This window comes from Patagioenas fasciata, chromosome 1, assembly GCF_037038585.1.
Source record: "Patagioenas fasciata isolate bPatFas1 chromosome 1, bPatFas1.hap1, whole genome shotgun sequence".
Taxonomy (NCBI): Eukaryota; Metazoa; Chordata; class Aves; order Columbiformes; family Columbidae; genus Patagioenas; species Patagioenas fasciata.
This window is the reverse complement of record NC_092520.1, coordinates 19712175-19768422: the sequence shown is the minus strand read 5'-3', so window position 1 is coordinate 19768422 and position 56248 is coordinate 19712175. Positions and strand designations below refer to the sequence as shown.

General features: G+C 37.8%; 1 protein-coding gene across 1 annotated transcript; it reads left to right on the top strand.

Annotated features, from left to right (window-relative positions):
* The first annotated feature begins 14916 nt into the window (after window positions 1-14916).
* On the top strand, window positions 14917-55370 carry RDX (radixin). Its single transcript, XM_065831376.2, has 14 exons — window positions 14917-15213; window positions 22894-22965; window positions 32646-32729; window positions 37453-37548; window positions 39766-40040; window positions 43833-43916; window positions 44371-44517; window positions 45950-46046; window positions 46681-46844; window positions 47501-47631; window positions 49770-49930; window positions 50883-50975; window positions 51787-52029; window positions 53014-55370. The coding sequence occupies exons 2-14, from the start codon at window positions 22954-22956 to the stop codon at window positions 53176-53178; spliced, it is 1752 nt and encodes a 583-aa protein (XP_065687448.1). The 5' UTR covers window positions 14917-15213; window positions 22894-22953; the 3' UTR covers window positions 53179-55370.
* Window positions 55371-56248: the final 878 nt, after the last annotated feature.

Sequence of the window (56248 nt, the reverse complement as noted above, 5' to 3'; positions counted from 1 at the left end):
TTGGTTTGGCAGTTCTGTGCTTGGCTAGCTTGGGCTTGACCCAAGTGCCCTTTACTCTTGGCAGCATTTAAAACAGTCGAGATGTAGCCTATACTCCTTCGTAATCCAAGACTGCTGTGTGCAGTCAAGAACCCTTTAGCACGGGAAACAAGCAAAGTGACCCAAAGTTGTGGGGCCCAGCTGGCAGCGCAGGCTGTGAGGCTGGGCTGAGGAGCTGAGGGCCTGCTCTGCTCACTGAGACCCGCTCCTGCGTGGGCTTAGCGCAGCTGACGTGCTCCGACTGGTGTAGAAATCCGGGTTTACTTTTAAATTGTACTAGTTTAGCTGGCAATAATCCAACTGCTGGAAACTCAGTTGCGTAGAGAGAACTGGTCTGGTATTTCCAGTTCTCCAGCATTTGCAGGAGCTGCTGCTGCACTCCAAACAGACACTCTGCAGCCATCTCCTTCAGCAGGTCGTGTCCTGCTGGAACTGTGCAGCAGCAGCACCAGGCATTTTCGTGACCGTTCAGCAATCTTAGCAGTAAGGCAGCAATAAAACAATGCTTCCAATGTATTGCACTGGCTTTGCCTGTCCGCTCCTATTTCAAGGCAGAGCACTGTGCTGGTGTATATATATCATAGAGTAGGTTTCTCTTGCACTGCTCCTAGGGCTCTTAGTCAAACTGCTGGCACAGGGTTGGAGTTAGTAACCCATAGCACCACTGTAGTTCCAAACTGCTGAGGTAGCAATCTACCCAATAGCTTTTTTACACACTTCTGTTTTCTATATAGAAATAAGGATAAAAGAATCATGTAGCTATCAAGTCTTAAAACAGGCCAAATGATTTATTTTAAACTGGTACAGCTGTGCAGTTAGCAGAGTTCTGCTGTATTACACCAGCACAGAGCTGGCCTGACCCTCACGATGCAGAGGCCTATACAAAGACAACTAAATTAATATCTGACTCTGGTGTTTATGTCCTATGTGATTAAGCATGATACTTCTTTTAGTAACCCCCTTAAGAGCAAATTTCTTTTGAAGTTTCCTTGTAACATCCTGGTCTCACTGATTTGCCTGCAAATTTCAGGACTGATGTTTATTGCACTGGACAGCTTTTATCTGTAAACCACTGCCTTACTAAGGTGGAAGAAGCTGGAACTATTCAGTTATATAATGGAGAAGCAAATGCTTTTCCAGAAATTACTATTTGTTTATTGAGGGAGGGTGGGGGTGTGTGGGCTGTTTCCTGAGCCAGCATTGTTACAGTCATTGCAGACCTGCTCTTGTCTTTGCCATTTGGAAGCTGGGACATCCAATTAATTAGGCTGAAGTTGTTTCCTTTTGTATCTCCTTATCCTGGGTTAATAGTTTAGAGGGTGTGTATGAAGGACTGAAGTCCCTGTCACTGCAAACATATGAATAGTGTTATTCAAAAGACTAGTCTCACTGCATGACAGACCAAGATGTCACCACACACAGCTTAAGCAGAAATACTCTGATTTCTGCATCTTTATTATCAAAAAACACTCAGATTTTACTGAAGCAAAAATACTTTGATTCAAACACAAGGTCACAAGAGTTCCATGATTTTATTTGCATTTCTTATATTTTAATAGAAGCACAATAGAAGTTAGCAGTTATAACAGCAGCCCCCTATATGCCAAAGCACAACCCCTGTTAAGGTGTGCTTGTCCCTCGTGCAGATGTCAGCCTCTCAAGCAGCCCGTATGGCACCTGCAGAAATGCTCATGGTCAGCCCAGGGGCAGCCTGCCTCTATGCTGATGCAACATGTTGCCCAGAACTGAGACGTCCTTCCACTGTCCTCTGAGGTGTGCTTGCTTGTCTCAGCTCCCCACACTGCAGCACGTGGCTTGATGTTGCATAGCTGGGTCTAGGCCTGACAGGGTGCATCTATTCTAGAGGAAGAGTGAGGAGGATCCCTCAAAGGGGACCCACTCAGACCAATTATGAAACCAGAATTACCCACATCCTTCTCTGCTGTATCAATGTCTCAAGTGTATCTTCTTCTGCTTCACCAGAAAAAAAAAAAAATCTGGGGGAAATCCTGCGTTCTCTTCCTATTTTTTTTTGCTAGACCTCTGACGTTTTGTGTAAAGAAGTGTAATGGTCTCAGCTTCATTTAGGGCAACAGTATCTTGTAATCTATCTTTGCTTGATTTGCTGAATTATCTTTCTTGTCCCACAGATTTGTTAGTGACTTTGCTTACTCTACAGGAAAAATACCAGTTCAGCGGTTTAGATTTCACTGAATCTGGAAAAATTTAGATTGTCAGTTCTGCAAACCAAAATGCATATGAGCAGTTCTTCGACTAAAATGATCAGGACTACTAATGAGACTCATAGGTCTTGTGAGACTAACTTTACTCTGTATTTTAACTTACTGCAACGGAATGCAGTGGGCCTTTGATTATGTTAGGTACTACACAAATATTTTTGTAACTGATTTCTGAATATATTAAGATACAGCTAAGCAGCTTGAGTATCTTAAACTGATGAAGAAAAACATTAGCAATTAAAAATCTCTTATAGGGATTTTGAAAATGTGATGAGAAGCAAATGACTAACATCTTGAAGAAGGCCTGAACCTTTTACATAGCATTGCTCTGAAGGCTCTTGTTTTGATGGAGAAATTTCACCAGCAGTGCTCATGTGGCAAGATGAAAAAGTGAACTCAGAATGCACCTACATATCAGTGCAGGTGACAATACAGCTGCTGGTTTTACTCACAATATCGGGATTAAAAGCCCCCATCCAGACTTTGGTCATATTTTAATTTTGCTTGTAAAATCACCTTAACAATAGAGCCTACGTTGCTGTATTTTCCAGGATGTGGTGTTTCAGTGTTATCATAAAGCTACTAACAAAAAAGCCACATAAGCAAAAATGTTGTATTCTGCTCTCCTACCATAAGCAGTAGTAGTGTGACTATGCTACTATTTAAAAATAAGTAGGTTACATTAAGAGCTGGATTCTCTTATCCATACATCTTTGCATAGTGGGACTACTGCCATCAGATTTTGTGTATGTGAGAGAATGAACATTAAAACAAGCCTTTGCAAATATAGTGAACTTTAAAGACTGTTGTGTAGAACAGTGACAGACCCATAAGAATGGTAGTGCTTTAGGATCTTAACAGTTGGTGATTGCATTTTAAGTTGGAAATTTTAATTACTAAGCAGAGCTATAAACAGCAATCTAACTCACCATTCTCACAATCTGTTGCATTTGTGAACAAGGTTTTCTGAGGCCAAATAGTTGTACAGTAACACCTGAAATTGGTCTCTACATAAATGAATTTCCCGAAAGTCTAAGTTGCCTAGAAGAACTGACTTCCTACAGAAACAAAGCATTTTCTGAACAGTTGTGTAGCATGTATTTCTTACACTTTCCTAAAGGGAGCTAAAAATTGACCTTTCAGAAAGAGGGAGTTTGGAGCAATTACTTGCTCTTCAGAAACCTTTGAAACTTTGCTTTACAGAATTAAACCTTAGAGATTCCTTCCCCTGTTTTTCCTCAAGGCATGTATAGTTTGATCACTGACATGCTCTCTCTGTGGACTAAACCTAGTTTTATTTCTAAGAAAATGCTGAGTTCACTGGAGCATATAACTTGCCATACTGCATTATGTTCATTTAGTCCAGTCGTGTATTTCTAACTGTTGTCAATTCCCAATGCTTCTGAAAAGATACAAAACCAAAACAAACCCAAACATATTTTTGATGGAATTGGGGTAATGGAGACTCTATCCTAATTACTACCTTGCTTAAACTTTGTGTTTCAAGCTTCTGTTTGTTTGGTTTTTTGGTTGGTTGGTTGGTTTTGTTTTTTTGGTTTGTTTTTTTCTTTTAATACTTCCTATATAAATAACAAGATTATCTAGAAATACAGTAATTCAGGACAAGATAATATTGCCCTCCCTCTTAGACTCTTGTTGTGTGTTTTGACTACAATAACAGCCTGGAGCAGTGAGTTTCACAGTCTAATTTGTTCTTTGATGAAAAGACCACACTCAGTTTGAAATATACAAGTTGTCAGCTTCAGCTTCACCTTCTGCCTCCTCTTGTACTACAAGACTAAGAAAATGAAAGCTCACAAACCACATTCTCTATTCTATTTTTATGTTTGCAAGCCTTTTGCTAGATCTTGACCCAGAATTTCTAGGGATTATTTACTAAAATGTGACCTAAATAATACTGTACTTTGCAGTTACAAACAGCAAATCCAATGGTTTAGCAAAACAGAAAGGAGGAAAGTAAATGAATTGAAATGGGACAGCAACTACAGTTTCCCTAAAGGACAGTAGTTATAATTTAGAGTTGTCCTCTAATTTCTTAGGGCAGCTGACAGCTACTTACCCCCTTGGGTAGGACTTTATTCACTGGTACTTAGTGTCAACACCAGTGGATTGACCACCTGCCTCAGTTTAGGCTGCTGCATGCCAAAGTGTCACCATGTAATTTAGGTTAGTTGCTCCCAATCACCTGTTGTCTTTTCCTACTGACTGTTCTGCGGGCCGTTCCTTTTTGTTCCTGAGTTTGTGCTTTTTCACGAGATCACATATAAAGACACAAATAACCCTCATTGCCCCAGGAAGATTGTTTTTCACAGACCTTTCCATTCCCCTTCTAGGAGCTTCTGTATCCTCAGGCTGACAGGGAAGTTTTAGATCAGGATGACTGCTGGCCCCGAGTGCATTTACACTGAAGTAGTTTGCCTGAGCTTTTCACACATTACTGTAATTACATCACTGTTTCAAATTTATACCATGTTTTTTCTCAGTGGCTGACTTGTTAACAGAAATACAACACAGCATAAACTTCCAACAGAAGGTTTCAAGCTTGCCCATTTCTGTTCAGCTCCTTTTCTGTCCACAAGATGCCAACTGAGCACTCACCCCCTCTTGATTTTCCATTCCTCTACAGTGCTCAGTAAAGAGCTGGTTTGGTTTGGTTTTCTCCCAAGCCTCAGGCTTGCATATTTGAATCTCTTATTTATTTCATTTCTTAGGCAAAAAGTTCTAATTCAATTAGATGCCTTTTTTTTTAATGCTCCTTTAGTGTCTGCAGATGTATCCCAATTCTGTAGTCTTTTAGGCTGCAAAAGAGCTCTACACAAATTTCAGCTGGGGTTGTATGATTTGTACATATAGGAATGCTAAACATTTTCTTGGTTGTAGCCACACACCGTACTGTCTACATCGACAGCTCTGTCTTGTTCTAGAAACAATATTGTTAACATAATGGGCAAGATTAAATTTTTACCTTCTGTACCTTGTATAAACTTCGTTTGCCAATGTGCTTCCTGTACACCAACACTGATGAAATTTCCGCAGTCTTTTGTAGATTGACAACAGAAATTAAGTTTCCAAGGCTCAGGTGAAACAATGAGGAAGCAAAATCTCAGCTGTACTTACATGATAGGAAATGATGTAAAGAAGCAAGAAAGGCCAGATCTTCATGCTACCAAACCTCCATTTTCATGTGAAGCCTCAGTGGTTTTGACTGCCTCCATGTAGAAGAAACTCCATATAGAAGATGATGAGCAATCAGCAGGGCAACCAGCATAACCCTGCTCTTGATCTGTTAAGTGAGAGCAAGGAACATACTTTGTTTAAAAGAAATTAAAAATGACCAAACCAGAGATCTGAGTAGCAGGAATGCTTCATCTCATCTAATTAAATTCCAAAGATAAACATCTGGTCTATAGAGATGTTCAAACTACTCCCAGAATTCATCAACTCCAGGATGTAATGAAAGTTTGAACATTGAAGTGGAAAGGTAGTAACCATACCAGCTGGTTTCAATGTAGGCCACGTGTAGCAGTTAATGTCAAATGTTGAACTTAAAAATGTGTCATCTACAGTCTAGTCTGAACATTAGTTCAGAATATAGGAAAAACTGTTCATTGTTTAACAAGTTAAATAACTTGGACTAATACTTCTGCCTTCATAGTGGAGCTCAGTTTTATAACTATTTTCAGCCCAGCTTTTGTCATCAGACTAGGTTCCTCTGCAAGTTTAGTTGATAACTTTAACACCTATTAGCCAACCTCAAATGCAACAAAGGTATGGGCCTTGAAAGAAATTAATATCCTACAAATTTCATGTAAATAGTCATCAGGAAAGAAGAAAAAGAAAACTGAGGTGTCCTCGGCTGGGTAGGATTGACTGAGTTATCTCATAACTGTGTGGTTGGGGAGAACCACACTGGGCAGAGCTCTCAAGTTTGCCTCAGCCACAGGAAGAATTCAAGCTATACCAAGTGAGTCGGTTACAGGGCCCTGTTTCCAAGTGCACACACCACCAATCTATCTAGTTTCATGGAGCAACATATCTACTTTGTAATTTCAGCTTCACCAGTATCTGAAGTATCAAATCTGTCCTTATGTGCCAGCCTTTCAATCTCTGTTCACCACTCAACTTCATGCATGGTATTCCCTAAAAACCGACATGGAATAGACAATCTTTAGCATAATTCAGACCCTTGAGGGAACTAAGTAAAACTAATTTCGCATTTCAATTTAATCATATTTCATTGTTTGGGTACTCTTGTAATATTCTAGTCCACCTGGTTTTTCAACTGCCTTTGAGATATCCTTAAGGATAGCCAAAGACCGTGTCTTTTAATATTTTTTTCTAAAGGCAAATAAATACTCTTAAGTCTTTCAGACCTCCTGCATACACAGCAAAATGAAAAAGGAGCAGCCTTTAAAAGTATACTTGGAGAAGCAGCATGCTGAAATTCTTAGCATCCTAGAATTATCTTGCCTTTCTCCTTTTCGTGTCTTATGTTTCTCTTTGCTGAACTTCAGTGGAGGGTGATTTGTTCTGATAAGGTTTGATTGCAACATCATAACTGTTGCAAGAGCAGGTGCCCTCTTAAGGCTAGATCACCTTCCAGACTCAAAATTGCATCTTTGTAGGTGTGGGTGTGCCAATGAGATTCATCTAGCTCTGCAAATCAAGTGCCTTGATACATTCCTTATTTGCTATGCTTGTAAGGTGAAAAAAACCCAACCAAACATCTATGGGGGTATCTACTGCAGCAGTAGAGCTGCAGCTGTTTTCATGGCACAGACTTTTGTTAATATCAGCTCAGCCTTTTTCTTCCTAACCTCCTTCAGAACCCCAGAATCACTGCGGATTTATGACTTGTACTCAGTAGCAGCAGATTAACTCTGAACTAAGCCAGTGATTTCAGTGGAGGCATAACATTTACAAGAGAGGAATTGTATTCAGTCTCTACTTCTTTACATAATGCTCATGCTGGTACTTTTTTTTTTGCTATAGTTTTGTTTTGTTTTGTTTTGTTTTTTTTTTCCCAGCAGAACTTCATGATTAAGGGCTACACAGGATTTAGCTGAAAGCAACTTTGGCAAAAATTGCCATCTGTTTTCTTCTAACTAAACTGTTTTCCTAATAAAAGTGGGTTCTGGAGGCTGTTGTGGAATATCTCCTTTAAAGAGGTGATGGGGTGTTCCATTTGGTTCTGCAGGCATTTTTTTCATCTTTTGTGATGCTACTGGCATGCTATCAAAAATGTCCCCTCTCTGGAAAACACAAAACTGAACAGTCTGCTTCAATTTTCACTCTTTTATTTTTTTTTTTTCCTAAATATATATAAATATTCCAGAAAATTTCTGTCTTAAAAAAAAGGGATCTTAGCCACTCCATTTGGAAAGAGTTGAGGGGAAAGATGGACTTCTATTTTGAGGTTCTGACATGTCCATTTTGGTAGGACAGGGAGATGACATGAAGTCTTGAGAATATTTTGGCTGAAAAGTTGTAACTCTGCTTCCACAGTCTTGCTTATTTCTGCTTATTAATAAGGAAGCAGGAAAATGGAGAAAAATTAGAAGGGGCCAGGACCTAAAAATACTTCAGTGACTGGTTCCTAGTAAAAAGCTCTACTTTTTAATGTGATTCTGTTTATTGACAAAGTTATATGGCTGTATGTCAGAACAGTGTATATGTCCTTTAGGGAAAAAAAATAAAAAAGGAAAACAACACACAAAAGCATTTGCTTTGGCTCTGACAGTTGTCAATATTTTTCAAGCTTTCAAACTCTTGCATCCAATTCCTTGGTAACCATATGCCTTTTCTTCACCCACAGAAATAGTTTCATCTAAAAGGTTGTTGTCTGGATTGGTGCCTTTAACTCTGCCTAGTACCTTGCCTCCTATTTTATTTCATTATAAACACCTAACATTATTTTGCTGAAGCGAATACCTCCATGATTATCAGTGGCTTTGATTTCCAACGCTATGGACATGACCCAGCTACACCCACATTGTAACTACAATAAATGCTGTCACTGAAAAAACAATGCTGTCACTGTGGAACAACTTGCACTTGTCATAATAATTATAACTATGCATGAGATAAAAACATTAAGTGGCCAGAAGCAAGAACTGCAGCTAAGTGCCAGCTGTTAGATGACAACCTTATGTAGCAGTGAAGGCATGTTTGGGTGACATGACACAAGAGCAGTGACATGAGCAGGTATGTCCTATCTGGGATACAGGAAATCAGACAGCTTGACCCAACCTTAATTGCAAAGCAGCTTAATTTGTTAACTTGTCTCTTGTGCAATTACCAACACTTACAAAAACAAATCACAAAATTATAATGGTGACTGAAATAATAGATGGAACATAAGGTGAAGAGAAGAGGCTAAATTAATGTATACTGTGATTAAGTTATAAAATACGTATGCATTATTAACCAATTGACATAATAAATGCTTTCTGACCACCTGCAAAACAAGGGGCTATTTTTCAAGTTTTAGATGCTTCTGCATGACAAGAGGGAGACAGAAGATTAAGTAATACATTGTTTAGAAGCAGAGTGCTTAGTTTATATTTATCTAATAATTAACAGATGTATCATAGGTAAGAAACTAATAAATAATAACTAACTTCATCAATTATTTCTTAGTATAGATGTATTGTATATTAAAAATGTCTAAAAATTGTAATTAATATGTAATAATTGTGTGAATATAAGCAACACAAGAGTGTCCAGTTGTTGGAGTACTTATGGAGGATGATCCCCAGAGCTCCCCAGTGCTGTCAATAAAGAATGCCTACTTAACAGTATAATTGACTCTGCTGTTAAGTTTATTTTTTCATTTCAAAGGACTGTGTAATACATAATTTGTGTGCAAAAAATAAATTAGCAAATTATTTCCACAGAGATACAAATACTGATTCACTTAGAATGAATTGTTAAGATCCATATTTGACACTTTTAAATAAACACACTCCTCTACAGGTGGTTTTACTACTTCCAGTCCTTAGCAGAAAAGGTATTAAAATTTGTCCCTGAGATAGGCTGACAGCACTGTGGTATCTTTGCTGAGTAAATACCTAAGAGAAAAGCAAAGACATGTCATTGAAAGGGGTCATCATGCTTGAGGGATGGTCAGAGGTAAAGGCTTTGGGCTTCTCACTCACCTAGGCCCCCGCCAGTGTAACGTGTCTGCTTCTGGTGGGCACACTCATTGAGAAAAGCAGTCTTCTCCTTTAGTTTTTCGTCAGCAAGAATTCGTTGGGCTGCTAGGCAAAACTTTTGTAACCAAACTTACAGATTTTCAACAGTAAAAGCATCTGATGGGCAGCCAGGTTTCAATGTCAATGTTAAAGGCTTAGCCTCTTCAGCCAGGTTATTAAAACAAAAGGCAGAATGGCCTGACACCAAGCCAGTTGCCAACACGGCAGTTGATTAGTAGATTATCCTGATCGCTGTTTTTCAGATGCTTTGATCCAGGCTTTGGGGTTCTGGTTTATCCTTTCCATTTCCTGCTCCCATGGAGGCATCCCGAAATCAGTTTTAGGTGGACAAGTTCCAAAACAGACTTTATTCTAGCCGGAAAAGTATAGCAAATAAACCAACTAGAAACAGGGTTTATACAATTATTTAGCACTCCAACAACATAAAATACAGGCTCAGATATCAGCTGAGGAGATTATGGGGTACGAGAACATAATACTAAGGATCCACAATGTGCATGCATACACTCACAGGAAACAAAACCAGAGGCCTCTCACTCAAGGGTACCCATAAGAAACAATCACTTGCCTGGGTTAACCAAGGACTCACTGAAGGATATACCCAGTAGAGAAAAATAACCACTCACCCAAACAAGGAGGTGAGATGCTCTCGGTCTCAAGAAGTTTCCTTAGACAGCATCCCAGTCTAAGGGGAGGGCTCCCGTTCACAGAACCGCTGCTCCGAGAAGACCACTCCAAGGGCATCTTTGGCAGGGACCCCGTTTTATAGCCTGGTCAGATCTGGCTGTGGGCATTACAACATGGTTCGGAAGCTTCTCAGCTTCTCCGGGCACCTCCTTTGTTGAGGACCCTGTCAACTGACTGAGAGTCCCACACCTCCTGCCCTACCAGGTGGTGGAGGTAAAGTCACCCTGCTGCAAGTGTGGGGAGGACATGACTGTCAGCACCATCCTAGGTGTGTCTGTGGGCACAGGCACAGCAGGGCACAAAAGGTGCTAAGGAGCCATCAGCTGCCCTACTAAAGGCTCTGCATCTCAGGGGGATGTGCAACTGCCACACCTGTGTGTCCCTGAAAGAGGAGGGAGAATCTCCCTTCCATATAACTTTTTGAACTCTGGGGCTGTCCTCCCTCTTCACAACATTTGTGCAGGGTAATATCCAGCTGAAGAGTCCTGGACCTGGACTCTCTGACATCTTCCCTGGAGCTGAGGCTTGTGGAGGTGCTGCGAACTGCAGGACCATGGCACTGAAGGACACCTCAGCAAGCTTCACACAGCTACCGTGTTTCAGAAAGGAAAAGGACAAATCCCTCCAGAGTCATACCATATTTTGCCTTTTGAACTCAATCAAAACCAAGGCTATATATATGCATGCAATACAGGCAGCTTGGAATGCTCAATGTTGCTACTGGAACCCTTACATTTTTATTTACAATTGGTATTTTATTAATACATGAAAAATAGTTTTTGGAATTAGATACATTTAATGTTAAATGATGGACAAATTTAACAACAGACATTAAAACTATTACTTCAGACATTTATTGTAGTTTCACCAAATATTTAAATCATCTGCGAATTGGATTCATCTAATGACCACAAAATTCTTTCAATTCTCTTTCTTTCTAGCAAAGACTTTAAAAGGCAATCTAGCATACACGTTTGAAAAAGAAATACAACTAACATCCATTAAGGTAACACAACCTATTCATGTTGCTCAAATACTAACAAAAGAATAAACAATTTGGGTTTAGACCATACAATTAGTAATAGTAAAATTACCCTGCTATAATTTTGGTCTATGTAAGGTCTGCTTCTGTAAACATATTAATAGAAGAATATGTGCGTATTGAGTCATATGCATAAATATTCCCAGACAGAGTGGCTCGCTTCCAGGCTTGTACACTAAGTCCCGGTATAACTTTCCATGTTAGTGGCATGGTACAGGCAGAACTGCACTTCTATCCCAGATGATGACATAAATCTTAACTGAATTAGAGGTTACAGTAAAGGTGTGTTGCATAGCATTTAACATGCCAGAAAGTTTAAAAAATTCCTCAGGGTGATTTTTTTTTCTTAGTTCTCCTTTCCAAAATGCCTTGTCCACTAAATGCCTCTTGGATTGCACATTTAGCTTTAGTAAAAGTAGATTCTAACACACAACTGGGTCTTCACCAACTAATGCTTTATGGCTTTGCAGGTGCACTGAAAAATAAGAGCATTGGCTGAGAAATCTTTACTTTGAAAAGTGATTCTAGGATTGATTCCTAAGATAGGTCAATTAAAGTTAAAAATATGTTTTGTTTTTAATAAAGAGCTGTATTTTGGCATTACTGCTAGAAGACAAACTTTTATATCTTGCAGTTACAGCATTCTTATCACTAACTTTATCTTTACAACCTACCTCTTAAAGAACTCTGTAATTTAAGTTGATATGAGTATCTGAAAGCTCTCTTTATTGCCTATAGTTCTTTCTGTAGTTTCAGCTTCATGGCTAAAAAAAATATGATCTCAAAGTACACCTTTGTTTTTACTGCCCTGTTTTATCAGACAAACTGCAACTTTACACCTTGTTAAGGAAGCAAGGTGAGAAGAAAACCACACTATACTGTTGACAAGGAAGATAAGACTATTATTTATCGTGACATTTTTGAGGAATAATATTCTTCATGTAACAGGATAAGAGATAAAGCATATCCTATAGTGATAATGCACAAATTGAAAGGAACTTTCTTCCACATGCTATCAACACTAGTAAAGAAACCATGCCCTTGTGCAATAATGCTGTATTTGGGCCAGTTCACAATGGACTGTTTTGGAAGAAAAGCGAGCCTCTAATTCAGTCAACTAAAGTAAACACTGCTGTGCACTGCACTGAATCGTAGACAATTTCTTTAGATGACTGCATGAAACAGGGTTTGGTTTTCCACGGTTTGTTGGTTTATTTTTTTTTTTTCCATTTTCATTTCCCTTGGATCTTACTCTGACCTGCAGGTAAATGCCATCTCAAGAGGGAAGAGAAGTACATTGAATACTAATGGCGGCTGGTCAGTGGAACTGCGTTATCTGCAGAGGCTGCAAGACACTTCAGAAGTTTAATGTACTGCAAAATATTCTGTTTCAAGCCAGGATGTTCTTCATGATGAAGAACAAAAAAGAGAAGGAGGAATCAGCCACTCTCGTTTCTTCCTTGGAGAAAAATGGCATAAACAAAGCTGGAATGGAAATTTTAGCCCATGGGAGGAAATTGAACATACCTTTAATAGACTGAGATGTTCAGGTTCCATGGTGACAACTGTGAGAGAAATGCATGTTCGAAATATACAACAAAATGCATAAAATCATCACAGATTAAACTCATTAAATGCCTTTAGAAGCAGCAGTTAAACTCGGGCCTATATAATTAAGTTTCATCAGTTTGTATTATGTAGTCATCTAGTTTATAGGAATGTTCTTTAAATTTTGTCCAAACAAATGTAAAAAAATTTAGTCAGTGAAGCTCCCACATATTCTCTGGGAGATGATTCCTTGCGGTTTTCCAGGCTGCCCTCCTCTTCCTCCCTTCCTCCAGTTCATCCTATAATGTTATTATTCTTTTTGAAGGAGCTTTAATTGAAAATTCCTCTTAGTTCTTCCCCCAACCCTTCTTTCTTTATCAGACAGCCAGAGGGCGAGGTGTATTAATAGCAGCTGCATGATGCAGAGTTGGTAGCTCAAGTGGATCCCATTGCACTGAGCTTTGCTGTTTGGCCTCCCTAGCTGTGTTGCCACTTTGCTCAGGAAGCACCTTCGCTTTCTTGCAAACAAACTGCAAAAGCACAGAGAGGACTGGGACTGCCTCAACTGCTCTGTCCTTCAGGAGTATTATCCTTACTGCTGTTTTCTTCTCCATCCCCATTGGATTGTATTATATATGAAAAAAATGAAAATATGCAAATGAAAAAAAGTATGATCCTGTAAGGAACATTTAATGAAGAACTATTGTTTTTACATAACTGAGGACCTGGGGCCTGACTGCAGGAGGGGGGAAGGACAGAGAGACATTGGACTATGAATCCTTAATACACAGTCTATTCCCAGAATATATACTGATACCTGTATGCATCCTGATACCTGTATTTACAAGTTAATTTAGGGGGAAGGGTAGCCAAAGTACCAGGAATCCATATCTTAAATAGAGTAATAAGGGGAAGGGTATTGTATGTAAATTGAGGCAGGGTAGTCTGTAAACCCTGAAGTACCCAACCGATGGGGAATGGGAGGGAAATTGTGGCCGGAATTTTTTTGGGATATAAGCAGGGGCTTTTTGCCCTATTATGTGTGCTTACCATTAGGTAGAACACCCGATCTTGCAAAATCGTTATTAAAATATGCTTTGCTGAGAGATCTTGCCTGAGTCTATTATATTTGCAAAATATTTGTTTCACACAATCCTGTCCCCCAATGTGAGTCTTTCCCCTACCCTGGGTGTTGAAAAAGGTGCGAGGGCCCCATCACTCTGCGCTGAGATGGAAGAGGGGAACAGGGTCAGCACTCCCCACTCAACCTGCACCCTGCTCTCTCTGGAGGATTCTCTTCTCTCAAGATCCACCACAGCTCAAGTGCTCCCAGCCCCTGGCTCACCGCACCCAGACCCCGCTCCCGCCGCTGGCACCGCCAGCTCCGCGCCGCCCTATCTGCCGCCACACCCGCCGTGCCTATCGCACCCACGGGGCCCCTGACAGACAGCAGGGTACATTATTCCCTCGCAGGGCTTTGAATGGAAACACCCGCACTGCCAGCTCCCCGGCTCAGGCTTTACTGATATTTTCCCGCCCGCCCTCAGACTCGGCTGCCCAGCTGTGCAGAGCAAGAGCTGCTTCTCCTCATCTTCTCCTCGTTTATGCGTGCAAAGAGTTTTTCGAGGTTTGTTCTCGGACCGCTTTACTGCCGAGCAGCTATTGCGAGGACACACGCTCGGGAAGAGCCGACTTCGGGTGACTTCCACACGGGACGTTGGCGCTTCCGAGCGCCGGCTCAGACCCGGTTCCGCGCAGAAGGCCGGCGGTGCGGGCTCTGGGGGGCGGAGCAGGCCTCGGGGCCGTCATGCCCCTGCACCGCCTCACAGAGTGGGTGCTCGCCGCCGTGCCCCGCGACGGGAGCCCCGTCCCTCACCCTCGCTGTCTTCCCGTAGGAGCTCCGGACGCTCACGCCCCCGTGTCCCCAACGAGACCCGCCGCTCCCGCCACCCCAGCATGCCGCAGCACGCCTCCTAACCACGGCAGCACACGACTCCTTCCGCGCCCGCGAGCCGCTCGCGCGCCTCCTGCTCGCCCGCCCCTCCACCAGCGCCGGCACTACGGGCAACGGCTTCACGCCGCCTGACGCGCATACTCGACCGCGCCGCGCGTGCCCAGTGCGGGCGCAGGAGCCACATCTGATAGGGGGGAAAATCTGAACGGCGGCAGCCGCCGCCATATTGCGGAGCTGTCAGCGGACGCCGGGCTTGGCGCCTTGTTCCCAGCGGCGCCGCGAGCAGCACGGGGCGGCCCCGCAGCGCCTCCTGCCCCGCTGCGAGGGGGGAGCTGCGCGGCGGGGGGGGGGACACCGCCCTGCCCTACGAGGAGCGGAGAGCGCCGCGCCCAGCACCTTGCCCAGGGGTCTCGTCCCCCCCCGACGCCGCGGAGCGCCCGCCCCGCTCGCGGGGGAGCGGAGCCCCAGGTGAGGTGGGAACGCGGGGAGCGGCCGCGCTGGCCCGGCGGGGCGCTGGGGCGAGGCGGGCGCGGGCGGCCGGCCGGCAGCGGGGGCGGGTCTCCCTACGCGGCTCCCCGCGGAGCAGCGCCGGGGCGGCAGGCCGCGACCCTGGGGCCCGCTCCCCCGCCGCGCTGGCGGCAGCCTGAGGCGGGATCGCGCCCGCGGTCCTCGGGGGCGGAGCGGGGGACACCAGTACAGAGAGGCGACTTGTTGCGGCGGCGACGCGGCGTTGCGACGCGCGACTCGTGTCCGGGCGCACCACCCTTCTCCGGGGACGGGGCCCGGGCACGGGTCCGGCTCGGCGACCCCGCCGCCTCTGAGGGGGAAGCGGGCGGGCGGGGGCTTTGTTGGGGAAGCCCCGGAGCGCGGCCCCGGCGTTCCCCTGCCGCGCTGCCCCCGCTGCATTATTCATGTCCCTGAGCGTCGCGGCTCTTGAGGTTACCGTAGACATGTGGCAGTCGGGTCGGCCAGCTGACTGTGGCGGTGTGGCAGAATAATAAGGAATTACTTCATAAACAAGTGCTGTGAAGCATCTGTTGCTGTCTATTGTTTTCAACAAATGCACATTTTTAGAGTCCTTAATACTGACCGACGTAATGGGCACAGCGGCCCTGAATGAGTCTTTGTGCATTGTTTTTTTGAATGGATTAATGTTTTGTACGAGTCGTGGGCATCTGTAGTTAACTGTGCTGCTTAAAGTCTAGCAGAGATAAGGGGGTTTAGCTTCAACTTTGTGGAATTCGCATCCCTTTTGTCAGTTTTCTTAATTTGAACGTGAAAAAAAAAAGACTTTTTGGACCCCATTCCAACATAACTAATCATATCACTTGCAAGGTGCTATTAAGCTGTCTTTTTCAGTCTATGTAACACCCTAGACAAGTATTTCATGTTCCTCTTTCTGGTGCAGGCTTTTAAAAAGATTCAGATTTTTTTTAACTGAGTTGTGGGAGTTGCAGTTCTGAGTTTTAATTAATTCTGTCTTTGTGACTTGTTTGTGTTAGGCCTCAGACATGTCCCTGCATCTTACTCAGTTTTGTTTTCATCAGAGGTGCTTGTCATCCTGTTTATGTTATGTTTTAAAGATGCATGTGGCTGCCCACCACTTCACATATTCAGAAGACCCTAGAAATAACATTGCTGCTGCCAGCTCTCATAAAGTGTGTTGGCACAATGCTGCTGGGCAGTGTATCTTGTGAGGGAGGACATGGAGATGGTTTGCAGTAACATTATGGCTACTGCGATGAGGTAATTTTGTGATCATTGAGGATAAGAGACAAGCAGTAACTGTTTATTGAATTATAAGACTTGCCTCTATTGATCTATTGGTTTAGCATAAGAGGGGCTGTGAGAAAAATAAACTGCAAGTCAGTGCAATGTTCCCAGATAAGCAGCCTCCCAGCAAATAGCGATTGCAAGGCAGTGGCATATTTCCAAGCTTTGTGCCAAAGTGACACAGCTCTTCCAGCAGGTTGGGGAGACTAGGGAGCAAAAGTACAACCAGCAGCTTTAGAAAACGCACAGACAATGACATGGTGTGACATGTCAGGGAGCTGCCCAGGGAGTTTTCCTTGTATGCTGATTGAAAGAAATTATGTACAAGTGTTTGTAGAGATGACAAAAAGAGTTCTGGTCTATTTCTGCCATTGCAGTAGGGAGTGTTGCAGGGCTTAATGATAATACAGCTGCCAGAAAAGTGTTGGTTCGTGGAAGTTTAGGTAAAGCTGTAAAGAGAGTGAGAATATGGATCCAGCTACAAGGAGCAAAATTAGGGGGGTAGGAAGCATAGAGGTTGGATTAGAAGGCAGTTCCTGGTAAAGAAGGTTACTTTAGCCACTACCAGGATAGGTATACAGGTGCTCCTACAATCTTGCTTAGCTTGTTGAGAAGGGGTAGTTCTGCTGGCGGAGGTGAAGAGGGAAGTTTTTTAAGTTATTACTTCTTTTTGTTGGATGTGTTAAATACATCAAAGCTGTCCTATCACTTTGTCTTGCATTAGGAGTCTGTGGGAGTAGAGGAAAGGGAGGATTTTCAAGTCTGTAAATGTAAACAAAGCTTTATACAAACTTCTGTAGAAAGTCCTAATTGTTGAAAGATACTGAGCCATTAAAGTAGCATTCTGTATCTTGCTTACTCAGTGAGTTTACCCCAGAGCTGAAGGGGCCTAGGTAAACTTTCTCCTTTCTACATTGAAGGGCTGCACTTGCGGGCTAACCTTACCACTAGGCTAATTCTTAGCTGTGCTTTGCATTTAAAAACTCTTTTTCCTCTCTGCTTTAGACATTTATTAATCACTATGTGAAACGAAAAGTTCAAGTCATGTAGTATAAGGAAAAATGAATATTACATTGGCCTAAAAAGAGCGTTAATAATATTTATGACATTTCGATTTAAGAATGCTAGCTAGGCTATATGGAGACTAGATGCAAGTGGCCAGTTCATGTTCATAAGTTTCCTTTGTTTTATGGAACTAGTTCGAAGAGACTCAACAGCATTATTCAGAAAATATGTCTGGTTTTGAAATGGAATGTATCCAGAATTTTGGTTCTGTCTTAATTCTTTGCTAACTGTATTTTTAGATAAAGGTTTGTTTCACCTTGAAACAACAGAGTACCTGCATCAGTCCCACATCGTAATTTCCATTTTTGCTTGTCTGTCAGATGTACATGGGGGAGGATTTGCCATCCTGTCATTGTAGGAATATTTAAAAATATTAGAGCTTTTTAAAATAATGCAGTTGTGGGTACCTGGAACTTAAATTTTAAGTAAAGTCACTAAACTCAATAAATATAAACTTTATGTAAATTGTATAGCATGTCTATAGCATACCAGTTTATTAACTGGTAGAACTGCAAGTATTGTGTGAATATTCTTTGGCTGGTCTCTGTTGCTTTTTTGTTTACCTACTGTGTTAGCACCTGCCAGGTTTTCATTTGTAGTTCTGAAGTTCTCAGGAACTCCAGTTTGGAAGAAACTCTTCACTCTTCAAAATATACTTAACTATAAATACATTTAATATGTAACATATCTAAAGTATTTCAGGGAAGGGAGGGTTGGGGCAAATAGTGGTTTTAAGAAGGTAAAGATACAGCAGTACTGGAAAAAAAAATTGTATGCAATGCTCTGTATGTGATATCTAGCACTGGTCAAATCTCAATTATTACCTGTTAGTTATAGAATTCTTTTTTTTTTTTTTTTTTGTGAGATAGAAGGCTTGTTTTGGTTACATCTCAGACAATTGTGTAGACAATGACTGTGTCTGAAAAAGTTGTATGCAGAAGTAAAGTCTGTAGCTAAGGAACTTCTTTATTGGACTGCAGCAAGCATGTCATTAGGGAGCTGTTACTGTAAAAGGTGATTGCCCTGCAGGCATTCACAGGCTGCTTTGGAGTAGAGAGGCGTTTCTGCAGAAAGCTGAGACCAGTTAGTCAGGTACCGTAGCCTGTAAGTTGCCTATTGCTGCCTCCCTGAAGATCTAAAACTTCATTATCACAAAAAATGGAATGGTATAGAACTTGGAAAAGAAAAAAGTATATTAATTTTAAATAAGTTCCTGTAAATAAATTACTTATGTTGCGGTGGCTAAAACTCTGTGGTTCCTGCCACCTGTATGTAGGAAAACATATGATGTATCTCTTTGTAGAGCTTAGGAGCCAGTGCAGAAGAGAGTGCTTCCCAGAGATGGTCCTGAGCTGTCAGATAGGGATAGGGATTTTGAGGGCGAGTTCTCTGCCAGCCAGGCATCCTGCTCAAGCCTCTGCCTCCTATCTCATCCTCACCTGACCTCAGACCCATGGCTGTGTGTATGAATGTTTCTTTTGAAAACAGCTGCTGCATGAATTATTTGACAGAATTTTGGCATCAAGCATTTTATGCACCATCATTTTCTGAAGAAAGCTTTCTTTGTCATCTTTCAACAATTGCTTTATTTGTTGGCTTCCATGGCAAAACTGGAAACATGGATGGTACTGATTTAAAAATTCTAGCTGCCTTGCATTTAAATTAATTGGAGTCACAGTTTTTCATTTCAAGAGAATTCTTGAAGTTCTTGATGACTTCTGGTTGTTTTGTGATATGGAGCCTGCTGATACTTCGGTGGTATTGTCCAGATTATTGCACATGTTGTGAAGGTCTTGAGGGCTGAGCACTGTAACTGTAGGAACTCTGCAAAATCACAACCCTGATAATCCTGACTTGGAAGAGGCACCTTTGGGAATAGAAATGCCAAAGTGATGAGCCTTTATATCTAGTAGGTCTCAAGCTGGTTTCAGAATGCAGGAAGCGATAGGGATGTCATTCCCAGTCCCATCTGACTATTTTTTTTTCCTCTTGTTTGCAGTACCATTTGTCATTGATGTTGAAATAAAAGTATAAATAATTGTTTTAAAGATAAAAACTTGGTAAAACTTATATAGTTTATACACTAAATATAAGTTTATTGGAAAGGCATAAGTTGCAGAAGTGAACTCCCATTCCAGTAATAACAGTGGAGATGCACAATATTTTGCCTGGCAGTGATTTTTTGTTTCTTTTGGCCAAATATTTTCCTTATTTGTTTTTAGTATTATGTAGTGCAAGTAACTGGGAAAGATAAGGTATTATTTTTCTATTTGGTACTTTTAAATTTCAATTTATTTACAGTTGTGAGATCTGTGAACTTCTTTTTTTTTTATATACATACAATAGTTGCAGTGCTTTTGTATGAATATGTGGGTTTGGAATTGTGTAACATTTTGTGCGTGAAAGCAAATAGACAGAGGCTGTTAATGGTCCGTGTATTTAAGTTGTCGACCTTATCAGTTGATTTTGTTGTTTTTTTCTTTATGTGGCACAAGACCTTTCCAATTTGAAATAGAAACAAGTTCAGTGTAGTTAACCCTAAATTTTAATATTTTTTTTTAAGGAAATGATGGTGTTTTGTGGGGGGTTTGTGTGGTGTATGTTTGTTGTTGTTGTTTTCCTCCCCTGCACTAGAGAAAGATATTACAGCAAGCACTTCAGCAAAAAATACCTGGGCTATTATTTGTTTTGCATAGATTTTTTTTTTTCTGTTCCTTGTGTACCTTGGTAGTTTCAGACCCATGAGATCTATGGGACTGAAGTGACACTTCATTTTTATTGAGTTTTGCACAAGAGGATTCTTTTGTGTTATTGCATGTGAACAATGACTGTTAATTCTGTAAACTAATTTAAATTACGTGTGTACTAATTGTGATTTGATTACATAGAATTATCCTATAAAGCTTTGTAGTCATGTTTCTGATTTTTAAAATTACCTTAAGATGTTAAAATATGTTTTTAAAGAAACAATTTGGAGTTGGCTAATAGCATTTTAAAGAATTGTTTAGGCAAAACCCAAAGCAAAAAGTTGGAACTTATGGAAGAGTTTGCAATGATAAAATGTATGGGAGTGTGGCTTTAATTTAAGAAAGTGATAGACGTGGTCTCCCTTAGGAAGACCTCAGACAGTAATCAGTTGATAAGACAGATCTTGGCTTTGTACCATATGTTCTCATTTGTCTTCTGAAGACTGGACTTAAGTAATACCAGTCCTCTTACCATACCTCCTCTTTTCAATGCTAATATGACAACACGCACATAAAAATAATTGTGCTACTTTCTGTTCCTTTTAGTACTGTTGAATTGGCAAGCTTATAAAATGGTGGATGGGAATATAATTTAACTTCTGCATCGTTAATTAACTGAGTTTATCTCTAGGGCTTCAATCTGCCTTCAGTTTTGCAAGCAATGAGCCTCTACTGTCAAAAAGGTGAATATAGGAATTGCTAGAGTTCAGAATCCTGCTTACTGTTAGCAGATATTAGAGCCAAGCTTCTTTTGCTTTTTAGTACTCTTGAATCTTGCCCTATTGTACATTAGGGAAACAGAGGAGAAGAGGGGACACTCTCTTCTGTGAGCTGGAAATGTGCTGTTGAATTTTATCAAAAAATGGTGCTGTGAGAACCCAAAAAACCTTTTTAATCCCTGAAATCTTTTTCGGTTAAAAAAGGTGGGGAAGGAGATTGCGGAAGAGTATATTCATATTTGTCAATAATATATTGGACAATATCTTAGAATATAAGTCTTATTTATACTGTCAAATACTTTATAATATCTTCCATAATTAAAACATCTACTGGAATGTAATTGTCTTTGTGCTAGACAAATATAGTATTTTACCTTTGTAGTTGTGCTACCTCAATTATGTCATAATAAGTGTAACTTAAAGATATTATTTTAATTTTTTGGGGCTGATTTTTCTTTAAACAAAGTTTGTTCCGTATCTATATTATATCATTAGATCTCTTTCTGTAATCTTTAGTCTTAATATTCATTTTTCTTAACCAGCCAACAACACTGATACTTCTTAAATCCTGTTTTCATCCTTTGTCTCTTTTTTTCCCAGTCACTCTTTTCAAACATATTCCTACTGATTAGAAATAGAGATAAAAATGAAATGCTAGTGCACCTTAGATTGCTGTGAAAATGTTTCTCATATTTACTGTATTATTGCCAAGAAGCAAGAAAAAAAACATCTTTTGTAAATATGTGTAACACTTTGTAAACATTTTTCTTTATGAATGAGAAATCATTTATACAAAAGTTTGGTTTTGATAAATGAATTGTGCAAAACATTTTGGCTTTCTGCTTAGTTTTTTTTTCTTTTTAAGCACTTCTGAAAATTTTACTTATTTGATGCAGTCATGGAGTTAAAATACTGGAATCTCAGATTATTCGAAGTTGTGTGTCACTTTAATTTTTCTTAGTAATTCCAGTTAATATAATATTTGAAGGCAATGCCATCTTTGGTAGACTTTGCAGACCAGCAGCAGGTCTGATTCATGGAAATCATTACTTTAAAACTGTGAGAAGGTGACTAGCTGCTTATTCTTTCTGAGTTAGAATGAATTGAAAAGGAGGCAGGGTGCTATCTATCAATTACATTGCAAGCATGTTTTTTCCGAGGCATAAAAACGTTTTTGGAACAGAGCACCAGAGTGAATACTTTCGTTACCACATAGATGTAACTTATAGCCTTTCTGCTTAAAGAAATTTTTAAAAATATCTATTATTTTAAGCAGAGCAGATTTTCTTCATATTCTTCCTTTTTTTTTTCTTTGTTTTACTGTGAAGGTGTACTTGATTTCTGTTCATTAGGAAAAACGATATGATTCCTTCACCAAGATAAACAGATGCTTTTATTGATATGAAATACAGTTTTGATGCTTTAAAACTGTTAGATTTTTTTCTTTGTTTTAATGATGTTTCTAGTTTTACTAGAGTTGACAGATTAAATTGCAGCTTTGGAGTTCCTTGTGCAAATTTTACTTCCTCATAAATAACGTTAAAGGTTTTAATACTAGAGAATACCTGATATAAAAGGTTTTAAAAATACTTCGTAGTACTTGGGGAACTGTTATTTCTTTGTTCTAATGTTAGTGGCTTCATATTATACAAAAAGTAGAAAGGAGCTTACTAATTAGCCAGTACCGGAATTTACAGCTCTTTTACTTGCTTCGTACTGAAAAGTGTATTTTGTACATGTAAAGCTCTGTTTACCTACTTTGGAATTTGTACTATTTGTTGTGATGTATGTGAACTCCATTATGATTAACTTAAAATCAACTCTTTCATTTTTGTTTTTGACAGAAGGGGACAAAGAATTTGTAGAAGACTTGAGTGCGTAAGAGATTAAAGGAAAAAAGAAAAATGCCGAAACCAGTGAGTACTTGTTTTCTTACTCATCTAAAATCTAACAGGGTTTTCACATTTTAGAGTGGTTATCTTGTAACTGCTCTAATTGTTTTGACTCTGCCCTTTATAGATGTCACAAGATCTGATAATGTACGATTGGAGTTGAGGTAGTTTCATACCAGTATGTGAAAAAAGTTCAGGAAAGCTCAGTGCTGTAAGTTGCTTGGAGAACACTTGGAGGTGGGGGCAGTATGTACAAACTACTATGAATGTACAGCCCATTTGGCTGGCAGGAGGAAAGATGATTCAGGAATTGTTGATTTTGAGATGACATGACATACAGTGGTTACTGGAGGCATAATTTGAGCTTCACTCAAGGTCTGTGAGAATCAGTGAAAGGATTTGCTGTAGGATTTTCTATGGAAGACAGAACTTGTGTGAAGTGTCTGTGGGTGGAACAGCACTAAGTTAGGTGGTAGTTCTACCGTGGTAGAGGGTATAACCTGGAACTTAAATGTTGCTTATTTCCCCCCTTCTACACTTGTCAGTTCCGGTCCATCTCACTTCATCCAAAATAAGGGTGCATCCACCTTTTATCTAGGGGGAAAAAAAATCCAGCTTTTGTTTCAGTAATAGTTCTAGAGTTCTTTAAGGAGATGATTACTCAGCAGCTTGATTCTTTTGCTGTTGATGTAATACTAGTTGCTTAGGTTTTCATCTGCTATGTGTTAAATGACTTGTGGTTGTCTCTTCTTGTCTCCTCTATGCAGTGAGTAAAGCATTCAGAAAGGGAACTGAGTTGTCAAGGGAGATTATTTCTGTGTAACTCGGTGTGCCTAATAACCTTCAGGCTTTGTTTACTGGTGTTTCATTGAGGTAGTACATGAGGAGCAGGGCAGATCTACTACTAAGAATAAATATGTCTGTATATATATATATGTACATATCTCTACATAGACATATAAAAGGTTTTTGCTGTTAATCAGAAATTAACAGTGTAAATAATCTGTATTGCATGCTAGTATTTGGCACTTATGAGTAGTGTGAGCACAGGGCTTGTCCAAGGGCTAGAAGTTCTGTTCTGAGTTTTGCTGTTGGTCAACTGACCAACTGGTCATACTGTATTTTTTCTGTAATTTCTTCTCTCCTCCCTGTGGATTGGGAATAGTATATTGGCATTTCCGGAAGGTGGAAAAAGTTATTCCTATCTTGCCCCCTTCTTACAGAAAGCTGCACTATTAAGGGTGGGAAAATTAGTTATCAGCATACCATTTTATGACCCTTTTGAGTCCTGGCTCTGATAATTGAGTAGTGCCCTTGATAGAGCTGCTCAGTTGGAAAACTCCATTTTAAGAATAAGGCAAAAAGTCACTGTGAGCCCATGTAGTTCCTGAGGCCCCCAACTCTGTGCATCTGCAGACCAATGGAGCCACAGAAGTGATGGCTAGAAAAAAAGGCAGCCTGAATGAGGGTACTTATTTTTAAATTCTGAGACTGGAACCATGAAATTTAAGCAGGCAGGGTTCCTTCTATTTTAAGGACCTGAGAAAATCATAGGAAATACGGTTTTAGGGTTCTTCACAAGGAAAGCAGTATCCTTAGAAATGAGATTGCAGAGGTGTTGGAAGAGCTCATGATCCACCCTGGGAATGAAAATTAGCTACAGAATCTTAGGAAAGAAGCAGGACTCATGCTGAAGATGAGATTTTTATTTATATATATATATATATATATATATTTTTTTTTTTTTTTTTTTTTTTTACTTTTATGAGGCAAGAGTTCTTATATGTCTCCTGACAATGTAGGCACATGTGAGATCTTAGAAGGAAGCCAAGTGAAAGGAGCCATTATGAAATGAAATTAAAATGATTAGATTTCTTGAAAAATGTCATATGGATTTCTTCCTGTAAACTACAGGTTGCTGTAATTCTGATTGGTAATCACTGAATAAAGAAGTAGCGCACATACCAAAGTAATTTTACATAGAAAAATATAAAAGTCAAACCTCAGATTTTGCTCTGGTTGCTTCTTAAATGAAGGCTTTGGAGCTTCTCCCCCCTCCCCTTTTGATTTTTTTCCATATCTCTTCTTTGGAGTCTGTAAAAGCCTAGTAATTGGTTATGTTTAATGAATCCAACATTGTTTTTTGAAGAGCCTTGCTGTTCTGCTAGGGTTTTACAGTACTAGACTGTAGAAGGTCCCTTGCTCTAGAAATTGACTGTGCCTCTTACCAGTTGCCTTTAAAGACACAATAACCACGTGCACTTCTAGTCTGGAAACTATTTGTGCTTCAACTCCTTGTTCTTTATTTTTGACAACTGTTGCAGTAAGACTGTCAGTATTCTGTAGTTTTATTATTGGAGGTCTTTTAACCTGAAAACTAATGAAATAATTATGGATAAGACTGTGTAGAGCTAAGAAAACCCAGTTAATGTAACTGGTGAAAATTTTGACACTGTTTTGTAGCTCCCTTCTCTGTATTACTGTGACTTATTTAGGTGTGTATGTTTATATATGTATTTTTCTTTCCCAGATATATATGTAGTTTTTTTCCCAGATTCTGCTGTAATGATCCAATTGATAGTTTTCAGAAAGTCTGGTCATATTGTAAAAATGTGAACCTGTGCAGCACAACTATAAATTCTCTCCACGTTTTTGGAATGAACTTTTTAATACATAAGTAAACACCAGGATTTGGATTTGATCCATATGGGTCCCTTCCAACTTGAGATATTCTGTGAAATTTGTGATAATGAATAGTTAAGCTATAGATGGGTTTAAGTGAAATCAGTAAACACTAAATCACAGAAGGAACAGTGGAACATTTTGCCTTCACTTCTTTGCTTTCATGGTGGAAAGATATGTAGTATTCTGGACACATTCAAGTAGATGAAGACCAGTAAAGGGTCTTGGCATAGCTGAATTTTAAAGCAAAAATACTTTGTTTTTTTCTGGAAGTCTTAGTCTGAAACAAAGTTCATGCCACTGTGAATGATCTTATACATAGTACTAAAAGGTCATTGTTCTTACATGTTTGGGATTTTCTCTCTTAAAGGCTACTGGCTTAAATAGCTTGAGTGAAAAGGCTGTTTTGAAAGGGCAAAAGTGACTTTAATACATTGTCCTGAGATATTGAGGTAATATGTGTCTGAAAAATATACACTAATGAGACATCTTGTTTGATTACTCTAGTAGAAAAGTCTGTTCCTTCACTTTGGTTGTATTTGCAGTGAAGTGGCTTTCCATTATTTCAGGCAGTTCACTGAACATCTCCTCTGATTTTAAAACAAAATAGTTCTGAAATATATTCTGATATATTCTCAGTTCTGCCTAGCAGTGCAAAATCAAGTTTCATTTAGCTTTTCTTGCGATCCATCTAAAAAAAAATTGATGACTCCTTTGTTTAATTAGGTCTTTACTGCTGTAATCAAAATTTGAGCTGTTAATAAGGCTGTTTTCAGTGTACTTAGTTTTCTGCTTGATGAAGAATAGAATATTTGTTGAGCCTTATTTTCAATGCTTTCTTTCTAAAAGAATAGATACAAAATGTTTCTCAGCTGTCTGCTGTTCTCCCAGATCTTCACCAAAAATAGAAACATAGAAACTAAAATTAGACATCATTAGTTACATAACTGTTAATCATTTCATAGGCCAAGAAGATTAGGTTTAATTAACTGAAATATTAGGTAGTAAGAGGAGTTATAATTATCAGCTGTTTTTGCTGGTAGTTTGCAGCATTTTTGTACAGGACTGCAAGGCGTGAAGGAGAAAGCATCACACTGGGGAATAACAGGTAGATGTCGAAGTTACTAAGATTAAAACCAATTCTTATTTTAGACTTCTTCAACATTTGACAATATTTTGTCTTTGGTAAGAGTAGATATCAGATTGTAGATTAATACAGATTTTTAAAATCTGAATTAATATTTACTAGATCAAGTTAATTTCCGAAAGTTGTATAATTTTATTTTTACTAGATTGTTGTTTTACAGGAAAATCTGATATGTGTAGTGCAGTATTTGAATTAGGGTTTGAATATGTAATTTATATCTGTGGCATAAATACACAACTGACAGCAGTTTGGAGGATTGCTTTGTTTTGATTTGTCTATTAGTAATATCTGTTTGCTATTATTCTGCAGGCTTCTATTCCTAATGCTGTTTAATCCTTACTGTTTCACCTATCTTCTTTGTTAATTTTTCTCTTTCATCTCTTCCTCTGTCTTGCTTTGAGGTCCATGTGGAGAGCGTGCTGTGTATATCTGCACACTGAGCAAAGCAGTGGGACCAATATACTGCTACTCATTAATACAAATAATTTAATTTGCAAACTAGTTATAGTAATTGACTGAACTAGTGCAAAGAAACTCTGAGAAGCAGCTTTTTGTTATATCCAGGGTTTTTTAATAAATAAGAGGTGGACTGATTTCTTTGGCTTTTACATGTGACTAATTCATATTGTGTTTATTAAAACGAAGCAAAACTACTAGAAACCTTTTTCATGTGATTTTAAATGTCTTTCTTGCTAAGTATTGGTATCTACTCAGTTTTGGGCTTCCTGGTAGAAGTTGAAGTGCTATGACTAGTCTCTGTGAATGATGACTGAAGTACAGTAATAGGAAGTATTAGACTATTAAGCTAACGGTTTTTGTGCGCATTTTATGGAGTGTATCAACATTTGAGGACAGGTCCACAGATTAATGTGGTGACTGTGTAATATCCCATTAAATTGTGGAGGACTGAAGTTAGATACTACAAGGAAGTGTGGAAGTATTTTTTTCAGGTCCTCAAAGCAGTGAAAGAATAGAACAAAAATACAATTCCCATGTGAAATGCGTTCTTTTAATACATGCATATGGATATTTATCATTCCAGGTATGTTCATTGACTTTACTGGTTGGGATAAATTCTTGCATAGATAAATTGCTTTAGATGTTTTTTTTATTCATACTATTTTGTGAGCTGCATCAGATGTCCTTATTGCCCATTAGCAACATTTGTTATCAAAACATCAGTTGCTCCCTTCAGTAAGAATATGTATGTCATATCAATATGTATGTGTTCTTCCCTTTCTCTTGTCTGTGTTTAATTGTTCTGATACAAGTCTGGTAAAATACAGATAAACTCAGACTGCTAATTCTAATGCCAAGGTAAACAAGATAACTGTCGCAGTGCAAGTGTTTAAAGCTTTAGTATTTGAGACTTTTATTATAAGTAGATTTTTAAATGTGTATATGTACCTAGATATTGTGAAAAAGCTGTTTTGTCAGAAATAAGGAAAACCCATACTTTTTATAGCGTTTTTTTCCAGATATTTGGTGATCTTTATATGACTACAGGTTTCTCTCCTGGACCAGCTGCTTATACTGCTCAGTATAGGCAAATATGCCAAGCCAAACAGTCACTTTAAAAACTGTGGGGTAGGTGTTGGTATTCTAACCAGAGATTTTGTGCTCTAGAATAGGGGTTTACGATAGCATTTTTCTAAATGTCCAGCGGACTTTTCTATGCTGTGCTAAACTTCGCTGTGTTCTTTATATCCTCTTACAGCAGCTTTGTTTATAAAATGCATGTTTTAAAGTAGCTAGCTGCAGAAAACTTAGTGCTAAGCATTTTCTTCTTCTTAGAATTTTTCTAGAAATGAAAATAATTCATTAACCTGCCCTTTTATCTTTTCCATTATGGCCTTTTAAATACAGCCTGTGCTTGTCTAGATGCTTAGCTTGTGTAATTTAATGTCTAATTGCATAAAGGCAATATCTTCAGAATGAAGTTTTGCCAAAAGAGGCAAACCCTGAAGGTGTTCACATTTTACCTATGGGTTGTGTTTTATGTAGTTTGTTTGTTTGCTTTGTGTTTTTGTTGTTGTTGTTTAACTGCCACCTTCTTCCTAGCACAAAAGGTACTACTTGTCCTAGCTTTACTAGATGAATATCAGGATAGTCATGTATCTGAAATGGGAGCTAATAAACTGTCTTATATCCTCTACATTAAAAGCATGTGTAGCTCCATGGGTTGGGTGTTGGAAGCATTGGAGGTTTTTGTGTGTGGGTGATGGTTTTTGTGGTGTTTGTTTTGGTGAGGTTGGTTTGTTTGGATTTTGTTTGTTTTGTTGTTTTTGTTTTATGTTTTATTTTCTGTTCACGTCACAGTGGCCTAACCTATTTCTGGTGCGGGATGTCAGAGCACTTGTCTAGGAATGCTCTATTGCTGGGTATCAATTCTGTCTGTCATTGCAGAGCTGCCGTTCAGGTCTGACATTGCCTGATCTGGTGAGACAGAGGGCAGAATCTTGCCAATGGACCTTGCCAGAGGATTCACAAAGTCCATGTTACCCAGTTACTAAGCCCACAATAGTATTTTTAAGTATTTCTCTGACATGACCACCATGATATTTTAGTATTTAGTATTTGCATAGAGATCTCTGTCAGCAATAAGTGACATAAATAGTGGCACCAAAAATAAAGTTTGCTTACAGCCGCTTTTCAAACCTTAAAAAGAAAAAAAAAAGTTGTTTGTTCAGGTGTACTCCTATGAATTGCAGAACCATCTAGAGAGTTTCTTTATTCGTTTACCAGAGTAGGGTAATTTGAAGGCATCTAATCTGACTTCAGTCAAAATTACACATGAATATACCAAGTGAAACTTGTTGCAGCTCTTACCCTGATCCCGTGCACAGTAGAACAGGATTTGCCTCACGACTGAGCATCTGAAGTAGTTGTCTAAGTCGTATCTAGTGCTTTGTTGTAATTTCTGGAGTTTGAGGGAAGACATGTAATCCTGGTGGGAGGAAGACTGAAAAGTGGGCATTAAATGGGTCTTGTGGTAGGAGCAGCCTTCCAACATGTGCTGCAGGAAACCTTCAGATGTTTCTCTGTCACCATTGCAAGAGCTCTTTCCTGTTTCCACATTCATGTGGTGAAGTCAGTTCACAGCAGTCACGTTCAGATTAGTGTCTGTCTTCATAATTTGTGGTTCAGATAATTTCCCCCTGTCACCAATGGCACAGAAGGAGCGTTGCTTCAAAGTAGCTGGATACCCAACAACAGATTACATGAGTGACAGTCCGTTGCTGAACTTACTGGGCTGCCTTTCTCTGGCTGTGTTTTCTTAATTCCCTGCCTTATTTATCGTGTGGAAACTTCCTCCATAACTCTTCTTAATGTAGCTGGTTAGCTCTATTTTAGAGGCAATGCAACTGACACCAGAGGTTTGATTTTTGTTGAGGGTGTGCTGTGTGGTCAAGGTTTGAATTAGTCTCAGGTTTTGCCAAAAGTATTTTTCTTACTTTTCATGCCCAGAAATAACTTAGACTGTGAAACAATTTTATGAAGTTGTAAAAGCTCAGTATTTGTATGCCATAAATCTGCGTCAATTCAAATGTCTTTAGAAGGAATGATCCAGTGTAGTGTTACCTTCATAGGTGTCTTCTTAAATAACTCATATCATAAAAGATAACATTTTAGTATTGCCATCATTTAATGTGCAACTTTCTTTGTAGAACTGGCAGTGTAAGTATGAATTAGTGGTAGGGGGATCTGTTAAACAGAAGTTCAAAGAAAAAGGAGATTGCTGAAGACTTAAGCAGTTACTGTAATGCATATAAGTGATGAGGTACTCGCAATTTCTATTTGTATCTGTCGCAGATGCAGCAGCTGTGTACTCTTACAGCACTCTGCTTGTATTTAAGGCAGTAACATCAAGACGCAAACAATCTACAGGCTCTGAGTTTGCCTCTATTACATCTCTTACTTTACGGTTTCAGTATTTTAGTTCTTGTGAGGGATATAGACTTTCAGGTAGTAATTCTTGCATTTGTAGAAGAAGACATTTGTTACAAGGATATTTATGTGAGAAGTTCCTGATGCAGCTCTGAAGAAGTCTGCTGCAGTTAGTTGAACTTGCTGTGCTTTGCAGATCTTCCTTGATGCTCCTCGTTTTGGCAATGGCGCTGTTACATAAGAGTGCTTTGGCATTTAATAAAGTTACATTTTAGCTGTATCCCTTGTAACTTGCTTGCTTGTAGCTGCCTTAAAGCAGGCTTCACTTTTAAAATCGAAAAAACTGTTTTTAAGAACTTCTTGTAATTAAGCGGCAAGGCCCCACACTTAAATGAGTTAGACCTACTGGTAAAAATGAGTCCTCGTGTTAGAGAATGAGCAGAGGTTTTTTTTCCCCCTCTCAAAATGGCCAGTGAGAGAACCTACAGAAAACACCTCTTTTCCCTCCTCCTGACACACACCCTCTAATTTATTTATTTTTTCAATAAAAATTTACTATCTTTTACTCCAAAGCCTTCAGCTCTTGTTCTTTATCAGTGTTTGCACACCCACAAAAAAGTTTGCTAACCCCCTGCTATCGTCCTTGTTTGCAGGTCTATAACCTAGAGGTCCTCAGACTCCCGCTACTCTTGTCCTGTGTCTCCAGCTCATGCCCAAAGCTGTTTGCCTTGGTACTAAAGAAAGGAGTGAACAAGCTTAATCTGTTGCATGGGGTCTAACTTCTATGCGTTTTTCTTTTTTGCGCCTTAGATATCCCTTCTGTGTTCTGTCTTGAGAAGACTTTTCCAGACTCTCAATTCTCAAAGTATCCCACCTGGTGGCGAAAGTAGGGAAATAGTTAATGGAAATGGTTTACACAGGCATACATCAAGTACTGCAAGAACCTGTAATACAAGTCCTAATTTATTCCTGTTCCCTATTTTATATTAGAGAGAGAAAAATTAGAATATATCCGTGTGCTTTGAATTTGTTTCTGGTTTTTGCATTTATAGCAAAGTAGATGTGATGCTTAACACATATTCCTGTTCACTGAAGATAAATACAGTGCGATACCCTGGCAGTAGGAATGGAAGAGCATTTTAACAGTGAGAAGACAGTACAGTGCATTTAGTACTTTTTTTCTGTTTCGTGGAAATTCATGCTTTTGTGTGTACTAGCTGGAGAGAAATTGGAACAGGCTGTTGTACTTCCAAGTAAGGTAGGCATCCTGATACCTCCTGGAATATTTGACTGCTTGTTTTAGAACCACTGAAAAGAGTGACTGTCAGGAGTCATCTGGAAAATGGTCCTCTATTTCAGGAGAATGAAGAAGTTCCTTAAGGAGCAGTGGTTTTTCAATCTTGTAGTAAATGAATTGAATTTATTAAGGGGGCTAACTTCTATAGTTCTCTTTCCATTGATGAAAAATCTGCCATTAGTTTGTCCTGAGGTCTATAAGCTCTAGTCCTATATACTTTAAGACTGCTGAACCTCTTAATTTTAGAAATTGCAGGGCAGGAGGCTGCTTGTCTTTTTATATTGCCAAGTGTAAATACCTTAGAATGATAATGTGTATGACTAGAAACTTTTGCACATAGTTGAGAAGCCCACTGAAAGATAGTGCCCAGAAGCTGAATGTCAGTGTTCTTTCATGTTCAGTAGTCATATTAGCTATCCCGTTAAGTTGATTTTGAACTTTGTTCCCTGGTTTGACCTTCGAACTTAGTGTTAAATATTATCCTGAATATGCTTTTTTACTAAATAAAAATGAGATTTTTTTTTGCAGATTCAAATTTTCCATTTTCATATCTGCTGTGTTCTGTGTGAATACAAGACCATTAAAATTGTTGAATTTACTTACCATCTATTGTTTCTTGCAGGTTAGTTGCAGTATATAGAAGGATTACGCTGTTACAGTATGATTTAAATATTTCTTTATTTTCTGTAGATCAATGTCAGAGTAACCACGATGGATGCAGAGTTGGAATTTGCCATCCAGCCCAATACAACAGGCAAGCAGCTCTTTGATCAGGTAACTTATGTGTCTCTGTGTATATATTATATGTGTACAAACACATAAAACTACTATGTGTATTAAGGCATAGTTTGAGAAAGCAGAAGTATAGGTTGTTTTTCCTTACATTATCTAAGGTATGCTCTCAGCTAGTCTGAACTTCCTCATTATTTCTCATGGAATGTATTAAATTCAAAGACAACTTTGTGGAAACAAGTTAACAGTGGGACTTCAATTGAATCATACATGTAGAACCACTTCGAAATTAATGGTGTTTTTTGTTTAGTTACATTATATTTGCAACTGCAATATGATTGTTAGAGTTATGTGTATGAGAAATTGATACAGCCTTCACTATTTAATATTTTTGTTCCCCAAGAACGGAAGCTGTAAGGTACTTTTCCACTTCCTGAATGTTAGAAAAGTAACGTCGTCCTATGATCTGGTTTGAAATTTAAGTTAAAACAACAGCAACAAAAAAAAAACACCAAAAAACCCCACAAACAAACAAAGCCATAACCAAACAACAAAAAAACCCACCTAGGTGGAATAGTGAAAATGATGGCTTTAATGTGTGTATAGATTGCAAACCCATCAGAATACACATTCTCACTTGATAGTATCTCTGTTGTAGATGAGTCAAATGGGCTAAATGAGTGAGTTCTTAAAAAGGGTGGTTCTCACATTCGTTTCATGTGATGTTAGCCGTTAGAATCTTGAAACAATTTTTTGACGTAGGTTGTGGAGTGTTCTAGAAAATGTTAAGAATAGAATCTTGTCAATGTGTCATTTCATTTTTCCTTGAGAAACCAATAAATATGTTCTATTAGCTAGATCCAAGATGTATGCATTTAGTTAATGCAGAAATATTCAAAATTACTCTTCAAAACCAGTTTAACTATATTAACAGTTGTCTGTTAGAACTGTTTCTGTCCATTCCACTACAGATGCTTAAAGTATATAATGATGAGTATTAAAATAGAGAAACTAAAACACTGAAAGAGTTCTTTAAGAACTCCTAAACTTTTATTTGACGTTTAAGAGTCAATTAAATGTCTTAGTATATAAGTTGAAGGGAGGAGAATTTTTATTGTTTTGTAACACTGAGCTTTTTCTTCTGAAGGAAAGCAGTTTCATTTGCATTTTTTGTTTGAAATGATTGACTTAACACTTCTAACAACCCCTCCTTTCTGTAAGATCAATAGCAGTATATCTTAGGCCTCTACATAGGAAGAGACTTCATGACTCTTAAAGACTTCTTGAAGAAAGCGGTTGTCCTGTTTTTGTCTAACTAAGACCACCATCAAGTAGAAAGTCTGGTATTCTGTGGCACAGAAGCCTCAAACTGTTACTTGTCTTTTGCCAACCTGTACTATCTTCTGCCATGCAGTGTTGGGTGGGGTGACATTCTGCTGTGTAACGTCTTGTGCCCAGGTAATCAGGTTCATCCAAATTGGGGCATTCACAAACAGAGAACAAAGATACAGCTCTGAACTCTTTTTCATGCTCTGTTCAACTTTGTTCCTCAGTTCACTGTGCAGCTTTTGGCATCTCATCAGCTCTTATAATCAGCTTCTTGAAGTTTAAATTGAAAAATGTTTAGGTCAAGCAAAATCAACCAACATAGTTGTGTTTGAGGAGAGAAGCATTTTCAACCTGATCTTAAATTCATTTGTGAGTTCCGCAGAGTAACATAAAGAGCTGAGCTGTATTGCAAAACCAGCATGAACTTTTCAGGCAAAAACTGTGCTGTTTCTCTATAGAAAAAGAATTGAAGAGCACTGTTATTGAGAGGATTGGTCTTTGAGGTTTATGCAGAAATGGACATGACAGTATGCTTGTTGGTTATTGCTTGTAGAAAAATAACCTCTCCATGAATTTAGCTGTTGTTTAGTGCTTTTCCACGTTTTTTTGGTGAACTTGTCTTTTTTTTTTTTTTTTTTTCAATCAATGGTTCTCTTAGGCTTTTAATTGGTGTTTTTTGGAGTTACTGATTTGTTTCCCGTTCCATGTGTGTTTTCATCATCTTAATCTGCTAGCAGACAGTAATTCAGAATTTGATATCTTTGGCTTTATCTTTCCTCTTCAATTGTGAAACCCATTATAGTTCGTATGTATTGCACAAACACTTTTTTTTACTTACTCTTATTTCAGAGGTGTCTTAACATTATTTTTAGTCCTTCTGTCAGTTGTCAGAATGGACAAGAGTGGATGTGTCCTCCTTTAGTCAACCAGTTTAGCATCTATAACTTTCTGAGGAGAAGAACAACCCACACACTGGTGGTGTTGCTGGGGCTTGTTTTTTGGTTTTCAATAAGGTGTTAGCACTGAGCATCAGTACATCTGGTTTACTGTAGTTGCCATTCAGAAACAATGGGAGGGTTGTCTCTGTTATTTCAAGTTACATCCCACTGCCCTTTCCAAATATCTTGGAAGCCTCTCTGATGATCTTTCAGAAACTGACTCAGTGTAATTCTTGCTAGGTTATCTTTATGTGTATGTTTGGCTGAAGCCACTTAATGAACATTTGAGGCAGAATCAGGCTCCTAAGTTTCTCATTCTGTGCTTACTTTTCGTATCATCCTACTGCTTATATTATCTCGATACGAAGTTTCAGAGTTTTTTTTTTTTCTCTTGAGCTGAGAGGCAGTGATAGACCATATTCTTTCCTTATTTGTGGAGTCTGAAGTAAAACAGGCAAATGGATAAGCTGTTCTTAGTGTTGATTTGCAAATGTGTATCTGCAAGTTGTCTGTATTTAAATAATGTGCAAGGTGCAACTCAGTTGAAGGGCTGTGGTTAGCAGGTGAGAGCAACGTATTTTGACGTGAGATCGGGTACAAAGGCTCAACTTGGACTGCTGCAAAGTAAAGAGCATTCTCAGTCATTTGATGAAGCCAAAAGTAGTTTAATTAGCATCATATAGGAAGTCTGTGCCAAAAGAAGCGCAAGTCTGAAATTTCTGTGTTGAGACATCAAATTTAATGTTAGTCAGGACCATACTAGTGACATAAACTTGTTCTTAACATTCTTTATGTTCTAAATTAAATAATGTAGGAATTCTAGAGAAAATAAGTGTCTTCACTAAAGGAGTCAGATTGGATCCATGAACGTTGTCCATTTTGTACGTTGGAGCCTGAAGGTGAAAGGGTAAAGGAGAAAAAGAGGTGCGCTTGAATGACTGTTAAGTAATAATGGAGGTATGCAAGGCAACAGAACTAAGTTTTCACAGCTGTCCTGTGACATTTTCTAATTGTCAAAATCTTAATTTTTCAACCCGATAGCACTACTTTAAAATGGAAGTGGATCTGTGTGTAAAATTCTGTTTGCTTCACATGCATCTGAATGCCACCATAAAGCAGCCTTCAGTAAACCAACTTGCCAGCATGGTCTGACATAAGAACATTAGTAAATACTGCCATACTGGATCATTTGGAGCCAGACTGGTTAATTGCTTATTGAATCCACATTTACTTTTACTGTGCAAAAAAACTTATAAAATAGTTCCACAATTTAATTGTACTCTGTGTAGTATAAGAGCTTACTTTTGTTTGCTTTGAACTTACTATCTAATGACTTCTGTTGATTATCTTAATTCTTAGACTATGAGAAATAATGAATAATCATTCTGTTTTCCTTCTACATGCCATGCAAATTTTGTAGACCTATGTAATATTTTTCTTTTTTTCATTTCTCTGTCAGTAACCTTGGTTCTTGTCTTAGCTATACAGAAAATGTTCAGTATCACTGATAATTATTTTCAACATTTGCAGTGCTACAACATCCTTTTTTGAGTTGATACGACAAGTCCATTGGTAGTATGAGAGATCTGAGAATACCATAGACATGTATAGTAATATAACAGTTTTGTTGCCTTTTCCTTTTGACAAGAATTTTGTTCACATAATTAAAATTGTTGTCTTTTACATACAGTATTTTGTTTTCATTAAACATCATCTATTATTGAAGTTCGTCTTCGTTTTTACTGTTCATTCGTAGATCTTTGTGGAAGACTTTCTACAGCAGATTGTGTCACATCAGTTTCATCTCTTTTTTTTCAGATCACGTATGAAGTCCTGGGGGACTTCTCTAACCATTATACTACAAGTCTGTTGTGAAAAGAGTTTGGTTTTTTTTTCTTTCAAAGTTGTATATCCATAAAAAGGCCTTCCTTTTATTCAAGGGCAATTTTGTATCTAGTAGCTTTTGGTGATGGACCTGATCAGAAATCTTACAGAAAATCTATGTGTAGTCTGTCAGCTAGAACATCCTTATCTCTTCTGTCATTAGCTTTTAGAAGATCTCAAAAATGTGTGTAGGACGGTGATTCATCCTCATTACATCATACTTGTCCACAAGTATTATTCTTTATTGTAGTTTCACCGATTGTCTTCTGTTGAAGTGGACTGACTTGTCTCTAGGTCTGCAAAGTACTTCCTAGACCTGCTTTCAAAGATTAGGGTCCTGTTTGCTCCATTGTGTTTCTCAGGTGCTGAGTTTGATATATGCAGGAAACCACACAATCCAGTTGGTAGTTTGGCAACACGGTGTTTGAGTTTATTGAGAACAGAGGTGAATGCTTCTCTGAACCTGATGTTTTGCTACTATTTTAATTCATTTTTGCTGTTGTTCTTGTAAAACTTGATTACATTTCAGTTTGAGTTGGTTTCTGTAGCTTAATTGCCATTAAAAAATTCCTGTTGTAGTGATTGCTGATAATCATGGAACCTTTATTCTTTAGGTGGTAAAAACTGTTGGTCTTCGTGAAGTCTGGTTTTTTGGGCTACAGTATGTGGACAGCAAAGGCTACTCAACCTGGCTGAAGCTAAACAAAAAGGTAATAAGTCCCTAACATTTAGCCAAGTGTACAGTTTGAAAAATACTTTTATAAGGCTTGCTGCTTTAATGTTGTAGGTGAGATATAACTGGCTTCAAATTTAGTTGAAAAGTAGTTTTTCATTTGCTTTAGATGACAAAATGCTGTGTTAAGTTCAGTTAGTTATAAATGAATATGCAAAGCTACATCAACATCTAATTTGAAGAGGAGATACTATCTCCTGTATTTCCAGTACTGTGGTGATGCATGCTTTAGGAAAACTTAAATTCATATGATTGTCCTGTTTTCATGTAGCAAAATGTAATAGAGTAAATGTTTTTCAGTTGGTGGTGTATGTGTGTGTGGAGTATTTTGAGTTTCAGGGATCTGGATGTATACAGCTATAGATTCTTAAACAAGGCATCAATAATAGACTCCTAAACTTCTGTTTAGGTATCTAATAGGTGGATTGTAGGATAATTTTTTCGTTTTTCACCAACAGTACTGTATACCTTGTATCTTGCAACTGTTTGGAACCAGGCCATTTTACTTTAAATTGTATTTATGAATTTAAATGGTCACTTTATTTTAATATTAGCTGTCAAGTTATCAATGGCACTGGTTAGAATGAGGAGATTTTTTTGGATTCAACTTAATCAAGAATACCTTTTTTAACGTCAGTACTAGGGGTTAAATTGCAGGGGATTTAACAGCAGGTCCCGCTCTCTGCATTTATGTTCTCTTTCCTTCTCCTCTGTGGTAAATGCAGTGAGTTGAACCTGCCAGCCACCAAAGCTGTATCCTACAATTTCATATCTGTCTTGTTTCGTAGGCAATAAACGTGGTAGTGCTATGAATGTTTTGCTAACCCTAATGGCTCACTTCTAGTGGTTGGAGACTACAGGATTTGGGCTGTCATTTGCGAAAAATACATAAAACATTGTTCTGTGAAAGTCTTTAGCAAGTTAAGTTGCTGGTGTGGTTCAGTAGTGGCAAGGGTGTGCTAATTTCTTCAAATTTGACTAAGGCAGTTATCGATGATTTTTTTTTTTTTTAAGCTTGTAATATTTGTTAAATAAGTCATCATAAATAGCTCAAATTTGTGACTATTTAAATATTTGTGTTAAATACAGATAAAATTTGATAAATCACAGATGTGCAAATAAGGTTTTATTACAGCAAGAGCAAAACTAATCAGTCGTTTATTGGTGAGGTTGAAGTTAAATACTGTGTATGTAAATCAGAATCAGATGGACAATAATGAAACATGAGCAACTTCTTCAATTGACATCTGAAATGTTGAAAATAATACTTATGCTGCCTTACATATATGATTAAATGGTTGTATTGTAGTTGTAGTTTTGGATACTTCCTACAAGTCAAACAAACAGATGCACCATTTCATGCATTCTGAAGGAGGTCTAGAGGGACTACTAGTTCACATAAAATTAAATGTATAATAAAGTGCTTGAGGAATTAGGATGTATGAGATTTGTTTTATTCTGAATATACCTTCTAAAAATAACTGTATTTCATGGTAAAATTAGTGTAATTCTGAATGATTTTGCTTTAGTCATAATCAGTCCTGAAAGCTGAACCGAAATGAAATGGAAAATTCTACATAAAAAATGAGTTTTTGTTGAAATTTGAAGTGGACAGTCACTTAAAATGATCCCATCTGATCCTTTCACAGAAGTCACAATTCTAAGGCTTACCCATTTGAGAAAAATAATGTGATTATTTTCTTTATGTGTTTTGCACAGGAGCAAAGCACATGAATTTAGTTCAGTAATTCAAAGACTTTTAAAAAATCCAGCTTCACACTTATATTGAAAAAAATTGCTGTAGCTCTTGCTAAAGAAACCTTTTTAAACCATGGTGTGTTACTTTCTGCAATTTTCCTTGGATATAGTGTTCTGGTTTGTTTGTTTGTTTGTTTTTTTAAATATATATTACAACTTCTTTTTCCAGATCTCTATTGTGGTAAACACAAATGTACACAAGTCTACAAATAATTCTTAAACAGCCTTTGAGTAGCATTTCAAAATTGTCTGATTTATCCAAATGGGTGCACTTGATTCAGTGCCATGGGAACCTTTAGTGAGTTCCACAGTGGGCTTGTCAGGAAGCACTGGATTTCAGTTTAGAGGAGCTAAAGAGTTCGTTACTATTGAGTTAATTATATTTAATATACCATTTAGCGCTCTTTTTATTTTTTTCTTTATTCCTCTACCTCAGGTAACACAGCAAGATGTAAGGAAAGAAAACCCTTTGCAGTTTAAGTTCAGGGCCAAGTTTTTTCCAGAGGATGTATCTGAAGAATTAATTCAGGAAATAACTCAGAGACTTTTCTTCCTGCAAGTCAAAGAAGCGATCTTAAATGATGAAATATACTGCCCACCAGAAACTGCAGTTCTTCTGGCTTCTTATGCTGTCCAGTCCAAGTATGGAGATTACAGTAAGGAGATACATAAACTAGGCTATCTAGCCAATGACAGACTTCTCCCTCAGCGGTGAGTGAGACTACATATACTTTTGCATCATCTGCTGCAAATAAACTTGATGACAGCACATTTTTTGTAATTAAAATATGAAGTAATCATATGTATTTAATAGTAGCTTGCTTAAGAATGCATGTTTTGCTAGTAAAATTTGGACATCCTAATTTAGACTGTAAATAACAAAGAAAAGTTAAAACCATGGGCTTCTTGAGGCCTGTTTCCTGTTCCATCCGCAGCTATTTGCACGGATTCGGTAGAACAAATTTCCAAAGTACTCCAAAATCATCTAATGTTCCTGGAGGCTTGCTTCTGCTAAATTTAAATCAAAATAACGTAGAAATCACTAAGGTGAACTTGATTTTTACTTCTTTTCTGCAGTTTTTTATGTTTTTGTACATTTAAATGATAATAATTTCCTGAAAATAATCATGAGCTGTATTGCAAATAAAATATACTGCAGAAAAAATGCTAACCTGGACTGAAAATTTAGGAACTAAATTGTTGCCATTGCTGTTGAGTGTAAACTCATACGTATCAGTCACTCATCTAGGTAGCCAGGAAGATTGAACACCAGGATTATAGTTCTGTTTCTTCGCATAACTGAAACCATGCTCCTGGCATGTTTTGGTAGCAAGTGAAGAGCTGCAACACAAATGTACAAAGTTAGACAATTATGTTAGTATAGATCAATCCATAGTGATGTATCGTGGACAAATGTGTGCTTACTAAATATGTAGTGATGCATCTTCAAAGAAATGAGAGGCATGGAATAGTTTGAGCTTTCTTTAAAACTCATGTGCTTTTTCTCTTTGGTTTGAAAACTGAAAGTAAAAACTCACTCATTAGTGTAACTAAGCTTGAGAATTTTCTAGCAAGCGAAAAAGCATTTCAAAGGATTGCAGTGGAGTATTGAAATATTTCTCAAAATATTTCAGGTTTGTAAAAGTCCTGGCTAAGAGCTTAGTTTTGGCTATCTAGTTCCTCCTTGTGACAGTCAAGTCTATACCTTTTTACAAGTCTTGTTTTTTGCTCAGTTATGATGACAGCTTGTGAACGCTGGAGTGCTTGTGTATGACACAAATTCACATATTTACGATGCTCCTTTTTCAGCAGACAGGTGTTTGAATGACTGGTTTAAAGCATATGCTGTGAAATCATGTGCCAGTCTGCACTGAGTGAGCATAGAAGTCTTGTGTTGTGATTTTTGTATTGTGCTTTTCTGTACCATAGTTATTCCCGTTATAACTCCTGTCACCAGATTTGCTAAAAAACTAACATGTACACAATAAAAATACTTCTGAACAATATACAGTATAACGTCAACAATACTTAGTTGTTTCCCAGACTAGACTAGCTTTGCAAAATTTTACTGAAAAAGGTGAGAAAAGATTTGCAGTTCCTGTTAATTGTAGAGTCTTAATGTTCACCTGTTGAAACTACTGCATAGTTGTTGGCTTCAAACTATGAACTGGGTGGTAACAAGGCATTAAGTCCTTGCAAAGTTATTCTGTTGCAGTAGTCCTTGCATATCTGTTGGTGGTGTTTCATGAGTAGCAAGTGAAGAGGGAGTGGAGGGGACCATGTGATGAGATGGCCATCGCCAAAGACATCACCAGCTTTGAAAATATTGTAGAAAGACAGAACCATTTGAGGTTGGAATGGGAGCCCTGAAGATCATCTGGTCAGTCCCCTACTCAGAGTCACCTGGAGAGGTGGTCAAGGCCTCATGCTTGTCAGTGTTTACGAAGCATTTGGACAATGCCCTTAATAACATGGTTTAACTTCTGGAGAGCCCTGAAGTAGTCAGGCAGTTGGACTAGGTGATTGTTGTAGGTCACTTCAAATGAAACAGTCTAGTCTAATTGCAACAGGTTACTCAAACACTTTTCCAGATGGGTTTTGAATAAGTGCAAGAATGGACACTCTGCATCCTCTCTGGGCAGCCTGTTCTAGTGTTTGATCACTTTTGCAATGAAGAAATAAAATTTAAAATTGTGTTCAAGCGTATTTCACTTGTGCTTATTGCCTTATGTCTTTCAATTCAAATTCAATTTAAAAAAGAGGAAAGTGCAAAGAATTTCTGTAGAAATAGAGATTTAATTTGGAAAGCTTAAGAAAACACAAGTCACCTTGAGGGGAACTGAGCTCTGGCACAGGTTGGCTGGAGAGCTTGTGGAGTCTCCCTCCTTAAGGGTATTCAAGAGCTGTCTAGACATGGTCCTGGGCACCTGGCTGCAGGTGGTTCTGCTTGAGCAGGGCTGTGGGTGAGGTGACCTCCAGAACTCCCTTCCAGCATCAACATTCTGTGATTTTGTGAAGAAGAGCTTGGGAGCAGGGCTTTTATTTTCAGATGGGCACTTGTGTGCCATGATCCTAGGACTGTGTATTTTACAATATCCAGTTTTGTCTTTTAGAGCTAAGAATCAAAAAAAAAAAAGTTATACTGCTATTAAAGCTTTTGAACATGTTGTGAATATTTGCTGGAGGAAGGAGAAGAAATAATAGTGGGAAGCAGCTCACAATGTAAATATCAGGCCTGGTTTAATTATGGAACTTCTTTATTAAATTAAAATTGTCCTATAAGATTTGGAATTATTTTCTATGTAATAGAAACTTGAAATGATTGCCAGGATACTTCTAGATTATTACAACCAAAGCGGGCTGTTCTGCTTTGTGTGTTCAGCAGCAGGCTTCTGTAAATTTTATTCAAGGCTAAAGATGAGGGGAAAAAAAAATAATCTCCTGTCATTGCATGTTTCTTGTATCATTTAGCTGTGAACATATCAGCTTTGTGCAGGTGCAAAAACTAAAATTTCTGCGTCAGTTTTCGGTAGGAAAGCCTGATGTTAAGAATTCACAGCAAGCACATAAAAAACTGTGATATGACTCCCACTGGAAAGTGCACTTCACTAGATATGGGGTAGAGTGGTAAAGCAAGTGACGTGAAAATCCTATAACAGAATAAACATTCATTAGTATCTTCTGCATCACCCAATCTATTCTTTATTGTACTTTGCTAAAAATGTAGGGAAAAGTAATAAATCCTTACTTTCCCAAGTAAAGAGAAAGGAAACTGTTTTGACTTGTTTAGTATGATTATTTTGCAATCTATTTTTTTTTACATTGTTCTATAAAATATTTCTCTAGGAGTGGTTGTAATGCTAGGCACATGGAATAAAAACATAATAAAGTTATCAAATGCATTTGATTTCTTACTGCAGTACTATATTCAAAGTTCTGTTAGGTCAAAACGGAATTCCACCATTGCAACCAGCTGTACATAAACCTCAAATAATTTTCTCAAACTGCTTCACTACTGATTTTATTTATTAAAAAAAAACCAAAACAAAACCCCAACAAACTAGTGTGCTAACTTGTCATCATGTGTTACTTTTGCCATCGAACAACAGCAGAATGAAAGCTTGAGTATATCTGTGCATACCTAGAGATTAATGTGCAGCATTGTCATATGAGGATTTTATAGGTGTGCATTTTATTGTGTTCCAAACATTACATTTTATAACTTTACTAGAAGTTAAGATATGCCATGGTGTGACTTTTATATTACAAAGAGCATAGAATAACATGAAAAAAGAAGTGACTTCATGCTATTTTAAAAGTGTATTTGTTGAAATACAAAACTTCTGTGTCTGTTTGAGTTAACAAGATGACCAGTGTTACAAAGTCATATTTGTTTATTTGATTAAAGCATATGTTTTGCTGTATAACTGAACTTATTTTTATAACTGTAAGATATTAAATTGGTTGTCAGTGTCATATAATGGCAACAACTTCTATTCACAGTGTGTTAGAACAGCACAAACTGACAAAAGAACAGTGGGAAGAAAGAATACAGAATTGGCATGAAGAGCACAGGGGAATGTTAAGGTACTTATTTTAAAAATGTTCTAAGACCTCTAAGGTTTTTGTTATGTATTTTGGGAGACGTTATATTTGTTTGGAAACGGCTTTATTTTATTCTCACCAGGGTAGGCAGTTATCAAGTGTTTCTGTAAAAGTTTTGCTGAGGGTTGAGTTTCCAGTTAGTTTATTAGCTTGCCTACATGATTTCTGGTAAGGTTGTCAACTGCCTTTGTTCACAGTTGCCTGCCTTTAAAATATACTTATTCCTTAGCTCACGGGATGAGAAGACAAAGAGTGGTGACTGAACTATACTTGGGTATTAGGGTGTCGAGCTCTACAAGTATCTGAATCAACATACACATCAGTTTCAAAGAAGAGAGTTAATTCTTAACTAAATTTTACACTAATTAGTTATTCTGAAGTTCTCTTACAATGTACTTTTGGTTTGTCTGCACTATGCCTTTTTTTCTCTCATCAGGGAAGATTCTATGATGGAGTACCTTAAGATAGCACAAGACTTGGAAATGTATGGAGTCAACTATTTTGAAATAAAGAATAAAAAAGGAACTGAGTTGTGGCTGGGAGTTGATGCTTTGGGTTTAAATATTTATGAGCATGATGATAAGTAAGTGGCTGATCCTCATTTTGCAGTTCTGTCCTAGGAGATCCTATCTGAGATTATATGAAAACCACCTTATTGTGTGTTCAATCACATGTAGCAAAACAGGTTCTCGAAGACCTGCTAATCTATGTAAAAGATAGAAGAAACATTAACTGACAGAATATTTGAATTTTAAGGATTAAATAGGAATGCAAAACAAGGGAAAGGAAGAGCAGTTCTGTGCTAATTTAAATTTACGTTGCTTAATATGGAAGTATGATAGCTAGACCATCTTTTTATGGTTTCTTTGTGTACTTTTCACTCCCTCAAGACTTTTTCTTCAGTCAGGATGATAAGGACACCGAGAAGTTGAGCAATATTTAATGAGAAACATTTTGTAAGAGCAGTGAGTAGGATTAGAGCTGTTAGAGCATGAAAAACTTCGGTATCTAAAATTGAAACCTTTTAGATACCAATGAAAACAGATTAATCTTGATAGATCCTGATAGAGATCAAAGATTCTGTCCTACTTTAAGAGGAATAAAGCTGAGACGTACATAATTTTAAAAATCTGAAAACTGAAGAACAGACTTATTCTCGTTTTTTCCAAACATTTGTTAGTAGTATGTGATATGAAAAGCCCTTTCACAGTGATTTGAAGTTAAATGTGGTATGTCAAACACTAGATAACAGCCATTAACTGAACTGAAATGTTCTTCAATGTATGTACTCTGTAACAAAATTCTGTAAGCCATAATTGCCATTAGATGGCAATATAACTCCTGAAAGAAGGAAATATTCAGAAAATGTTCAGATCAGCTTGAACGATCGATGAATTTTTGGTATTCTTTAACTCCTGTAGTTAGCAATCAAATACTGGAACATGTTCTAATGCTTGTAATTAAGATAGTACAAATCGAAAAAACTTTCTGTACTCGTGGAGAAAAATATTTACGATTATGCAGTTGGTGCATAACATTGTGATGATTTCTGAGGTTTATTTTACTCAAGATACAAGGGAAATGAACTTTGGAAATGTAAGAACACAGATCTTGCATCTGAGTTAAACTGAAGTACAGCATTGCTGAAGGCTAATTTAATTTCTGTCTCTGAAATGTCAGCTTTTTGTGGAGTTTAAATAATTATTCTTTTCCCTGAAAATAAAATTATCGATAGCTTATAAAGAAATCAGTACATGGTTGTGATATTTAGTGTCTATGTAATGATAGTAGAATAAGTCATAAACTGAAATTTCTGAATTCCTTCTGTTACAGTGCCATTTAATTTATTCATTTGATGGAATAATGTGTTAAAAATTGTGTACCAAAATATGCCTCAACTATTGTTACATTTCGTAAATGTAACTGTGTTGCACCTAGTGAAAATGGTGTGGAGACTTAGTGGGCATAAAATGTACATACTTGCTGCTTCTAATGACAACTTTTTATCTTTGAAGGCTGACACCCAAGATTGGTTTTCCTTGGAGTGAAATAAGAAACATCTCTTTTAATGACAAAAAATTTGTCATAAAGCCAATTGACAAAAAGGCCCCTGTAAGTAGCGTGTAAAATAATTTGCCTTTGCACATGGAGAGATTTAAGTGTGCAGGGACTTGCTCTGGCATGATGGCATGAGTAAATATTTTCTGACATTTATTATTCTTACTGGTAGAATAGTTGGTAATCAAAAGGAAATGTTGAAGTATGGTATATTTGTTTTCCTTTTCCATCTGGTTATTACTTCTAAGGTGTGTTGTTTTTTGTTTTTTTTTTTTAAAGTCAACTAATATTTTGTGGTGTGTTGAAAAACCACAGTGTAAGAGGCTAAATTCTCTGCCATCCCTCTGCTCTGTTCTTTTTTTTTTATTACAGAAACATATTTAACGAGATTTTCTGAGTCAAAACTCTTCAGAAATAGAGTATAGTCTCACCTTTTTAGAAGTTCAAATACATATTTTTGTGTAAATTAGCTAACCTGTACATGGAGGAATCCAGTGTAATTTTGAATTATCTTGCAAATTCCTGACAGTAACTAGATTTATAGATTATGGTGTTGGATTGCTCAGAGGATGAAGGTGAAAGTACTCGTAAGTTTAAATTTAGCAAATGCAAGCACCGCAGTAATGCTTTGAGTCTTGTCACAATTGTATTTTTAGATTAATGGATATGCTGCAATTATTTTTGCTAGGATTTTGTTTTTTATGCACCCCGCCTGAGAATTAACAAGCGAATTTTGGCATTGTGTATGGGAAATCATGAATTGTACATGAGGAGGAGGAAACCTGATACAATTGAAGTGCAACAGATGAAGGCCCAGGCTAGAGAGGAGAAACATCAGAAACAATTGGAAAGGTAATTAACAAACTTCTATGAAACAGAAAAAAATTCTTTTTCCCTTTTAAGAAAACTGAGTCATAGAATATCAGGCATCTTAGGCTTCTAGAAAAGGGAGCTGCTTTTCGTTCTGTAGTACGTAAGCAGGTTTGTGGGTTGTCGTGGCTCACCTGACTTAATAGAAAGCTGTATCTTTTTTGAGCTTTCAGCATAGTAATAATAGCGGTACCATTGCCCCTATTATATTTTTGTGAAACAGTCTTAACTCTCTGTTGCTTGATTCTTAGGGACTTTTATACTCTACAGGTGAAACTTTAAGCAAGTTCAGTGAAGAATGTCATGATTTACCTTTTGTATACTTAAAAAATACTGTTTATTTTAAAAATACTGTTGCCATTTCTAGCCCAGATGAAACATCAGCCATGTATAAATGCTGGTATAATTGTGGATTTACCTGGTTGAACCATAACCAAGGCTGTGAATAATTGTTGTTCGTAAATTGTTTTTCTGTACAGTATTTTGAAATAGAAGCTTGGTTCTTCTTGTAGATTGAATTTGAAATATTTAAAATTACATGTTTCTCTGCTATCTGAGTAAACTGAAAAATAGGCTACTGGAATCCTTAGAGTAGAATTTAATCTGAGGGTTTAAAAATACCCTATTATTATTTTCAGGGCACAATTAGAAAATGAGAAGAAGAAAAGGGAGATAGCAGAAAAGGAAAAGGAAAGAATAGAGCGTGAAAAGGAAGAATTAATGGAACGCTTAAGACAAATTGAGGAACAAACAATGAAAGCTCAGAAAGGTGAGTGCTTACTGGTCCTGTATTTCTTATATCTGATGACGTGTAGTTCAGTTCCACAATTCTCTTTGTGTTTGTGTGTGGTTTGTGTTGTGTTTTTTTTTTGTTTGGGGTTTTAAAATTATTTTATTAACAACAATAGTTTTGGAGTGTTTTATTTAACTTAAAGGTATATTATTTTTCAATGTTAAAAGATGGTGTGTGTGTATGTGTACATGTCTATACTTGCAATATAAACCCAATTTCTAATACAGCAAAAGTTTCCTTTAATAAAAAGGAAATTAATGTGTACACAGTCAAACTAAGAATTATGAAATGCTTAAAGTGCTGAAAATCTGGAGCTGGAGTGAGCAGGGAGCTTAGAGAGGAAGATTCAAAGTACTTCTCTAGGATTTTGTTGAATTCAGCTTTTCGTTTGGAAATTCATTGTTCCTTCATTTTCCTGTTCCCCTCTAAGTTCTGAGAATTTTAAAATTAAAATCTTGTTAGATTTTAGTGACTAAATGTCGTTTCACTAATTGCGGTTCTTTGTGTTGAACCATCCTGTAGAGCCCCTGACTCCCAGTCCTTGCTTCCATGTTCTTTTTTTTTGCTTCAGTTTTGGTTCGCATTCATAAAAGTTCTGTTTGTCTCTTTTGTTCATAACTGTCAGCTTCAGACATGATAGAGAGAATCACTGACTAAATCTGTGAAAATGAATTGCATGTGTCTGGCACTATTCTCTAGGCCTACCGCCGTATTTTTCAGTCTTTCAATGCAGAACAGGTTGGACCCATTCAGACAGGTGGCACGTGATCTGTGCCTTGGATTTGTTTAAGGGAGAGCTATTTAGCCAAGACAAAACAGCATCATCATGATTCTAGAGGTTTAATAATGTACGTTTTTCTTGTCACTTTTGTAAGCAATATAGTCTAGTTTCTGATACAATACATAACCTTCATATGTTGCTGGTCTTTTAGCCTTCTGTTTGCATATGGAAAAGCATTTGTATCAGTAGTGTCTGTGTTCTGTAGTTGACTTGGTAGTTAAGTGTTCTCTGTCTTCAAGGGAAGATGTTGTTTGAGTAGCGTGTTTAAATATTTATACATCTTATTTCATTTTCTAAGTACTGCATTTGTACTACTCCACATACTGTTCATTTCATTTTATAACTGAAGTAGTAGACCTGGGAAACCAACTGAAGAATATTGATTACATGAGACCTACTTAAAACTTCAAGTGCAAAGATTAAGTGTACGTCAGCATACCTGGGGAAATGCTTTTTTTTTTTTTTTTATTAAAGCATATGGTAAAGGGCAAATGGATCGTTCCATAGCTGAGCAATTGTTTAGGTTTCCTGGTGAAGGAATCTATGGCAGCTATGCCTAGACAAAAACAGGGGAAAATTAATCATCAGAAGCAGCAAGGAGCTTCAGAAATACTTCTAAAATAGTTGCTCTATTTTGTACTTCAGAGGAGTGTATTTTTGCCTGTGCGTATCGTACCTTGTACTTCTAATAGATTATTGTTTCTTCCTGTTTCACTCATATCAGAGTTTTGCCCTTTAGATTGCAATGTTTTGCCAGTCATGCAGCTAGACAGTTATTATCCCTCTCTGGATTTAAAATTTTCCTTTTTGTACCTTTTCGGCCCTGTTCTAAGGATAATTTTTCTGACCCTTCCAATGGGATGTAGATCATTTTGGTAGAGGCATGTGCCTAAATTGTCTGTTGCAGTGAAGGGATCTTTATTAAGGAATCTTTGTCAGGCATCTCAATGGAGTAAAAGACTTTTTTGCTCTTTTTTACTGTAAGAGAATATGATTTAATTTATATAAAATCTCAGTAGTAAAAGTGAGGGTGTATGTGCATGTATTTGGGTTGCTCAGTTTTATCAGTGAGGTGGTAATTTTCTGAAACGCTGGGCTGTCAGAACAGTCAGATGAGATGAAATATTTCCAAAGTATGGCTTAAAGGGGCTGTGGGGAAAAACAAACTAGCTTCGGGTAACACTCAACAGCTCTCTGTGGCTTGAGGCAGCCCTGTAAATCTTTGTCAGCTTTCTAGGTTACACTATTTTGAGCATGTTACAGCTGTTATCTGTGTTACAGATGAGAAAGAGTTAGGTAGTGATGTCTGGTCTGCAAACTTTTCTTTTGGCAGAGCTAGAGGAACAGACTAGAAGAGCTCTAGAACTGGATCAGGAACGAAAACGTGCTAAAGAGGAAGCAGAGCGTCTGGAAAAAGAGCGTCGAGCAGCTGAAGAAGCTAAAGCTGCTCTAGCCAAGCAGGCAGCTGATCAAATGAAGAACCAGGAGCAGCTAGTAAGAAGCTTAACCCTATTTTGAAACATATTGAAAAAATAGTTGAAAATTTAGCGTTTATTCTTGGTCATTTTGTCGAATGGACAAGTATGTTGAAACACAGATAAAAGTATGGGAAATACGACTACAGATTGTGGGAACATTAAATGTTGTTAGAAAGCTACATTAGATTTACTACAACTTCCAAGAAAAAATAAAACTCTGGGGCTGTAGGAAATTAAATGATGAAGTAGACATTTCAGACTGACAACACCTGCTACCTTCTCATAAAGTCAGACTTATCCAGCTGAGAACATGAGTACCTTCCTTCTACAGTCCACTGGGAGGCCTGTTCTCTGAAGCAGGTTTGTTTTGAAGCTTCATGGTGGTGGTGAGCTGGTGACACTGTGGGGTTGTTTTTGTTTGGGGATTTTCATTGTGTTTTTCCCCCCTACTACCCTCATTTCCAGCATTTACATTATCTTCTCACATTCTGTGCTTGACTACTTCTAATTCAAGATTTGCACATAATAACTGAGAAAGACATGAAAATAGTAAAGGAATGATTTCTGAACTATAAAGCAGCTTTTGATCTTCTGTAAACTTACCACACAACTCTGGCAAGATTTACCTTAACAGTACTGAGATTATGATCCAGAATCATAATCTTACTGGTGAAACCATTAAAGTAGTATTAAACTGAAACAGCCCCAAATGCTAATTTGTAACTACAGCTTGCTCTTTCCCAGCAAGCTTTGGAAATGCGGAAGATAAATATTGTTTTTCTGGACTTATTTCCATCAGGCAAGAGTACTGATTTATTCCTGTCTATGCTTAAAATGTCTATATTTAGCAGAGAAATCATGGATGAACTCTTATCAAGTCAGATCACAGCAAAGGCTCTGCTTTCTTCCACTGCAGAGCCAAAATGATACCAAATTAAAGCTTCTGCTTCCTTTTGTGTTTGTTTCAGGCGGCAGAACTTGCTGAATTCACTGCCAAGATTGCACTTCTAGAGGAGGCCAAGAAAAAGAAAGAAGAGGAAGCCTCAGAATGGCAGCACAAAGTAATGAGCTCATGCTGTGTGAAGTCTGAACTTCAAAGAAACTAAGGGAGATGAGTGCGGAAATCCCACTGGAAGTCCATGGGATCGAATCTCTCTCCTTAGGCTTCAGGAAAGCCTCTCTTAAAGATTTTTGTTCTCCAGCCTCCTGAAGCCAGCCTATGCTTCTATTTAGCTCATTTCTTAATATTAAATAGTCATGAGGGGGGGAAGTTCTCATCACAAAGGTATGGTAAAAGATTTGAAACGGCTTCCCTACGGATGGTGATAAAACAGATTGGAACTTTGTGTTGGATAAGAAAACACCTGATACATAAAATCATGAGTGGTGGTGAAAAGATGAACCAGAACAATAACAAAGGCACATCAAATGCAACTAGACAATAGTTTAAAGCGAAATAGTATTTCCTCAATGAGGTATGGGATGTGAATATTAATTGTGTGTACAGGTTCAAAAAGTAATTCAACAAATTATTTTAAGTTCTGGTTGAATACGAAAATGGAAGACATCACCTTTAATTTAGGAAGTACCTGAGCCTCAAATTTCAGGTGGCTTAGGAAAGTTGGAAAGCAATTAGTATCTGTTCTCTCATTCTTGTCTGCTGCTGGAAATAGCCAGGCTCTGGTACAGCTGGTTTAGAGTCATCTTTTTTACTCTTTTTTCCTATTTTACAGTTTCCAGTGCCTAAGCTAGTCGTGTCATTTATAAAGGATAGCTTCCATATGTCTGAAAACACTTCAAATATTTTTTTAAATTTTTCTCACTATTCATAAATAATTTTAAAAGATGCTAAGTAATGTTTGCTATATTCAGGCTTTTGCAGCCCAAGAGGACTTGGAAAAGACCAAAGAAGAACTGAAATCTGTGATGTCTGCTCCTCCTCCACCTCCTCCCCCACCAGTTATTCCTCCAACAGAGAATGAACACGATGAACATGATGAGAACAATGCTGAAGCCAGTGCAGAACTGTCTTCTGATGGTGTCATGAATCACAGGAGTGAAGAAGAGCGGGTAACAGAAACACAGAAAAATGAACGTGTTAAGAAACAGCTCCAGGTAATGAAGATTCTTAGCTGTATCAACATAAGTCAGGCTTTGCGTTTTCATTCTTTATTTGTCAAAAATCTAATTTAAATTATGGTGTGCGAAGGAAACAGCCTTTTTGTCATTTACTAGGTTAATTACTAATTTACCAACCAATATTGTTAGTAGTGTTTCAGAAGTGGAATAGATAGATTGGATGTAAGATTGTGCTTTATAGCTTGAAAGTATCGGTATGTTGTTGCATTGGCCAGTAAACATTTCTAATAACATTCAGTGTCCTGGACATTATATAATTAAAACGTAATGCTTTCCTTTCTCAATACTGAAATTCATTAAGTGGTATGAACAGATGCTTGCTTGATAGTATTTGTGTCTATTTGCAGTCATTTACAAATGTCGTAAATGCAAAAACTAAATTATGCCCATTTTGGTTTAATCTCACTTCCCTGAAATGGAGCATTTTCTCCTAGACTGCTTTTACCCCTCAAAGTATAATAAGCTATGTCACTGGTAACCCTTTGGTTGTTATGAAATGCCTTCTTGGGGAGGAAATAAAAGAAATGGAAAGCTGCTTCTTTTTCTGGCAGCAGTATCTTAGTAGCACATATGTGCAATATCCTTTCTGCTTGGCCAATCGCTGGGCAGGATCAGGGAGATAAACAAGAACTGTCTTCGGTCAAGCAGAAATGGAAAGATAAGGTCATTCTGCTTTATCGTGCTGGTCCCTTTTTTCTTGGATGTTACAGTATGAGGGCTTTTTTTTTTTAAGCTTGCCCATACTTATGTAAAGGAAGAATCCTGTGCTCTCCTACTTCTTCCCTCAGCAGTCTTTCTGATAGACCTCACAACTTGGGTTACTGAACAGCACAACCAGTATTTCCTAGGTTGGCGTTCAAGATAAATCCTTATCCAAGTCACAGAATAGTTGTTACTAGAAATTCCAGGATCATTAAAAGATTAGTCAAAGCACTTAAATACAAATATTTTATTCAACAGGCTTTAAGTTCTGAGTTGGCTCAAGCCAGAGATGAAACCAAGAAAACACAAAACGATGTCCTTCATGCTGAGAATGTTAAAGCAGGCCGTGATAAGTACAAGACTCTTCGACAAATCCGACAAGGCAATACAAAGCAGCGTATTGATGAGTTTGAAGCAATGTGAGAGCTGTTATTTTTGCATGTATGTTCCTCGTAAAGCTGAACCACCAACAGAGAAAAAAGCAGGCCTTTGCAGATTTGATGGATTGCACCCCACTTTGCCAAAGCACTTAATACCAGTTTGACTACAGTGGCTACAGGACAAATTTAGGGGAATCTAAACAACAGTAAGGCAGTCTGCCAGCTTTTTGCAGGGAGGGGGAGGGTATGGAGAATTATAGCATTTTTTTTCCCGTCATGTTTTCAGTTTTGTTGTTTCATATTGTTTTTTCTTTGGAAACTGATGTGAAATATATAATGACTGACAAGTGTATGTATTGCTGAAACATTAAGAAATAGAAAGAAGGGAACTGAACCTAAACTGGATGGGTTCTATTTCAGTATCAATTTTGAAATTACATTTTTCAATGTAGCTATACCATGAAGAGTTTGAAATTGCTGACTTCCAGTTTCATTTTTTTTCCTCCCAAGTGAAATTCTTTGGTGTTTCATGTCCTGTCATCATTGATGGTTTTCTTTGCCTACCTGTTCACAAAGGTCTGGATGGCAGGTGGTAGTTCCAGGAAGTATTTTTAAATGGAACGCTACCTGTGGGCAGCAAGTGGCTGCTGGCAGGCTTCAATAAATATTGCTTTTCCTAGGTCATTCTTTTAGATGCGCAAAATGTTCTAATGCAGCAAAGTTAAAAAAAAAAAAAAAAACAAAGCTTCATGTGCTATTTGCTTGTAATTATTTTATTTGCAGTAGGGAGATCTGGACCTTTCTGGCAAGGGAGCATATGAAAACATCAGTCCCAGGGAGGGGACAGTATCCTACCTCACTACTATATACATGATGACTGGTCCTTCAAACACCATGAAGAAAGCTGTTTAAATTGACTGTCACTCCACACTGATTACCACAGAATGCTAGGAGCCCTTACTCCTAGGGTTTTGTTTTACTTTAAGATAGATTTATAGTGCTAAATACTGTCTGCTGTCTGAGTTTAAATTGTAAAATCATCTTCTGTGTTTTAAAGATGTACCTGTCACTGGTATACCATCTCCTGGGAGGGGTGTAGAGTGTGCTTGTGAGTTAGTTTGGGTTTGGGTTTCCAAATACAAAATGAAAGTTCTGAGAATTGGAGTATAAATGTTTGTAGCTTCAGTTTTCAGTGAAGCCAGTATTGTAATCGTCATATCTGATGTCAGATCATTGTTATTATGTCCTTTCTGTCTGAAAAAGGAGACCTGCTTTTTTGAGAAATTTGCTTAGAAATTGAACTTAACTGTGAAGTTATTCCTTCTGTTATAGTACCTTAGTAAATATCTACAGTGGAAGAACCCTGCTTTCTCTGAGGATGGTTCAGCTCTTTTCTGTTTGATATTATGCACTCACAAATTTACACTTACCTATTAAAATTTGCCATTTTATTAAACATTTTTTTCATGCACAATAAGTTGAAATTTCTTATGAACAGTCCAACTAAGGCTTTTTTCCTTTTTTTTTTTTTTTTTGCGGAGTTAAAGGTTGGCTATGTGGGGTGACATCGTGAAAATTAAAGATACGTTAATATATTTTTGGTTTGCGGGGCTAAACATATCTGGTTGACCTTGAAGACTGATGTGCAGATGGTGTGCACATGCTTCAAAACGCTGCTTGGTGGAAGTTGGTGTTTCTACTTGCAGTGTGTTGTAAGAACAGTTTTTGTGTCAGGCTTCATACACTGAAACTTAAGTGAATTTCAGAAGTATTCGAACCATTTGCCATAGCAGGTGAAATACCGTGCTTCCAGCGAGTTGTCATTTTTCCCTGCAAAGTGTGCACTGACACTGATACATCAGTTTCAGTGTTGGGAAAAATACTGGTAAAGTTTGCTGTTCATAAATCTACAGTATGTAGAGTAGGGCTAAATGGATTAGATCCATTTATAAAGCTGTGTGATTATTATTATTTTTTTTTTTTAATCTAAACAACCAGGAACAACCATTTGTAATACGGATTTTCACAATGAACAAAGTGGTAATAGCTGCTGTCACCAGCAGTTGGGAACACTTACTGGTCTGGAAATACTAAGAATACATTTAATGATTAGTTGAAGTAATTTTCCACATGCTTTTTCCTTTAGCATCATGTTTTGTGTTGTACAATTAAGCTACAATTACATCTACTATTTTGGATAACATTCATTGGTTAACAATAAAGAGATACAGTTAATTTCTCTGAGGTCCATTGTTGTTATTTAACACACTTTTTTCTGACTGCTTTGCTAAATGCCCTGTAATAGCCTTTTTCCAGAGCAGTGTACAAATTTTGATCATCTTTTGTTTCACACTCTGGTCAAAATGAAATTTTTAAAAAAGAGTATTTTCAAATTGTATGCCTAGAGAATGGTGCTCTGCCTGAGAACTTACCACACACAGTTGGGAGGAAGCACTGGTGATTGTCAATTCAAAACGGGATGTGAATCATCAGAGCAAATTGGCTTTCTTGAGAACAGAGGGTAATTTGGCTGCATAAGAGCTCTATGGGTAATGTAAGAACTTTCAATCACTGCCTACACATCTTAGCCCCAGGTTAAGTGAAATTTAGTTTAATAGATCAATGTCTTAAACACTGAGAAACCTTGATGTGTTTTTTGCTACTGCATGTTATAGTGGACAGTGCTGTCAGACACATGCATGGCCGTAAGCTTTAGGTAACGGCAAGTTTATGGGCTTTTTCAGCTGTCTAATACATGTGGAGACAGCAGGAACAATTCCATCTAAATAGGTGAACAGATTAATCTGCTAAGCAGCTCTCACATAAATTAGGTCTCTTCATTCTGTCTTTTATTGTTTGTTTGGCCTTGCAATCCATACAAGCACATGACCCTTTTTGTTACTCTGGTGGAATTGCTGTGATGAATTAAAATGTGTACTTGATACTCTTACCTGTGCATATTTCTAGTTCTATACATCTCTCTTCTTGGAGCCCCTCCTGCTGAAGCATTAGATTTTAGGTTTCTCATTTGTTAGAAAGCTTCTGCATAGGTATGTAAAATCAGAATATTGTGCTTGAAGGGGGAGGTAAGTGCTCTGAAAGTTCTGTGGTTT

Bases quoted from the DNA above. Each gene is read 5' to 3' on its own strand.
- RDX (XM_065831376.2), top strand. The intron at 43,917-44,370 runs GTACTTATTTTA...TTCTCTCATCAG, and splicing joins GAGCACAGGGGAATGTTAAG to GGAAGATTCTATGATGGAGT. The intron at 46,845-47,500 runs GTAATTAACAAA...TATTATTTTCAG, and splicing joins CATCAGAAACAATTGGAAAG to GGCACAATTAGAAAATGAGA.